The sequence below is a fragment of the Tinamus guttatus genome, unplaced genomic scaffold (assembly GCF_059628265.1).
Source record: "Tinamus guttatus ecotype Peru unplaced genomic scaffold, ASM5962826v1 Tinamus_guttatus_pri_ptg000927l, whole genome shotgun sequence".
Taxonomy (NCBI): Eukaryota; Metazoa; Chordata; class Aves; order Tinamiformes; family Tinamidae; genus Tinamus; species Tinamus guttatus.
The window spans coordinates 1,318,994-1,383,012 of NW_028289461.1; the positions used below are offsets into that span (position 1 = coordinate 1,318,994).

The 64,019-nt window shown below is 44.4% G+C and overlaps 2 protein-coding genes across 2 annotated transcripts; one reads left to right on the forward strand and one right to left on the reverse strand.

Moving 5' to 3' along the window:
• Positions 1-26,626: 26,626 nt before the first annotated feature.
• On the reverse strand, positions 26,627-32,127 carry PLEKHB2 (pleckstrin homology domain containing B2). The gene is made up of 7 exons (XM_010218664.2): positions 32,055-32,127; positions 31,293-31,445; positions 30,493-30,595; positions 29,604-29,643; positions 28,575-28,652; positions 28,275-28,389; positions 26,627-27,405 (listed from the first exon to the last, which is right to left on the reverse strand). The coding sequence occupies exons 1-7, from the start codon at positions 32,089-32,091 to the stop codon at positions 27,269-27,271; spliced, it is 663 nt and encodes a 220-aa protein (XP_010216966.1). The 5' UTR covers positions 32,092-32,127; the 3' UTR covers positions 26,627-27,268.
• An 18,192-nt stretch (positions 32,128-50,319) lies between these two features.
• Positions 50,320-59,051, forward strand: FAM168B (family with sequence similarity 168 member B). Its single transcript, XM_010218665.2, has 6 exons — positions 50,320-50,455; positions 51,716-51,799; positions 54,882-55,024; positions 55,952-56,129; positions 57,511-57,636; positions 58,640-59,051. Exons 1-5 carry the CDS (start codon positions 50,386-50,388, stop codon positions 57,621-57,623), a joined length of 588 nt encoding a protein of 195 aa, XP_010216967.1. The 5' UTR covers positions 50,320-50,385; the 3' UTR covers positions 57,624-57,636; positions 58,640-59,051.
• The last annotated feature ends 4,968 nt before the right edge of the window (positions 59,052-64,019 follow it).

The window sequence follows — 64,019 nt, forward strand, 5'->3', positions numbered from 1 at the left end:
ACCCTTCCTGCCGCGCATCCTCCTGGCTCCCCGGGGCTTGTGTGTGCTTGAGGCCGCTCCTGGCCCATTTTGAAGGCCTCTCTTTGAGCCCCTTTCTGCCTCACATCTCTCTCATTCTGCAGAGATGATGACTGCAGTGTGTTTATGCACTTGCTTCTGCCGTGTACAGGCCTGAGGAAGGTGCGTGCGGTGGGAGAGGCGTGATGGGAACAGACATGACGAGGGGTCTTCAGATAGGGTCATCCTACAACATGCAGACCAAGAGGAACTTGAATCATTTTCTTTCTTCTTAGACATAGACCTTTCTGTGCTTTGAATGTGTGGGTGGCTTAGGCAGTGGCAGGCTTTCTTTTGCTGATTTAACTGAGTTAAAAGTAAATATTTTCTTTGAAATGTTGTTTTTCATGTCTTGGGTTACAAGCCTCTTCCATAAATGCTCGTGCCGTCAGACTGTGCCTGATGGTCCTTGCTTTCAAGGCTCTCAAGCAGCCCCGTGGGAGCTTGCCGAACAGAAGCGACGCTTCATCCTGTTAACCAGGCACAGAAAATCAAGACTCGCCCTTCAAAACCCAGCATCAGTTTCAGAGGGTGCCAACTCACGTATCTGGAAAGTGTTGCTTTTTGCATCTCTGGGGGACTGACAAAGAAAGGTAAACTAATAAATAATCATGTCAGCCCCAGAGGTGTTTTTTCATCTTGGCATCCTCCATAGCTGCTGCTGAGTGGGTGACAAGCAACTGTGCTTTGATACACTCACTCGAGCTGGTGCCTTCCAGCTTCCCGGGCGACCTGCTGGCTCTCCCGGTTTTGATGCCTTCAAGTTTGCTCCTTGGGCTCAGAAAATCTAGCCCAACTCGTCAGGAACCGCCCCCTTTCCCTCTTAAGGAGTTAGCCTACGTTACAAATAACGTCTCCGAGAGTTCACCATTTCAGAGCAAACAAGGCCCAGGCAGAGCAGAACGTACTTACCTCTGCGCCCCTGTGTTCTGAGCAATGCAAGAGCTATATGCAAATCCCTGTCTCGGTTTCCAGGGCAGACCCAGATGCTTTCTGTCTTCCCCCATCTCCTGTGCAGCATTGCTTGGGGGTTCGATCTCGGTAACAGCAATAGATCCCTCCGTAAAGACTCCTCTCTCCAGAGCCTTAGCCCTCCCTTGCTAATCCTTGACTGGCAGCTGAGTTCTCTGCCGCTCGCTCGTCCACCTGGCGTTTGCTCTAGGCAGTAGCCGGCTCTTCAAACAAAAATGTTTCCTGTACCCTATAGGCCCATGACAGCTTGACCGCCTGCACCTCTGCCCTCCCGCACAGCAGAGGGGTCTGTGGCGCTGCCGGGGCCGCAGAGCGACATGCGATGCCCACACGTGTCCGGCCATCGGAGGACGAGGCCCTGCAGCACGTGGGGAGCAGCCCATAGCACCCATGCGCGTTCCCAGTTTCAGTGGGAACTGGGAACTTCCTCATAAAAGGGCTTCTGCTTCACAGCAGCAGTCCTCTGGGTTAATGTCAGTGACTATTTCGGTGCTAGCTCTTTTTCCAAAACTTACTCGTGCCGTGAAACGGAGTTGGAAGTGTTTCTGCAAGGTGGCAGCCAAGGGTAAGCTGAGCTTGGTGAGCTCCTTGGTGAGGAGAGAGGATGAGGTAGTAAAAATGGCTGAATAATATATAGAAACATAAATGCGTTGACCTACCAAAAGCAAAACAGAGAGAGCTTTTGTGGAGCAGGAATAAAAAAAGCATTTGACGCCTAGTAGTTTTGAAATTCAAATGAAAAATACTATAAATGTCCAACTGTTGTCATTCTGATGCATCATTTGTGTCTTTGGCAGTGTAGATTTTGTTTTATTTTGTTTTTTTTTCCCTTGAAATCTTTTCCTTTTACTGGGGTAGGTGCCTCTCCAAGAACTGTGTGTATGAGACCTCTGCAGCTGCATGTGTTGGTGCCTGGCACAGAACAGGGGTTGTCCCAACGAATTATCATCTGTGGCTGCTAGAAAGAGATGAATAAACCTGAAGTCATCTGAAAAATAACGTGGGACACTCAGCTGTGTCCTTCATAACCCAGCATCGTGAGCGCAGCTACCGCTTCTTAATCCTGAATATTCATAAAGGCACTAAATTAATAATCGTGATGCATTTGCACTTTATTACTGTTATGGGATAGCCTGGGCACCTTAATAAGATGCTGATGATTCATTTTGGCGTGACAGTAAGGGCACAGAGGGAATTTGTCTGTATGACTTGCTAATGGAAAAATAATTGTTCCATTTTCCAACTTTAATGTCAAGAAAGACACTGATGTGTAAGCGTGAACGTGCCTAATAGGCCCTTCGCTCGGCATTAGTGACCTGCACAGGGACAGTGCTGCAGCTTGTGGTTTCCACAGGGGACGAAGAAGGAAGAGGAGGCAGAGCCCAGCCTCCCCGGGAACGCGGGAATGCCGAGAGCTCCTGCGCGCTGCCCATCGGCAATGGTGTGCGCGAGAAAGCAGTTGTCTTGTTTTTCAATCCATGAGCACAATGAAAAAGTTTAATGAAAGGAGGTTTAATGGCGATGGGAAGGCCCAGACACAACGTCCTTCACGCTCCCCTCGCTGCTCTGCGCAGTGGGGCAGCCTGCGGCCCGCTTGCTGTAGCATCTCCAAGTACTGCGGCTGAAACTAATCCTAGAGCAATCTCTGCTCCTTCCAGTGGAAAGCAAAATGTTCATATTCTGCAAAATGTGCTTATTGATCCAGCTCTAACCAGAGAAATCCCTTTGAAATGAATTCCCAATAAAGCAATAAAACTTATTGCTTTAATAAGTTTACAGTGCAAAACTTATTTGGCAATATAATAAAATATTAACTCAATCACAGAACAGATTGGAAGCAGCTTGGTGAATGAGGCAGTTGCATTTTCCCAGACACTCTAGTGCCTGTTTAGATACAAAATTGTTCAAAAAATACAACTTTGGCGCAAGTGAAACTTTCTTGTGCAAAGTTTCCACCGTAGACTCCAGAAGCACTCACTCTCGCAAGGCTACCAGTAATTTCTACTAATTTCACAGTGACAGCAAGCTTCTGTAGTGGAAAAATCAGTGGATGAACTGCGATTGAACTTAGTTTTAAAAAAATACATGAACAACTTTGAAGTGACTTTTCTGAAAAAGATTAGGTTTGTCAACAATATAGTTATATGTTAAAGAGAAACATTCTAGCATTAGAAACTTATTACCATCATCTGGATTTTTTTAAAATAAAATATTCATAAAGCCAGATCTGAATTTCAAAAAGAAAAATAGTCTCTAAATTCTGAAGTAATATATTCTCCTATCTCATTAAAAAGCAGAAATCTGTCTTGGATCTTATATGCTCTTCCTCATTACAAGACTATTTATATAACAGTCTGATAGACATCAGCTCTTCTTGGACTTACAGCCCTTGAAAATCATATAAAATACTTTCCTCCCTGGTTTAGCCTATATATCTAATTTTTCATTATTTATGAAATACAACAGTGCGCCTCTCAAGGTCACTCTCCAAAGAAGTCAAAGCCTGTTTCTTTTTTCAGTTTTGTTTTATCTCAGAATTGCAGTCAGCTAAAGGCAAAAATGCTGCAGAAAATCCAGTGAAGGCGATCGGGAACATGATACGGCCTCAGCAAAAGCTTTCCAAGGCGGAGAGCTACCGAGGAGCTTTTTAGCAAATGCTTTACTTTAATGGCACATTTAAGTAATGAAGAATTGTGGCGGGGCTCGAGTGCAAGACCGTGTGGTGCGCACCCAACTGCCCGAAAATCCTTTCTGACAGTTGTTCTCGCAAGGATGCTCTATAACTGAGGGAGGCAGCGGGAGCCTGGGACTCGCGTCCGCCAGCCTTAGCCCCGGGAAAGGACAGCGGGAACATGGGGGCAGAGCGGAGCTCAGGGGAGCCCCGTGGCGCTTGTGCCTTGGCCGTCGCCTGCCGCAGGGGACCACGTTTGACCAGCGCCGGCAGGTTGGACGTGCACCTTAAGGGCTTCTTTAGCCTCTGAATCCAGGCAAGGTGGTCAAAGGAAAACATGGTATTTGGAAGGGTCGAGCATCCCGTTCGGCTTTGATGCTCACCCAGGAGCCGCTCCAGGGCCAGCGGTGCTGGAGCCGCCGCGGTCGCGCACCCAGGGGTGAGGCACGTACCAGCGTCCCCAAAAAGATCCCTCCTCACGCCTACTCGTTTGGGGTTGGTTTAACCCTGAGGCATGGCGCGTGGGCAGACCTCTAACATAAAGATAATAGGATTTTTTCTTTAATCACCTAAAACCCCCATTCCATCTTTTCATTATGATCTAATACTAGTGTAAGACTGTTTCAGACTGCTATGCAGACTATTTGCAAAAGCACATAATATTCAGAATCACCTGTATCTGCATCGTGGCTTAGGATCCTGCATGATTTATGCCATCTATTATCGTCTTCAAAGGCTTCATCATTTACTTGTGAGTCTGTTTTACTTTCTGGCCTGGGAAGGGGCCAAGAACGGCATCATATAAAGAATAATGAACCTTTTTTTCTTTTTTTTGTCTTAGAAGCAGTTGCTGACCCGAGCCGTATCAGCCAGGCCAAGCCGGACTCTTCCTCAGTGTCACGAAGGCCTGGAGCTATTGATCCGTGCCTTACGTCACGGGTGCCCCGAGCTGTTATTTCCACATTATACCCTGAACACACTTGAACTTGATGGAAAGACTTTCCATCTTTCTATCTCGGGACAGAATATCTTGTTTTCATTAGCTGAAATCGCCTGCATTTTGCACTACGTGTGTGAGGGCTGGTGTGTGCAGGACGGTGCTGGCTTTGCTTCCCAGGGATCGTGCAGACACCATCCAGGCTGCAGTGGCTGAGGCCCGGTGCAACTTTACAGAGAAAATAAATGGAAAGATGAGACCCTGAGTTAAAATAATCTTTTTAAAAAAGGAACTTAAAGGGTTCCAGTGATTTATAATGAGAATTGTGACAGGGAAGAAGGAAGGTCACCCTGAAAAATTTAAGGACTTTTAAGCAGAGTTTAATTTGTGCGAAAGGATCTGCGATGCACCTTGAGGCAGCGGCGCCATAAATCATCCCTTCCCAGGCCTCATTTATCATCCGGCTCATCCTGAAGCTGCACAGGGAGAGTGCAGCAGAGCAGTGCTCATGAGCGCAGCTCTCCAAAGCAAACAGGGAGATGTCAATTATAACGGAGACAGTAACGAGGCAGCTGCACGGCGTCCCGCGCCGGGAGCACCAGCGATGCTCCCCTCGGCCAAGGCCTCCCACGCTCACCCGTGCTCTTAGTTGTCACTGCATGCTAGAAAATCTTGCAGAATGCCTAAAACTCATTGAATTTATGGCGCTGTGCGGCTGCCCCATCCTTGATCACCTCAGGAAGTGGAAAAGGTGCCACTCAGCCGGACGAGTCTGCAGCCGCCCCATGGGGAAGGGGAAACTCTCCCGCCAGGAGAATAAGGGGTTCTTTTTCCTGGGCATCCCCCTTAGAGAGGGAGTTGGCACCGAGCTGGTCTCCTGCGAACAGGGGCATGAACTCACTGTGGTGGCAGAGCCGCCGGCCTCGGCACCCAGTCCAAGCTGGGGGAGTAGCACACAAGCAAGTTAGTTAGTTATCACCGGTAGATAATAAATTTGCTAGCAACGTGCTGTTGTGTCTGTGGGCTCCAGGGGAAGCCAGGCCACAAAGGGCGGATGATCTCTTAATTGCAAAGATTTATGAAAAAAAAATTACAGCGGTTTTTCTTTAATTGCTGACAAAGCTTCAGGATTAGAGCTAAGGAGTGTGATTCTTCCAAATGCTTTGGGACGTTATTTTTCTTCGTAACTTTGTTAAGTTGGGCATGTTCAGCCCTGCTCACACGCTGTCTCAAATGGCAACTGATCTGTTGTAGTGGGAGAAGTTATTGAAGTGACTTTTGTCACTTCGGACCCTGCCTTCTCTTGACTTTGTTAGCAGGACACTAGGAGCTGTCAGTGCTAATGTGGCCTTGTTTCTTTACGCCGAGTAGTGCGTACACTTTATGGACTTGTCCAAAGTGGTATTCACTCCTGCTTTCTAGTTTCCCAACTGCACTCACTGCCACACCATTAAATGCTGCTCTAAGGCAAATGGAGATCTACTTTTTCATTAAAAATAACAGTTTGAATTTGAGGCAAAGAAGGAGAAGCTTTAAAAGCATAACATAAAAACCTCTTGAATCATTTTAAATGGTGACTTTGAGACTGCGTTCCACAAATCACAGCAGAGATTGTGGATGTTTGACAAATAATTCCAGGATTAATACAGATATACATCCCTGAGTGCAAGGACTTTAATCAATCCCTAATCTCCCAGGGAAGCAGTTTGACTTTACCTGACAGCTCCGTGAAAGATGAGCTGCTTCTGTGTGACTAGTATTACAATAGCAAGAGCCATTTCCATTTATTTATTTATTTTTATTTTTAAATTTATTTTATTTTTAATATAGCTAGCCTACGGTTGCAGGTAACCCTTCTGTCCCTTCCGTCTGTGTGGGTTTTACCTCTAGGGCTTCTTTTTTCCTCGCTGCAGAGGACGCTTTCCTTCTTCCTTCATCCTTGCCAAGTAGTCCATAGCCCGTTTAATTAGCACCCATGGGACCCACTTGGGCACCTGCGTGTTAAAACAATATGTGGTTCTCATGCTGCCCATTTCTGCATCATCCAAAAGAGATTTGTGCCCAACCAAACCAAGCCTGTGTCAGACTAGACTAGAGAACATGGATCTGCTCAGTACATTATAGTGTGGGACCTTGTATGGGAGCAGAGGTGTCTCAGCAGCTGAGGCATGATTGTATGTTTTCCTATTTTATTAGCATAGATTGAGCAGCTGAGGTGTGATTGTATATGTCTTCCCAATTTACTGATATAGACTGATATATTAATAACAGCTTTTGCCATAGCTCAACAGAGGATCACAGTAAGTTGCTCTTGCTGAACAGCTCCACTCTGGTTGGGCTCTTGTTGGTGTAAACAGGGAAACTTAGGATGGGTCACAGCAAAATATGCTCCCGCACCCGCTGCCCGCTCTGGGCGCTGTGTCGCTGCATCCGAAAGCACAGCTCGCCTGGGCCTCGAGCTCTCCTGTGTGGAGCTGGAATTCTGCAGCTGCTCCTGCCTGTCTGCAGCGCAGGAACTGCAGTAAATCCTGCCCCATGCACGCTCAGGGCATCAATGATGTAATAAAGCGCAATCTCTCGCCTTCCTTCCCCTCTTTCAATATTTATTGTGGGGTTTTATTGTTTTTCCCTCCTTTCCAAGCTTCAAGATTTCCCTCTGATACATGGCCGGGCGCGCTGCTGCAGTGCCTCTCGAGCTGCCATTTCTGAATGGAGTTGGAGTTGCTTTAACCTCAACAACAGTACAGGGATTTTCTTTTTCCTTTCCATCTGTGCTGGAGCTACTTCCTGAAAATTACACGCCCATTTTTAAGCTAAATATTGTTTACATTTACTGATGATTTCACCTCGGTAAACATCCAAAGGCCATAAAGTCCATGGAATGTTGATATGCAGGTTCTGATCCCACTGGGCTCTGTTATTGCTATGACCTCTTATGCCTGCCCAAGGCCAAATTTCATAGCTGGCGTGAAAGAGAACAAATCCAGGGACTTTGCGATAGAGATTTAGACATTATGAGTGTCTGGTATTAAAAAATCATAAGGTTGCATGTGCAAACATTCAAAAGGGAAGAGCTCTAGTTTCACTTTATGTGCTGTGAATAGCTGCACAAAGTCAATTAAAGCTATTACCCAGTTCAGGACGTGCCTGGTTATTGTAGGATTACACTTAAGCCAAAAACCAATGAAGTCACTACAAAGCCAAAGTCCCGCAGGAGGGAATGGATCACATAATATTGCAGATCTTTCCTATGAACTTGCTTTAGAGTTTGCTGAAGTTGGAGGATAGCCCGTTCCGAGCTGTTTCCAGCAGCGATGCCGGGATGCCTCAGGGCAGAGGCTGGTGCTGGAGGAGGCCGCTGCGGGGCCGTGGCCCCAGGGGCTCCCTGCCGGAGGGCTCCTGTGGTGCTGCCGTGTGCTCATCCCTGCGGAGGCGGCCGGGGGCCGCTGCGGGAGCCTGCCCACACGTGCCCACTTCCCAGGAACCTTCACATTCCCTCATCTCAAGGGAGCAGAAATCAGATGGCATACAAAGTATCTCAGGGTTAGGTTCCGTCTCGATGGGACAAGGTGCTCCAAGCCTCAGGAGCAGTGAGGTTATCCAAAGCAGGATTTACGTAAAGCTTAAACCTCAACACTGGGGTCTAAAAAGTTCCTGAGTGGTTGTCTGCATACGTGGTTTTCCCGCCTACCCGCAAGCAGACATGTGCATCTACACACGTATATACACACACAGTAGGGTGACCCCAGTCTCTGCTGCTGCACTTCTGTCTCTAGATGCAGAGCAAGAGTTTGAGGTGTCCCGAGTGAGAGGTAGAGAAGATTCCTAAGTACTCGTACGCCAGCCTCCTTTGCTTCTATAAGGAAGCTGGAGTTATCCCCGAGTTAATCGCTGAGCCCTGTCAAAGGGCACATCTGCCTTCTGGGGGACATGCGCCTGTCATCGTGGTCGCTGATCCTGCGGCTCCTTCCTCAGGGCACCCGATGAGCGGGAGAAACCGCGGGAGATGCAGCCCTACAATGGAGCTCGAGCCCTGGAGCGAGCGTGACCTCCCCTCTGCGCCCTGGGAACGCAGCGGCGGCAGAGTCAGGCCACGCCTGGGGGACGCGGAAAACCTCGCTTTGTACGTCGTCAGTACTTACCTCTTTGGCACACATCATGTGGTGCCACTTTAATAGCAGGAGATAAAAAATACTTTTTTGTTGTTGTTGTTTGTTTACACAGATCTCTTAATTTTGAGACGTGCAGCAGCATTCTCACATTGGAGCCCTTTCCTCCACTATTTGTAAATCAAGTCTTAAGCTGTAGTACTTTATTGAACACAGTGACAAATAGGGATGAACTGCATTCTCCCCGATAGTCATAAAAGTGATTTAATATTTCAATTAATCTTTGCTATGCCTTCTCCAAAAATTTATGTGACTACATTCTGGATAAGTCATCTTCAGGACTTAAATAAATACTAGCATAAACATCACTTAATTTATTTGTTCTCTCTGAAATTTCTTTATATCACTCTTGCAGTCAAATGTAAGTATTTCTTACACCAACTAGACACAGGAGAATCACGTGAGATTGCCTGGACAAAGCAGCTCCCGTGTTTTCAGCAGATACTTTTGTTTTCATGAGTCTGATTTCCACAGCTAGAGAAAGGTCCTTTGCAGCCGTGCAGAGAGTGGAAATTATTTACGGATCTACGCTTTAATATGAGAGTAAAATGAGGGATGATTTTAAAATAAGAATATTTTCTTCAGGAGAATCGCTGAATGGGACAGACTGCCATCATTAGCGCCGTTCTTATTTCCCCCTGATCCTGGTACAGGCCTGCAGGGGCTTTAGGGAGATTGTGAGGCATTTTCCTGTTTCTGCTCTGTGGTGTGTGGTGCCGCAGTTGGTGCTTGCAGTGAGGGCTGTAGCGGTCAGGCTGTGCCGGAGGGGAGCCCACGCGGGCTGCAGCGAGCGCGGCGCGCTCCCCCAGGCCGCCCGGCACCTCGGAGCTCCAGTGCTCCTTGCAGAAGTGCTTTTCCTGCAAGTCTGAAACTTGCATTTGCTGAGCATGGCAAGCCCGTGGTCATGACTGCACATGGGCCCGTCCATAGGGGTGTTTTGTGGCCCAGTGATGACTGCGGGCTCTATCCCTGGGGGAGGCCCTAGGCAAGAACCACGTTGTGCAGCGAGGGGCAGCTGTCTCTGGGCAGCAGCCACGCTGCCAGGTGGCTCTTCCCACCCCTGCTCCGAGCAGCCGTTACTGCTTTTGTTACAGCCTTGCATGCAGCCTTGAAACGATGCTTTGCAATAGTTAGACGCATCTAAAATATTGTGTTTAGACACATTGCAGTATTGAAGTGAACAGGCAAAAGTGCCCAACATCTGAAATTTTTTTCCCTCTGTTTCCATGACAATTGCCACATCTCATTAGCTTTGCAGTTTAAGAAATTGAATTGTGGGTCTTAAACTACCTCTCTTTACGCTTTCCAACTCAGCTGTAACTGGAAGAGCATAAGAAAATGTGGGAAGCAATGAAAAGTTAAGCCCTCTGGAAAGATGAATGCTGATAATGAGATGTTCAGGGATCGGACATGGTGTGTGTGTGGCATGAGCCCCATGAAGCTGAGGCTAACTGTACCCAGCCGCTGCTGCTGTCAGGCTCTGCCACAGTTAGGGAGCTCTGGTACAATTAATGTCACCTGGATTCAGTTTAAAAAATCAGGAGGAGACCTTTGTTTTGCATGGTGTTGGCTCAGGCATGCACTGGCTTGCTGCCAGTTACATGGGCCATCCAAGGAGGGAGGATGCAGTGACCAGCAGCTGGGGACACCGGCTGCGTCCTGGGGTTTCTTAAACTAGAGCACCCCGAAGAGCTGAGCGAGCCGTAGCCCCTGATCGCTGCTAAAGAGCCCGTCCCGGGCTCATTTATCACTCGTACAGCCGCAAATAGCCACATCCACCTTTCAAAGAGCAAAACGGCTCCGCCTGAAGCGGCCAGGTACATAGCAGCCCCGACAGCTTTCCCAAGGACCTGGCACAGGGAAGCACATAGCTCCTTGTTTTACTGATGGGAGAGGAAAATCACAGAATCCCAGAACGGTTGAGGTTGGCAGGGACCTCTAGAGACCCTGTAGTCCAACCCCCTGCTCCAGCAGTGACACCTAACCCTAACCCAACCCTAACCCTAAATCCTAAACAGCACAGGGCACAAGGTGGCATCCAGGCAGGTTTGAAGATCTCCAGAGAAGGAGCCTCCACAGCCTCTCTGGGCAGCCTGTGCCAGGGCTCTGGCACCCTCACAGGGTAGAAGTTCTTCCTCATACGGAGATTAAACTTCCTATGTTTCAACTTATACCCATTACCCTGTGTCCTATCACTGGTCACCACAGAGGAGAGCCAGGCCCCATCCTCCCTACAATCATTTCTCAGGTACTTGCACATGTTGATCAGATCCCTCTCAGCCTTCTCTTCTCCAGACTAACCAGGCCCAACTCTCTTAGTCTTTCCTCACAGGACAAATGCTCCAGTCCCTGAATCATCTTCGGCATCTCCATTCACACCAGCTCTTTTTTTTTTTGTTGGCAGAATAATATTGCATCCACAAAAGTCATTAGAGCTCCAAATACTTTGCAATTAATCATGAAAGGAGTAAATGAATCATTGATTTTACATTAAGAAAGCTTTCTTTTTCCTTTCTTTTGCAGTGCTTTCTCCTGCCAGCTTGGTTAGCAGCAGCTTTTCAGTAACGAATAAAACAGCACTTTGGGTCTGGTTTAGAGTATGTGCCTTGCGCTTCATAAATTTAGCTGAAAAACACCCAAGCAAACACTCTTGTCACTTGCGGAGTCTGACTGAATGTGGATTTGAGAATATAGAATTTCAACATAAGCAGTGCTGAGTGTAGCGTTCTGGCTGGCCAGTGGGAACAGTTTGGGCAGTTGCTTATATATAAGCCTCGGTTAGGGACTGCACCTTGGTGAGAATGGGCACCTGTGAAGGTGCCAGGGAGATATCGCAGATTTGGGGTGGGGGGTAAAAGGTGTGTGCCCCAATACCCATGGGGGTGTTGATGCTGTTCGCTAATGTGTGTTTGAGTAAATACATAACCCCATATGGGTCTCCTTCCTTGGAAAGCAAACACCACAAACTGTACCTGCTATCCCATGGGTACCAAAGCTGCAGGCTATGACTCGCACTCCGAGTGCGCTCCGGGGCGACGCTCCGCGCACCCCGAGCAGGAGCTGCCGGCCGCGCCAGTCACGTCTGCTCACCCGTCTGTGGAAATGTCCCGTGGATGCTGATGAGCCACGTCTCCGAGCGCTCAGCAAGCTGCATCCAGGCACGGGACGGTTGCGCAGCCTGCTGCAGGGGAGGCTGCCAGAGCACGTGGCAGGCCTGGGAGAGACGGGAGATTGGGATGGCTTCTTTGAGCAAGAGCCCTGAGCTAGATTAGATTTAATGTGATTCGAAGCAGGAGCCTCAAAAGGGAATATTGCTCAGGCGTCTACTTAAGCGTGAAGTCACGTGGCAGCTCTTTCCCTCGTTAACCAGGCCTCCAGGTCCCCCGTCTCGACTTGCAGAAATGTCCTTGCATGGAGATCTTCCCTCACCCGTGACACCTGGCCTGGTCGCTACCAACGGTTCAGAATTTGTGAGCTCCTGTGCAGGTGCAGAGGCCATCGCACTGGGAAGCAGCTACAACCCAAGCTTGTTGGAGCTGCTTCTTCCTTGCAAGCAACACATAAATGTTATTACTGAAGGAAACAGAGAAGAAGGTCATAAAAAATAACAGACGTGATAGGAAGGGCAGATTTGGTTTAGAACAGAGGAGTAAATATTTTGACTTCTGGCATTTGCTTGTATCAGAGAAAACTGTTAAGAGGTTTGTCCAGCATAAGAACAAGTGCGTTGGTCTGTGAACAAGTGCGTTGGTCTGTGATATGTCCCAGTGACATACTGTAAATTTAAGCTCACAAGAAATGACTGCTGAAGTTAATGAGGCTGCTTTTGAAGTTAGGGTCTGCACACCTTGCTGAATCAGAGCCCAAGGCATCAGCTTTTCATAATAACTCCTGCCTGGGTATGAACACAGAAAGCTTTTACAGGGCTCCAAGTTTATCTAACAAAACCTTTCTTTCCTCCCACCCCCAAAGTGTCTTAATAACTTCAAGCTTCCTTTGTATCTTGTTGTATGCTTTTGTCAGCCCTATTGGCCTTTGAGCCTGAAAATACTTCTTCTCCCTATAAAACATGAGGGAAGATGAGAAGAGAATTGAATCCAGAGGATAATTTCCCGCTTTTGCAGTTTTTGGTGCATCTCAAATGGCATTGTCACCTACAAGTGCACTAAAATGGCAGGACTATAAAAATATCAATAATGGTAAAATATAGATATATCCATAAATCTGCTTAAGCAGAATCGGTGATGGATGAATGTGTTTAAATTTTAAAATCGTATTTCTGCTAACTTATTGGAAGGGGAACCCCATAATTCACTGGAGAATCTCATTCTCGTGAATTATCATCTTCTTCAACATTTAAGGAATATTTCATCTTCTGAAGATGATCTCCAGCCACTGCAAGCTGAATTTAGCTGTTGGCTATATTTCATTTTATCTTCATAATGTGTATGATCCTGTGCAGTGCAGTCTTGCAAGCTGGAGTTGAAGTTTCTACATTTGGGACTTAACTTGTCCAAAGTCACTATACAAGTAAATACATGCAGCGGTATGACCAGCTCCAATTTTCATCCTGCTTCCTTGTGATCATCACAGAATTGCTTGGCTAGGACAACCTACTCACTACGTGAATACAGCTGTAGTCCTGTGGAGTGTTGAGCATTACTGTGCTGCATAATCCCTGTAAATCTGTTGTTCTGTGGGTGAATCGATGCAGATAAAATTGGAGGCATCTTTTATCCAGACCCACAGCCAAAGGAGAATGAAAATTGTGTACCTGTAGGTAGCAAAATTGAAGTGAACCACAGAAAACTTTATTTTTGTGATGAACGATACAAAATATATCCAAGTCTGTGGGAGTCTTTCTTATTTCATGCCATGGGCTTTGAACTGGAGCAGTAGAGACAGGTAAGCAGCCGAAATGAAGTAAGCATCATCATGACAGTTCTTCCAGTTCTCATACATGATATTCATCAAGTGTGAGAGCTCTTAAAATCTCCTCGCTATTAAGCATGACAGTCTTCGTGACTTGTTATGTCCTGCTGACAATGGAGGTCACGAAAGGAAAAATGTGGTTCTTGCAAGGAGTGATGCCAGCGCCTAGACTAGGCGTTGCCTCCAAGACTGACTCATCTCATGTTTCACCTCCATCCTACAACACTGGCCCCTCGATAGGTTTCAGCTCCACTGAAATCTGAGGGGTAAGAAGATCTGTCTGGAAAGTTCTTGCTTTGGTGGTTCTCCCTGCCCTTTGCTTTCCCCAAAAAAGACCTCGAAGCATCTCAGGGACATGTGTGTGATGAGAAGTGGAGCCATGGCACCTGAGTTAGTGGGCAGAGCAAGGATATTTAAAATGGATGATGGATGAACACCATCACAGGGTTTTATCACACAATGTGTAACTTACATATCCCATGGATAAGCATGGTTTAGCTCCAAAGGAAATGACTATGCAAATAGAAGACATTAGTAGGGGAGCGATTATGGTAATGTCTCATCACCAGCCATATATTCGGTGTGGTGGAGCACGTACCAGGGATTTTCTGAGGCTGAGTGTAGTGGTTGTCCTGGGGGAAAGGATGTGAAGCCTGGTGAGAGGCAGCTCATGAAACACATTCCCTCTTTGCTCATGTCTGGTTGAAGTCTATGGGATACCTTTTAGAAAGGAAGAGCAAGTCCCTGTGATACCTCTGTGGGAAGCCTCAGTTCGGGACAGCAGTTGTGACTGCAGGGCCGTGTATGAATAGTAAATATGTGATTTCTCATGCAGTTGCATGGCTTCTAGCTGCCAGCTGCAGCATTTCTCTCTCCCACCTGACCCTCCTCCTGCTTCCCTCCTGCCCCAGTATAAGCAAGGCCTCTTCTGGAGTGCTTAATTTTGAAGAGCACGTGCAGAGGGGAGCTTTAAAGGCAGTCAGACTTAACCACAGATCCATTTATGTTTACCCTTCTGTTCAGTCCCCACCTTACTCTTGGTTATCTATGATGCCCATCTTTAACCTGGGGCTTTCTCCACCTGTCTTCATCTGCACATCTGTAGCAAAGGGGAGTGGGAAGCGGCAGCAAAGCAGTGCTGACCTCACCTGAACTCACCCATCCCGCCCCTGCAGAGCTCTGCAGAGAAGCGACCAGTGCAGAATCACTGCCAGAGCAATATGGCTTCGCCTTGTGAGCGGGGAGAGTTGGATGAGCTGGGCTCGCTTTCCATGTCCAGGGACCCAGCATGATCGCACCTACAAGCTGGGCTTTGAGCAAAGGCAGGGAAGGGAGTGTGTGCTAAATCGGGGACTAAAATACAGAACCATATAAGGCTTTGAAATATTAGTTAATTTATTTTAAGAAACTGCTTTCCTTTACACTTGGAAAATGTCCTGAAAAAAGGCACATATTTTATTGGAGTATGAAATGTTCTGGAAACATGATTAATAAAGAGCTTGCAGGAATTGAATTAGGAGGCAAGAAATTACCCGTATTGATTTACTTTATACATATATGCAAAAAAAGTTTTAGTGACATGAGCTACTTCCAAAGCTTCCCACCAGGTGCTGTGGAGGCACTGAGCTCTGCACTGCGTGCGGGTAAGCAGTGTGGGGCTTCAGGAAGGCAGCAACGCTCGCTCTTGAAAGCCAGGGTATTGTAAGCCATGGTGAAGTGCCAGGAACTCCCTGTTCATTGAGCTGTTAGTGGCACTAGAGTTATTAGAACTGATTTGGATGCATGTTCTGTTGCTGCAGGTGTATGACAGAGTTGTACAGTTTTTCACCTATGTGAGTAGTGGACAGTGCCATCTTTACTGAAATCCTTTAGAACAAAAGCAGTGGCCGTTGGAGCAGCTTTGCAGTTCCTGACTCCCCTTGCCCTGGAGCACGCGTGTCTCGGGTCATGCTGTGCGTAACGTGGTGCGAGCAGGTGACAAGGTGCTGAGCGGTCTGCAGCTGTACCTCGGTGGGCCCGATTCACGCCAGCTCACAAGCCTCTCCTCTCCTCAGCAAATGCACTTGACGCTGCTGACCTCAGCCTTGCGCCGAGGGCTCCTGCAAGCAGAGGAAATGCTTCCTGGGCATTTTTGTGCACAGCTGATCCTGCAGATGATTTTCTACTGCATTTACTTCATAGCAGAGCTTGGAGTGTCTGAGCTTGGGCAGGACTGTTTCGGACATGCCTGAATTTCTGCTGAGTACTTGTCTGTGTGTAAACCTGGGTGCTGATTTAGACATAATGTGTTAAATGCAATGGAGGGTGTGAATCTTCATCTGGCTTCTCGTCCAAACCATAGCAATTAGATAATCTGTTTCATCCTATAGTTCATTCTAAAATGAACCATAAGTATATAGGGGTCATTACTGAATTCTCTGCTGCTAATTGATTGCTAGCAAAGCCCTGGCAAGGGAAGGAAGCCACATAGCTTTGCTCTCTCCTCATTCCCACCAAGACAGCCGCTGGGTCCCAGCAGGAATCTTAGCATCAACCGGTGTGTGTCTGGGGAGGGACACCAGGAAGCAGCGCCTTCCAGGCCAGTGTTTCAGGAAAACACATGGCAGCGTCTGCTGCGGACCAGGGAGGCCAGGGAGTAACTGAGCTGTGGGTCAAGGCTTCTCACAGGCTTGGGGCACCCGTTCTTCCTATCTTTGCAATAGATTCTACTGCAAAGTTATTTTGTATTTTCTGCTCTAGCCTTAACAGAAACACTCTGCAGCTAATGCGAGCAGGATTTGAACTCCCCATCTTCAGTATTAAAGTCATGGGCCTAACAAGACCCAAGGACATTAGCCAGCCTCAGAATTAGGTAATGGAGCTTCTCATATCAGGAAGCCACTAGAGCCTTCTACTGCAAGCTTATTTTCAATGCTGTAAAAGCACAGACCGTGTTAGATAAAAGAATGATGAGAGGATAAATATTGTTATTTCTGACTTAGTGCTTGATTGATGAGTGGGCTGACACTTTGGAGCAGATCAGGGGAAAGGAGCCTTGGCGCTGGTGTGGCAGTCCAGCAGAGAGGTCTGCCTCTCTGAACTGTAATGTCTGAAAATTGCTGCCTTGTTGCTAGCTGAACTGTCCACACCGAGCGTCTTTATAATTAGGAGTGTAAGTGGGCCTCTACGCTTGTGGAGTAAATCAAAAAATATGTTAATTACCTTATTTGGTAACATAGTTGTGTTGTGCCAGAAATTCAGAGTTCTTTTTAACAGGATAAGTAACTTTATCTTATGAAGAACTCTTAATTATGTTGTTTTGCTTAAAAAAAAAAAAAAAAGCATATTTGCAGCTGGGGTTAATTAACAGCTTCCTAGAGAGAGTTTTCTGGCTTCTTGGAGAGCTGTAGCCATGGAGGCATCAGGAGCGCTGCGGGGTTTTGGGACAGCCTGGCAGCAGCAAGGCGGAGAGGGCAGGGGCCCAGGCGCAGCAATCCGGCCCGCGCGCCCCGTGCTTCGCCCGCCCTGCAGCCCTGCTTGCTGGGCAGGTGCCTCCATTCACTCCAGAGGATTTGTGGTAAGACCCTGGAACCAGTGCAGTTTCTGGGAACTAAGTTCAGGAAAGCGTTTCAGTATGTGCTTAAGCTCGTTCCTGCTCATGACTGCAGGACAGCGGGAAGCTTGTTTTTAAGTGTCTACTGCAGTGTTACCTACTGTAGCTATTCTGGCATTCAGGGCCAGGAACGGAGCCTGTTTCCCTTCAGGGTGTAATGGTGGTTTCGTACGGACTATGTTGCCCAAGGAAATAATTTTCTTCCTTACATTTCAGATGTTTGTTGGTATTTTTTTTCACTGTGTAACCAAAGCATCAGTGCTAAATTCCCAGTGCTGCATCAGCTGTAGGTGGGATGCTAAGCAAGGGTTACCAAACACATAAATATTAAGTACAGATATACAGACAGTCAGATGTTGCTTGGGGATTGTCTTCATTAAAGACTGTATTAGTGGCTGACATTATGCTGCTCTCCCGCAGGGAAAGCATTCTGGATCAGAAGAGACCTGCCATTTCACACACGCTCCAGCTGGTCCCTTCACCCACCATACTCAAGCCTAGCATTTTCTTCTTTTTAATGACTTGCGTGTGAGGAAAGTTAAAAAAATAAAAAGAAGTGCAGAGGGAGATGGTTAGATTGCTTCCAGCACTGAGAAGCCAGAGGGGTTCACGGAAGCCCCCTGTGAAACGAGTCGCTGGAAGGCAGCTGGGGAGTTCCCGTGCTGCAAGCGGGGTGGCAAAAGGGCACTGCCTCTGCCTGATGCCTTCGGTTCTCAGGGCATCACCAGTGCCTGCTGCATTTTCTTGTCTTTCCTTCTGCTTTCTGGCCTCGTTGGTCTTTGGTTTGGGGACTGCGTATGCCATCCTTGAGGGACGTTTCCCACCTCCTTCCATCTCACTGTAAAATTCCCTGTGGGTGAAGGGGCTGGTGGGTGGCCGCAGGCGCTGGTTCCCTGCCGTGCGCCTGCCACTGCCGCACGCCGCAGAGCCGCCCGTGCAGCGCCTTGGGGAGCGCCGTACCTACAGCGGGGCCCGTTTGCACTGTGCAGTGCTTGTGTCCCAAAGCTCCTGTTTGGTGCCGTCTGCGTTTGCCATAGCTGACGTGGGGGCTTACAGAGATGGACCCCTGCGCTGTTTTTAACACCTACTCCGTCTTCCAAAGACCTTATGTAAAGGCAATTGCAAAGCTGGATAAGCGGGATAACATTTTGAGGTCCCTACCCTGTCGCTGTGCCTGATCAGCCTTGCTGTGAGAGCAGCCCAGCCTCTGCGCTCCCGTTCGGAGAAGGGGATGGATTAAAACCCTGAGGGGGTTGATCGCTGCCCACCGTGCTTAAAATCTGAGAATGGGGTGCAGTGTGGGGGCCTTTATAGCCATGCCGAATCACCACTGGCTGGCACATGCCAGAAAGCCTTACATGTCTCTGGAACCCATTTGTTTTCATTTACCACACAAAATAAAACAGCCCCTGGCTTTCAGGCAGCTCCTCTGTGCCAGGGCTGTAACTCTGCTGCACTGGTAGATGTCATCTGTCCTGACACAGCAGTGGCAGCTGGGGCAGCTCCTCCTCCGCGGTCGCAGAGGTTAGGTAGGTGTTTGGGTCTTGTGGAAAGGGACATTTGGCCCTGGCTTGGAAGAAGGCTTAGTGAGGGTACGTGCAGGGAGGGTGCTTGTGGCAGGCCTTGGAGGACCCCATGAGGCAAGAGGTGGTGGCAGAGGCCTCCCGTGATGGGCAGCCACCCTTGAGGGTGGCTGTCTTTGTGGCCAAATATTTAGTGTGAAGGACAAACTTCACCTTGATCCTGGAAAAGCAATAGAGCAAATAGCCCTACTACTACTGCTTCCGAATGTGTGAAGGTCATTTTTATGGTGAAAGTGGTTGAACATGAGGTTGCCCAGAGAGGCTGAGGAGCCTCCATCCTTGAAGCTATTCCAAACCCATGGTCTGGTTGACCCTGGTTTGGGCAAGGGGTTGGACTAGACAATCTCCAGTCGATCCTGTGACTCTGGCCAAAGGCAGTGGTTCAATGGAGACATAGTATTTAGAGCACTGTCTTTACCGTAACAACAAGACTCAGTGCTCTGCTGTTGTTGCAGGGATGTCACTTCCAAATCCATGAGGCCAGCTGTGGAGGTAGACTATCATTTCCTGAAACGATAGAACTCAACAGATATAAGGGCATGGTGAGAGTTTGATCAATCTGTTTGTTACTTATATAACCACATAAATATAACAGTCGCTTTTCTTAGCATCAGGTACTTACTCTGTAATTGGTATCACTTAATGTAAAGCGCTGTTCTCCATTTCCCTTCTCACTTTTAATGGTTGATGTAATGCAGTTTTGGAAACCTTGGAAGCATGCTAATGCAGTCACTTCTGTGTTAAGTAATTAGCACTGTTTGCGATACACTTCTGTAAGACTTGCATGACTGCAAAGATGAGATCTAAATGTGGAAACAGACAAGTTGGTAGGTGGTATCTTGAAAGGAGCAGGTGCTAAGAGGGGTCATCTCTGAAACATGGTGTGTCTGAATAGCACGTTCAGAAGAGTTTGTCAGAGAATGGGAGAAATACCCATAAAAGCTCATAAGTCTTTGACCATTTTGTACAGGGAACTGATGTTTCTGTTCCTGGGGTAGGGAAAGAGGAGGGACAGTGTTGTACTTTTGCTGTAGATGGTCAGTGGAAAAGTGAAAACTTCGCCTTGAAAATGAAGGATAGGACCCCATGAGAGCTTTCCTTGGATTAGTTTCCACAGAAAAGAATGGGGACTGGCTCTGGTGTGAATACCACGCACTCTGGTAGGCAGAGTACATTTGCTTCTGTAGTGGGATCGGGGTCACTTCTGAAGCATTTGGTAATACTCCGCCTGGAAAGCGAAAGGGCTTTCTTTATGGCGCAGGCATTTCCCTTACTTATGAAGGAACTTTATCAGCTACAAAAGCAGGGTGGGAGCTTCTACCAGTTCAGAATTTGCCCCATTTTCTTGCTCCATGTACGGATAATTCCTCTCCCAAGCACTGACCAGTATGTTCTTGGGCACTTTATGTTCTTACAAAGCCACTGGCCTGCCTGAAGACGTAAGCACTTTTGGATTCCCGTGTGTGCCCCTCAGATTAGAGGCGTTATTTCCAAGCCTGCAGTGAAAGGGCAGTTACTCTGCCTGCACCAGCACATCCAGAGTAAAGGAAGTATTTCTCAGTTCTTTTTTGAAGTGAGGACCCCAAAAGCACCAGAAATGTTTGTTCCACTAAAGTGACCTATGTCGATCCAAGAATGTCGTTGTGCTTTGCATGGGTTGTATTTATCTGAGCTTTTCAATGCCACTTCCCTAAGAAAAACACATCCTAGCCTGGCTGATCACAGGGGCAACAACAGCAATTAGTTGCGCTGATAGCTTATCCGAACAGCTGCCAGGGGTATTGATCAGGGAAAAAGCTGTTTGGAATAGTGACATCTGAAACTATTGGTTTTAAAACAGCCAGAAATATAGCTATTGATCGACTTACTTAAGGGGATTTTTTTTCTGGCCTTTGAGAGTACAATTTTGCTTTCTTAGCTCAGCAGGACACTGTGCTAGGGACTTGGAGAACAATTTTTAAGGAAAGTTTTAAGAAACAAAAAATTGCAGCAGGAGTGATGGGACACCTTTAGAGAAAATTATGGACGAACATAGGAAGCCAGAGTTATCCTCCTGATTATTTCCCAGCTAACCCAATCCGAGACCTGTCAACATTAGCCAAGTTTGCTGGAAAAGAAATAAAAGGCAGAGCCTGTTGTTCAGAATGTGTCTGGGAAGTCCATTCGTGTATCTCTTTCCTGGGAATAGGAAAGCAAGCTACCTTTCTGGGACTGAGAGGTTGTCAAATTTGTAAACAGAGGAAAATAGAAATTAAAAATGTTTTGTGGGGTTGAGTACACTATTGAGAAAGCAGAACTTGCATTTGTTCCAGGATTAGGCAGACAGGCCTATGCCAGCTGGAGGTTCTTCACTGTACTTTTCTCCAGACTTCAGGTTATCTGCCTTAATTGATGCCCAGCACAGATTGATGGGACATGGTTTGTGGTGAACCCTCCCCATCATGAGAAATGTCAAACAGCAAAATGATTCGCCCTAAGCTTTCCAGAGTGGTTAAAGAATAAATATCTCTCCTTTTCTCCCTTCTTTGTCAAACAGTCATTAATGAAACAAACAAATTTTAAGTACAGTCTGTAAAGACTCATGATCTAGGCGTGTATTGAGGGTCCATCTGTCATTGTGCAGGGTCTGATTGCGTGACACAGCAGCGTCTCCATCTGCCAAACTCGGCATTTGCTTGAAAGATTTCAGCCAAACCTCCATGTTGATGATGTCCATAGTGCTGTGAATGGAAGATAGAGAGCTCCTAAACTGATGCATATCCCGTTTTTATATCTAAAATGAACTCAAAACGTGGAAAGTGAAATTTAGCATTTCCACTCAAGCTCTATGTCTGCAAGGAGCGGTGTTTCTTCCCCTTCCCTTGCCCGCGCCGAAGGGATGTCCGGCCGGCCTGACTCCCCTCTGCGGGCCAGGAGGCGCCCCTGGTGCTTCCAAGGGCACCATACCCGGGGTACCGCGAGGCGCCGCGAGGGCCTCACGAAGGCAGCACGTCCAGGGCTCGGGAAGGGCCGCCGAGGGGCCCGAGCGGCGCCGCGCCGCCATCTAGCGGGTGGCCGTGGCCTTCACAGGGATGCCGGGCGGCTGTTGGGCTCTGCAGGCAGCGGCCGTTGGGCGCAGCAGGGGCAGCCCTTGGGCTCAGTGGGTGGCAGCCGTTGGGCTCAGCAGGGGGCAGCCGTTGGGCGCAGCAGGGGGCAGCCGTTGGGCTCAGTGGGCAGCAGCCGTTGGGCGCAGCAGGGGGTGGCCGTTGGGCGCAGCAGGGGCAGCCATTGGACTCAGCGGGCAGCGGCCATTGCATGTGCAGCAGGGCTGTTGGGCTCCGCAGGCGGCAGCGTTAGGTGGCCGTGGGCGCCCCGCGGCGGTGCTTCAGGCAGGCGGGCGGCAGCGCGAGGAGCAGGGGCTGTCACTGCGCACTGTGCGCACAGCTGCAGCAGGGGTTGCAGAGGGACAAAGCAGCAGCTTGAGTGCAGGCAGCGCCCTTGTCTGCCAGGAAAGCTGTGTTTTTCCCTCCCGGCTGCGAGTGTGCCAGAGATGCCCGTGGATTTTGCCCAGGAGGCAGGGTGCTGGCGGGTTGCGTGGCCCCGTGCTTGTTGGTGCATCGCAAACTGGGTAGATTGATCTTGGTCCCCGCAGGCTCGTGTTTATCTGTGATAATTTGGGCCAGGCTCTGTTCTTAACCTTTCCTTATCTGTCACATCTGAAGCCTAAGCTTTTCCAAAACTGGTATTTAGCTTTGGTACCTCAGGTACCAATTAATACTGCAAGGCAGTATTAATATTATGACTATCATATTCAGTCACATTAAGCCCAGTGTTGTCAATTCCAAACTTTCCCAACCTGTGCCTCAAAATCATCACCAAAGTGTAAGCTTTAAATTACTGCTAGAGAGATGCCTTGGCAATTTTATTTGCTCTGTAGGTCTCAAGCCTTTTAGAAATGCCTTGAAAACTCCAAAAGCTAATGACATAGCCTGTGCTAATCCCCAAACTAGTGCATTAATGTGAGTCTGTTGTTACAAGCTCTGATTGATAATTAGTCCATGCCCACAACATAGTAGGAGGGAAAACTTTCCATTTACAAAAACAGAAGGAAGAGTGAATGCTCCACACTCATTTCAATACATCGTGGTGGAACTGTAGCATGGGAGAGGGACAAACAAAGGTGCTTTTAGGATTGCAACCCAAGTTAATTACCATGGCTGCATTTAATGAAGGCAAAGAAGCCAGGGGATGCAGTAAGAGAGGCAAAGGCTGTCCGCAGGCCAAGTGTCATCCAGGACCTTGGCACTACCGGGGTGTTTGTAGCTGTTAGGCCTTGCACAGCCAATGTGCTTCCCTGACTCCTTCTGGGGCAGAAGTTTCAGTAATCTGAACCTATGACTGACAAAATAAGCATTATCACCATGGCTTAGAGGGATAGGAAGGCAAAATGTATTCCTGCATTAACTGACTGCTTGAAACTGTGTTTTTGTTTTCATTCCTCTCCCAGATTAGTTCTCAGGAAACCCATCACCTCTTGGACAGTAAAACAGAATGTGCCTAAAGCAAGGCTAGTGTTTCACAAAACACACTGGGGTCCTTGGGTGAATGGTTTGATAACTGGGAAGCATTTAAGATAGTTGGCCCTTAGGAGGTGGAGCTAGCTGTGGTCATCTAGTGTCGCTATTGATTGTAGCCGATGGCACTGAAGCAGTTCAGAAGCAGAAAATACCGATACAGCAACCAGTAGCATTTTGCCTGGAGCAACATCTGTGCTCCAAGCTGCTTATTTTAATACTAGACAGCACAAATCTGATGATTTGATAATACGGTGTGAAATGGTAAATCTGGATCACCATTACACATATCCAGGATTAGGCATTTCTGAGTCTAAGCCTTCAACGCCATTTAAAAAAAACAAATAGGCCTTAACCTTGGATGTACTGATGTTGAGCGTAGAGTTACTCTGCTGATTTTATGGAGGATACTTCACCTTTTTCAAGTAGTAACTGAAATGATTGATTTATGTCAACTTGAGCTCTAACCCCAACAGCTGCAATTTTACTTGCTTGGTCTTTTTGTTTTCAAATGCTCACCCCTGTGACAACCGCAGACCTTGATCTTAGACCTAATTGTAGTCCTTGATCCCCGACCATGACGCAGACCTTGACTGCAAACCCTGACCCCAGACTTGACTTTGCACCTGATCGAGATCTTGACCGCTGACCTCAACCCTGAACCTGACCCTGGAACTTACCTCGTTTCTCTACCCCAGGACGTAACCTCGAACCCTAACCATGAACTTTGATCCCGGACCCAGCCCTGGAACCAACCCCAGACCTGGATCCTGGACCCTGCTGCGAACCTTGACCCAGATCTGACCCTGCACTTGACTCCAGGTGTTGATCCTCGACCCTAGTCCAGACGCGATATATAGCTGCCCAATATAGCTGCCCCTGAGGTACTCGCAGAGCGCAGTAAGGTCCCGCTTGAGCCTCCTCCTCTGCATAACCCAGCTCCCTCAGCCACTCCTCGTAAGGCACGTCATGGCCCGCCTTTGGACACTGCAGCACCTCCACGTCCTTCTGGTAGCGAGAGGCCCAAACCCGAGCACAGTGTTCAAGGGCAGCCTCAGCAGCGCCGAGCACAGGGGGACAATCCTGTCCTGCTCCTGCCGGTTACACTGTTCCCGATACCAGCCAAGAGGCTGTTGGCCTTCCTGGGCCCACTGCTGGCTCAGGTTCGGGGTGGGTGTTGACCAGCACCCCCTGCTCCTTTGGTGCCACACAGCTCTGCCCCAAGCCTGGAGTGCTGCATGGGCTTGTTGTGACCCAAGTGCTGTGCTACTGGGATAAAAAAGTCACTGACAATTTTTGTAAAAATCAGCCTAATGTATCAAGAACAAACGGGAATTTCCAGCTTCACTTTGTATTTTTTTCCCCAAGAAATACACTACTTGGTATGGTTATCTTTTTAAATGGGGACTTACTCCAATTTAAACTTTCAGAAAGCTTTGAGTTAATCCTAGGAATGATCGTCTTTCTATTTCCCTTTCATAAACTCAGGATCTAGATAGACTTACCCCCTGCGAGCACAAGATGCACGCTACCCTGCTGTGAGCAACAGCTCTTGGAAAAACGCGCAACTTATGATAAATTACTAGCTGAGTCATTCTGTGCTATTCTTTCACCATCGTTATGAAATTCAAAGGAAGTTAAAATGATGTTCAATTGTTTTATTCTCCCCACCCCAACAAGCTAAGTATCACATAGGAAGAAGAGATGGAGGCATTCTGCATAAACAGCTAAGAGTGCAAAGCTCAAATGACGCTAAACAGCAGATGCACAATCAATCAGCTTCAAGGTTATCTCAAGGTTTGAAAAGGTTAGAAATGTTTGTTCACTTAAGCTCCACTCTCCTGAGCTCAAGGGTACCAAGCCTCTTAAGAGAGCTTCCGTAGTGCATGCCAATTCCTTTTGGCCTAGCAATTGAAGACTTTATGCTTTAGTCCTCTTTTGAACCTCCAACAAATGAAGTCCTTGGGTATGTATTGTTAGCAGAACACACACAGCTTCTATTCATCTGCGCAAGGACCCGCATGCACATAGGTATGCAGCTCCCATCCAAGGTTTCTCGGAAAAAGCTTGCATTCCCTGGATCGTGCCACAGTTAGTACTACAGTCAAGATAACCTGTCTGTCTACTTTCGGTGATGTCCGTTTGTTCATGTTGGTACAAGAGTCAGGAGAACTCAGTGCTTGCCCTGGTTGCTGTCCAGACTGTGCTCGGGGCCTGTATTGCTTCAACACACAGGCCCAGCCAAGGCAGCTTGAGGGTGAGATGAAAAAGCTTGTGTGAGGGTTGGTCTAAGTTTATATGGTGCCAGCCTCATCTTTTTTCATCTTTTCTGGCGTACCATAAGCCCTTGAGAAACCTTGAGAAAATTAATCTATTTCTAAAAGAAACTTAAAAAGAAGTAAGCCTTATATTATTAAAACAGAATGATTACAAGAAGCTAAAAGTGCAAGTATAAAAATAAGTCCTCTTACAACAAAGAACACAACTTAGGCACCCTACCTCTTCTGGGTAATCATGAAAGTACGTGCATTTCTTTCCTCTGCCAAGCACAGCCAGTGTGGATGGTAACAAGACAGTGTGCCAGGCCGCGGTGCTGTGTTGGGCGAGAGCCCGTAGCGCAGCCGCTGCTCTGGAAGGAACAGGCATGTGAGCAAAGCCAGCCAGCTTCCTTGGGGTGTTTTTCTTAACAAATCATGAGAGGGAAAGTGGGACCTGTTGCTGGGGGGAAAAGTGTGCACAGAGCAAAGCAGTCTCAGCTGTGCTCGAACCTACTTGCAAACATTAATCTGTGCAGGAAACCTTGCAGGCTATAGGTGGGTGCTGTCCCAGCCATGGCAAGGCAGCTGACAAAGTGCCTGTGTGCAAGGTCTGCTCGTGCTGTTAGACTATTTCTCTTCCCTTTCACTATTACTGCATGCAAGGGGCTCTGCCAGGCCCAGCAGGACAAGGGGCGTTCACGTTAGCTCTCCTGCAGAGAAGACTGCAGAGTGGCAGCAGTAATAGGCGCACACGCTAACTAGCCAAGGGCCTCTTCTTCAGCAGAGCAGCTGGTACAGACATGGAAGACAACTTTTGAAGCTAAAGTTTCATTGCTTCTGTCTGACCAGAGAAGAGTAATGCAGGATAAAGAAGCAGCAAGCATTTATCTTTCTTGCCACTGGTCATTCACATTATCTGGAAGAATGAAAGAACTGTGGAGTGTTTTTTCTTAGCAGTTGATTTATACATTCTCAAAAAGTGTGATCTGCCTGGATGGTAAGAGATATATATAGGACTCCATCTAAAAAAATACACTACCATCTGCAGGCAGGTTTAAAACTAAAATATTCTCAAGTGTTACAGTCCACCTAGTGCTGAGGAGTATGTTTTGAGGCTATGTGTCTGTCCAAGGAACATTTAGAAGGCAAGAGTATGTGCACTCTAATGTGAGGCTCCTATAAACCTTATATTTGGACAAAAAATATCTTTCTGGGGTTTTTATAAACATAAAGCTGTTCATAAACCTAGTGACTGCTACTGTGTTATGTTAGTGCTAATATTGATCTGTATTGGTACAAATCCTTAAGACTCCAAACATCACAGCAGAGCTCAAGAGCAGCACATGCCATCTTTAACCACTTCAACTAAATAGTGCCTTTAAACTCTCCTTAGGACGGTTAAGAATCAGTTATTAAGATGTCACTACTGAAAAGTAACTATTGCATTTCTTAAAGTTAAACAGTAAACAACATTGCCAATATAATTATTGCACGCAGAATTAAATAAAGATTTCTGGAACTACAAAGATAAGGAACTAGGGAATCTAGAAAACCCAGAATAATGATCCCAGGGCCATTCCAGTTGCTGCTCCAGCAAGCATGCCCAGTGCCAGATCTCCATCGCTGTCACGGTAACGTTCCCGAATGATGACATGGTTTGCAGGGGGCTGTCCATAAGGTCCTAGGTTATAAGAGGTTGTTGAGAGGAGAAGAAAAACGTAGATTTTAGTTCTATGCACTGGGATTTCAAAACATGCCGATTTCTCTCTTCACCCACTTTCTTTCCCTGAACACTAAGATGATGTCAGCTGCAATGGCAGAATACATCTCTGCTTTGAATCCAGCTAAAAGCACACCCTAAAATTTTAGCCTCTTCCCTCTCGCTTGAGGGATTGAGAGTTACATTGCTCTAAACAAAGCAATAGGAGATTTCAGAGCGCAGAATGTACTTCCTCACAGCAATTGCGAGATCCAGAAGAGGAAACAGTTTCTACCATGCTTTGGGAGTGGGTTTACCTCTGAAAATTTTGCCTTTGCTTTTAGCGTCATATCTGAATATCATTGTTGATATAATTGAGGTATGTATATAGGGAGACAAAGAAACCGAAAGCTCCCCAAATACTTGATTTAGAGTACTGAGCCAATCTTGCTGTAGCTCTCCTATCTTTCCTTAGAAATCATGCTCACTATTTAACTAAAGAGTTCCATGTGCTTCAGAAAGATTTATACAGTAATTTAAATAAGTTGGGATCATACTGGGAACATTAGATCATCTAATACAAATTTCATCGCACTTTCTGTGTTGTGAAAGGGCAGTGGGGCTTTGGTTCCAGTTAGAAGTCAGGCTTCATTCTATCACACTGTTGTGCAGGAGTGGTGGGTGATAAAGGAACCTGAAAAGGGTGTCTTAGTCAATATGCTACATCTGAACCAAGCTGCAACTAGGCCCCCTATAATATGAAAAGGATGCTGATTAACAGAATTAAAGCCTGAAAGAATTACTCAGATACATTCTACATGCAGATGGAAGATATGGTTGATAATAATTACCTGGGTAGGGATATTGATAGGGAACAGCATAGGCTTGTCCATTGGAGGCATAGAAGACTTGAGGACCGGTGGGGGGATACCCACTGCTGTACTGGTCATAGCCATAGCCATAAACCTGGAGAGATAAAAAAAGGTCCATTACAGAAGGTTTCTTTGCCAAGCATCTAATTATGCACTTGGTTTAATTCTCCCTTATTTACAGTGCAGTTAAAGGCTTGCTAAAACATGTGCTGGATGCCATTAAGAATGGCTGCTTCTGCTACATCACATATTTTAGCACTTGCTGACAGCAGCTCTTACCTCCGGTGACGGTGTAGCGTACGCTGTATAGGGAGGAGGGGCCGTCTCATCGTACATCACTTCAGATCCCACATAACCCTAAACATCATGGAGAGAGCAGTTACTGCCTTCTACGAACAGGCAGTTAGAGCAGTGCAAAGATTAAAACCTAATGACCCAGTGAGAGTAATGCGTATGGATGTCATATGTCAAGAAAGTAGGAAGTACTGTATACAATGCTGCAACAAGACACTATTTTGAGACTGCCTGATCACCCACAGGAAGGAGCCATCCAATTTCTCCTGCATGCATGTGCATGCAAACAGACTCCTCCCTCATTTCACATTCCCCGTTTGAGAGGCTACCCCCTTGTTCATCCTCGGTTCTCAAATAAAGAAGTCTTCATACCTAAGTTCAGCTACTTCCTGGCCCTCTGGAGTGGTACCACAAAGTTCTGCAAGCCTGTGAGCTGCCTTCCCCATCAAGCAAGCAGATGGGGTAGCCTGCAGAGGTGCCTGAACATTCTACCAGAGAGGTGGCACACTTCTCAGCCACATCTGAGCCACCTCTCCCCTCTTCCTTGGCATGCCCACTCCCCCCTCCAAGCACCTCTTTCTCCTCCCCCTGCTCCCTGCCAAGAGGCAGGTCACAGCGCAATGAATCTATAGTAACAAACAGACTCCTGTTTAGACCAAAGGAATGACGTATGAGTTTCCTTTACCTTGGCAATAAATACTAGAAGGAGTGGAGAATGTGTTTCAATTGGTTACATAAGATCTACTTTTTGCCCGCAGCATCAGTGCTCACTTTCCCTAAGATGAGCTTCCCAGTTATTCCCTGGACCTGACTGCAGGGATGACGTACTTGTGATCCAGGCAATCATTGTTCTCCCCACAGACAGGCTGCTGCCACAAAATTCTCATTATCATGCTTATGGCCCTGTTTTATTCCAGTAGAGGAGGATGGAACATGACCTGAAAGGTAAGTGCTGGGCCACAGACAGCACTGACAGGCTGCTTTTCTCCCAGTATGTCTGGGTAGTACACTTACTGTGTTTGTTCTGGCATCCTGGAGAGCCATTTTCCATGCCCTAAAAGAAACCTTGTTTAGTGGAAGAGTTATGAAAAAATAATGCCACTTTTTAGGAGTCTGCAAAAAGCAAGGCTAGTAACTAGAGGTGCTGCAGAAGCCGAGTTTAAAGCACTGCATAATGACATACAAAAATGAATATACTAAAGACTGAAAAACACTTATTTCTCTTACAGAGCTGAGAAGGAATGAAGAACAGGGGAAGGAACACACGCAATTTCGAAGGTTCTCACTGCAAGTACAACAGCCACGTAATATGTAGCCATGCTTAGAATATAGTAATAGCAAGAGACGCACAAGGACAGTTTTATCTCTTTCCTTCAGGAGCTGCATTTCTGCTGGATAGACAGTGCAGGTCCCAGTACAGCTACTCCCATGCCGTACGGCTGGGAAGACACCCGGTTCACCACACCTCCTGGGGAAACACTGGATGTGTGTTGTGATGTGTGTTACCAACTGCATGCAGCCAAGCTCAGCTGAAAGTGCACGACAACAGTGTCCTTCCTTGCTGATTGGGACGTCCTTGAGCTATGCAGAGTTATGTACTACTTAAAGAATGGAAGGAAGAAAAATTTATTTAGCATGTCTTGTGTATATCATATTTAATCAGTTTTCAGCGACTCCCTTGCAGTTAGTTTAGAAGAACTACACTTACATGAGCTGGACAACCCCTTTTAAGGGAGCAATGTGTTTTGTCACTGGAAGTCTGCTGAACTGCCTTTTACTTTTTTGAAAATTTTCTTGAAACATGTCTTTGAAAGTCCAAACAAAGGCAAACAACTGGGGAGAGGGAGAAAAGGAAAGGTGAAAGAGAAAGAGCTAGCAAAGTAATATTGTTTGGCAGACTTACAGGCAGTCATCTGCACTCTCTGCACAGAGGTTGACTGTCTTCCCATCACGACAAACAATCTGCAGTAAACAGTCTCTCTGCTTCCCCTCTGGAGGCTGGAAATCTGAGCCAGAAAAACATGAATTGAAAAATGTCCATAACCAGAGTATCGTGATCCCACTTACCTAGAAGGGAAATGGTTTGTGCGGAACATTGGACAAAATAAACTCAGGCTAATTACAGCTGGTTTTCCCAGGCACCAGGACAAGTTACAAAAGGAAATAACCTGCTCTCCCTCCGGCATGTCCTGAAAGGAACTAGTCATGAGCAGCATTGTTTAAAAATGCACGTGCCATACATACTTAGCAGTAAGTACTCCAACACTTGTGTCTTTTACTAACACAACATCAAGTGGAAGTCTAACTGATGCTAGAAATAAACTTAATGCTTGAGAAAAGCCTGCTGGGGTTTCCCATCTCCAGGCCTGCCTCTAACTCCAACAAACTGTAATTACACCAGTAGTGCTCCATAATTAGGCACATGGCAGGCTACTACCAGCACCCTCCTTCTCACAACCATGCCTGCCTCCCGCATTGCTGGTACTGTCTTCCCTCTGAGTTTTAAAAGGAAGCATCAAACCTCAAGCTGTCCTATCACACAGTGATACTATGCTGCAGACATCTTTATATGTATTTAATGTTTCATTTTTTAAAAAATGGCAATAGAATTTTCTGGGCAAGTTTACTTCTGCAGTAAAGGGTATACTGGGCAGACATTCAAGTTGAAAAGAAGCTCTAAACACAGAAGTTCTGGCCTATTACCTCGACATTCATTCCCCACTCTGAGGTTGATGCAATGGATTCGCATGTGAACTTTGTCTTCTAAATCATGGCGATTCTGATCATCATAGAATATTAGGCGGCCATCAGACCACAGGTCAAACCAGTTCTTCTTCCAGCGTCGTAAAATAGTACCTTAAAAATCAGACAGTTAATTTTATGAACTGTAAGACACAAGTACTTCCCTATCTATGTTCTCAAAATTAAAACCGGCACATCCTTCCGAGTTGACATGAAGGACAAAGCCATTCAGAGGTTCCAACTGCTCATTCCTAATAAATTTTGTATTAACTTCCTGCTTCAGAACATCACAGAATTTGTTTCAACATCTTATCTAGCATTCAACGTCACAATCGAGTTTATTTTAATTACATAACCTAGTGCTTTAGTTCTAGCTTGCTGCAGGAACAAGCAGAAAGCATGACTAATTGAAAACATTATGATAAGGGGTCAGGTAAAGTTTCCAAGTCTCCACCGGTCTAGCACTTAGCACAGACCAGCGTCTGAGGCTGGGCACAATGCTCAGACACCTCAGATGTGGTATATCCTGTGTTCCCCCTGCTATAACCCAGCAGGTCACATGGAAATGCTCTCACGACCATTTTGTGAAGTATCCTAAAATTAAAAAAAGGGAAAAAAATCCTACAATCTTCTTAAAAAGATCCGAGAATACTGATTTGCTGAGATATTTTTGAAAAAGATAGAGTGGGGAGAGAAGTAGGTAGAAGGCCCACGACTACTTACTTTGCCGGAGCAGCCATCCACTTTTCACAAATGCCATTGCTGCTTAATCTAGCGGAGGAAAGAGCAAAGTGGGAGAAACGGTCTTCAATACAGCGCAATAGCCCAGCAATACATTAATCAGAAAGAGGCATCTCAAGAGCTAGTGTCACAGAGCACCCAGTGGCGTTGCAGAGACAACAGAGGTGCTCGAGGCAGAGCTCAGCTCGGGATGCTCTGTCGGACACAGCTGTCACCCCAAGACTTAACTGCGGAAGCGCCCTGCACCCGGCAGTGCAGCGGCACTATCGGAGGCCACTCTGGAGCTTACCTGGAGCAAACATATCTTTACAAGTACCTCTCTCCTGCCATGGGTAGGGCAGACTGGTGTGACAGCTTTGTGATCCACCACCACTTGCTTTCAAAACTCTTCTCCTAGCGTATGCTGCTTCCTCTATTCTGCAGGCTCCAGTTACCTGGCACCTTCATTTCCTCCCTCCTGCCCTTTTCCAGACTTCCTATTTTTTTTCCCTCCTGTCTCAAAGTCCAGCCAAAACAAAAGCTGAACCAGTTTAACAGGAAGAAGGATGTATTTTTTTTCCTCCAAACTGTCACCAGCACCCTTCAAGATGCATGTAAACAAGTAGAAGTTAAGCCCATAAAGCGAGATTTTCCTTTCTCCTTAGGTTTTAAATGAAGCTTGAAATAGCAGGCAAGAGCCCCACATTAAATCCAAGTTACCACACATGATATTCACTTATTCTAGTTTATTAACATGACAAAGAGAACACACATAGTATGTATTAGTGGAAAGGCTTTTATCTAATAGTCTAATGATGTTCTGACTATTGTTTAAAGAATAAATAAAATCACAACTGCAATTTAGCTACAAAAGCAGGAATGTGTTTCTTAAGCTTCCCTCAAGAAGGCTGGCTTTTTTTTTTTTAGAAATTCTGAAGTCTGTAAGCCAATCTAAGTCATAAGAAGAGCACAAAAAGTAGATCTGATAGACAGATGAGGTCCTCCCAGATAAAAAGTATATTTAAAACTGAAGAAGGAGAATGGAGATATTTTTATTTTCTTCCAGTGAAATATATTAGGAACCTGTTCTCTGAGGGAAGAATATATGCTGTCTACTGGATATTATTGTAGCTGTGTCCTCCTCACAGTAATGACCAACTGCATTCACGTGCAACTAGAGACTGCATCCAGTAGCCCCGGTGGGATGGTGAGAAGTACTCCTAAACAGAGCTTAGGCTCCTCGCTCTTGGCTTTTGGACTACCTTGCTGGGAACATTATTTAGGTGACGGCCCATTGCTCAGGACTGCTGAACTCCTGTGCTGCTTTAATCCTGGCCAGCATTGCCACAGCATCTCGGCACTCCAAAACGCACCCAGGGCTCTGAGGTAGAAGCCTGGTGCAGTGGTTTCTCTACAGAGGGCAACGGTCTGGAACAGAAACTCATCACTCATCCACAGAGACAGAAGAGTGATCAGTGCCTCGTTCCCCCGCCTCCCTAGGGGCTGCTCCTCTCTGGACTCGTCTTTGCAAGGAAATACTCTTGTACTTCTGCAGGAACAGTTCTCCCCAGTGGTGCTCTCTGCCTCCAGTTTCCTCACTAAGCTGCAATCCTGTGAATCCCAGAAGCTATTTCATAATATAAGAGCTATCAAAGCGCTTACGTGAACTTCAGCTTGGTCACAAGTGCTAGACTGGAAATTGCTGCCTTTAAACCTACTCAGTTACACAACAGCATGATTAGACGTAATGGAAACAAATATAAAAGGAAAGAAAGGAAGAAGAAAACATTTCTCCAGGCAAATCAAGTTTGCTTGGAACACAGAATGCCTCACGGCCTGCAACAGCAGGAGCGTTTACAGCAGCTGTACAGTACCTTGCATATAATTTCAGATGCAAGAACTGCACTTTTCCAACCCAATTTAAGTGTCTGAACCTTCTTCTGGATGTAGACAGAGAAGAATTGCACAGAACAATCCCAGTCAGCACCAAGTAGGAGCTGCAAACTCAGGTACTCAGCAGGATCATTTCCAACTGAGTCGTGTTTCCTTCTTAAGCTAGCTCGATGCGCCCAACATGGAAGAATGGGATTTAAAAATAGATAAATCAATTTCTTTTATTACTGGCCTCAATAAAAGTTCACTGGCAGCCGAAACCTCCAGCCAGTAACACACGATTAAAGTAAATATGGCAAAGGGGTGGCACTGTCCCCTCAAGCTCCCTTCCTGCTCCACAGGACAGTCATTTTCCTTTTTAGCACCAAATCCAGCAGTGTACTGCAACATCCAGTGGTGTTTTTTTTTTTTTTTCAGTTCTCATTCCGGCTAACAAAACCACCCTTCAAAGCAACCCTGCGCTCTCCACGGGCAGTTTGCAGTTATCGGCGCAGCGTTAATGACCGCGGCCCCCAGCGGCGGGCCTGGCCGTGCGGGGCGCGAGGGCCGGCCTTAATCCCGGCCGCAGAGCCCCGCGGGGCCCGCGAGCAGCCGCGCGCCCGCCGCGGGCGCCGTCCCCATCCCACGGGATCCTCTCCCCGCCGCCCGGGCCCCGCGGGTCCCATCCCCGTCCCGCGGGATCCTCTCCCCGGCCCGGGCCCGGCCCCGCTCCTACCTCCCGCCGCCTCCTGCCGCCGCCGCCGCCGCGGGCCGCGCCGTCCCCGCTGACGTCAGCGCGGCGGCCGGAAGGCGGCGGCTGCCCTGGCGGGACGCGCCCGTTCCGCTCGCGCGGGCCCCGCTCCGACCCGCCCGCAGGGTTCGCGGCCGTGAGCTGCGCGTTGCGGTGTTGCGGGGAAGGCGCCTCTGCAGCCCGTTCGCAGCCCGTTCGCAGCCCGCGCTGGCTGCCCTGCGGGGCGCGCTGCAGCCGGGCTGCGGGGCGCGGCGGGCGCTCCCCGGCGCTGGTGCTGGTGCTGGCTGGCAGGGATGCAGGCAGCGGACTGCCGTGTCCACAGGGCAGATTGGGATTTTCAGAGCAACTGCAGACGTTAGGCACCTGTGTGGCTGGGTCAGCTGTGGGGTTTAGGTTTCAGAGTTGAAAAAAAGCCTGAATGGCTGCTGAAAATGAGTCTTGCTCTTAACAGAGCAACACCGGATAATCTCTAGCAGACTGACAGCAAGAGCGGGAGGCTTGTCCTGGTGCGCAAGGCTGTGGCAGAGCTGGAGGATGCTCCTTGACCTGTGACTGAAACCGTCCTCCCGCTCGTCTCCCTCTGGCCCCTGCCTGCTGGAGCGCTCCGGACAGGTCAGTGCATGTGGTCCATAAAACGGTTCCCTCCGATGCTTCCTCCAGAGGAAACGATAGGGAGAGTTCTACGCGAATAACCCGCAGGCTGCAGGAGCAAGGGCAGTGTGGCCGGCCCAGCAGCAGGCTGGGGGCTGCATCCACACCATAAGCCAAGAGCTGAGGAACTTTCTGGGTGAGACTTGGGGATTTCATTGTCAGTCTCTATTGTTTGGGTTTAATTAAAAACAAACTGGCAGGAGAAAGACCACGTGCGTATGAGAGATACCGGCAGGTCACACCACCAGAAAGCCATTTCGCTGCTAGTGAAGGGCCTCGTTGGCAGGTCTGTTTGGCAGGAGCAGGGTTCTGGATTTCACTCTTATTTGTTAATCTCCTCTCTGGCTTTGAAGACCTCTTTTTTGTGTGTCTTATTTTAAAATTTGTTTGAGCCTTCGCTTTTAAACCAACCCTGCTTCACAGAAGGAGTCAATGTAAATTCAGGGGGGTTTGCTTTAGGTGCCGTATTTTCCCCTTCGCTTCCAGCAGCCGAGTATTAAAGTGCCTTGTCAGAAAGTGGACAGTGCCTTTGGCTGCAGTTTGTTTCTTGGGAGCAATCCTGCTGCGTGCTAGCTGTGCTGGCATGCATAGCAAGTGTTTGTGCTTGACTCCTGATTCTTACAGGGACAAACTCCAATGCCTGCATCTCTTAGAAGTCTCTGCATGCTTTCTGATTAAGCAGCAGGAGCTCAGGCTGTGGGTAGAGCTTCTTGACTTAGCAGCACTTTACAGACAAACACTGAAGCAGAACCATTTTTACCCTTGTCAGCTTTTAGAGGAAGAAGACAGAATTCAGCCCCTCACATTAGCAATCACCTTGCTGGGTTATTAGAAAGAGGAGGGCACATCAGGGAATACACAGAGGAAAATCTACTCTGTCCACACTGTGTCCAAGCAAAAGTCTTGGCTGTGTGACTGGTGGAAGCTGTGGCGGGCAGAGGGGCTTCCTTCCAGCCTGCACCTGGGTTGCCTTTGTGTAGACACCAAACTGCAGAGAATGGAAGGACATGGCCAGGCTGAGCTAAGAAGTTTCCCTTCCCTCCCATGACAGCGCAGCAGTGTGACAGGGGCTAGCAGCCTAAACCTGCCTAAGGTAGTCACCCAGAACAGAAATGTTATCACATTTCATTTCCTTATTGTGTCAGGTCTGGAAGTGTTTGCAGGTTGCTGTAAAACGCCAGAAAATATATATGTATATATATATTAAATGCTTTTATTTGAAGCACTGAAGGTATTTCCCATATGTTAGTATGTTGGACCAGCACTAGAAGAGACAGCTCTTAATTAGGATGTAGTGAAAAATATTACAGAAAATGCCAATTTATGTAGTAACTGATGAATCTAGAGAGGATAAAGCTATCCATGGTGTACATTCTTTGCACATGCAAAAGCTTAAAAGACAGTTCCTCGACAATTCCTATGTGCCTTGCAGAAAGTATTCACCAGAAACCAGTGGGAACAGTGGAGAGGATGGGAACAGTCAAACTCCAGGCATGGAGCCAATATGCAACCGATTTTTAGCGTGCGTATGGATCAATTACTCAAAACCTTGTTTATATGCAAAAGGCTTCTAAGCAGAAACAAAAAGCTGTGTACGTTGCTTGAAAAGCAATGTCCATGACCTAACACCAACTACAAATGGAAAGGCCTTCAGTTATTTGTAGTGTGGTAATGACAGGGGCTTGGGCAGCTCTGTGCACAGAAGGCTGTATGTATGCAGAGAAAGTGACATTCTATGTGCTAATAATTTATCATTTAAAAGACATGGCACAAAAGGGTTCATACAACCCATATCTGAAACCCACTCACCAGGTAAGTGCTTATTTTGAACAGGTTGATAAATTGGCTCCAAAGCAGAATGCTGTTTTTCGAGACCTTTTGAGCAAGAAGAGCACATAGAGTGATTTCAGGAATTAGGATTTCAGTGTGCCTTTATTGCCAGCTGTGCCTGTATTTCAAGGTGAACTGACTGGTATGCAGCTCTGGAATAGCGTTCAGTAAACATTCATATCTGCAAATAAATCAGTTCAGTCAAATATACAAGAATTAAGGCAATTTTTGCCAACATTCTTTGTTCAAGTAAATGTCATTTGACTCTGGAAGAGCTGCAAAAAATGCAGAAGAATGTACAATCTTCAGGACATGAATTCCTCCTGCTAAGACTTGTATATTACTGTACACAATGGGGCCCCCGCCAGGCCCCCTGTAATAAAAATAAGAGGAAAAATATTTGCAGAGTAGGCACATAGAAAGATGGAAGTATATAAAGAGAGATCATATTCTCTCAGAATTATCCCTGTTTCGGATCTAATGGTTAGTATTGTAGATTTAACAAGTGATTTACTTCAGGCACTGACTGAACTGTCCTTAAGCATCTCTGTTGAATTAGAGCACTAGCCTCGTTCACTCACAGAAAGCATCCCCACCTCGTGCTGAGCAAGGACCGGCCCTTCTGCCCGGGCACTGACGTCCCCTTGGGGACCTGCAGCAGGCAAAGCATCTACATAGAGAAGGCTCCGGTATCCATTTCTCTATGTTCTCTCCATAGTATTTGCAATGAACCTATCAGCATCCCATCTGTACCTCTGCCCTAACATTTTGGAGTTCTGAGGTATTTGAATCTACCCAGATCAAGAAATGATGTGATTCAATTGCTTTTCTTTAAAATGAATCTACCTCTAAATAAAATCTCTGTCATGACAGAACATGAAAGCTGTTAAATCAGTTTTGAGGTTCTTTCTTGGATTGCAGAGAACGAATTTTAGCTGGTGTTTTCAATACAATGGTGCAGTAAATAATTCCTCCTTTGTTGACTCATCTTTCTCTTTTAAATTTCTCTGTTCAGATTGGGGCAAGATGCTGGAAAACGTGCCGTGCTGCATAAAGTAGTAGTAATAATAAGTAGTAGTAGTGTGCTACATAAAATGTAGTGAGCTGAGTTTATGGAAGGTCAGATTAGCTGATCTGTTGTGGGCTCCTGGCTTCAAACTCAACGACTCTATAAAGGTGCTTGCTAATCTGTAGATACTTGATTTCTAAAAAGCCTCTTCATGATGCCCTTTTCTCTGCCAACCATTGAGCCACTGCAGGATGATTATTCCACTGCTGACAAACCCTAAGTGAGGCCAGCCAGGTTATAATGCATAACAGGATTTCATGGAAGCTTCTGCAGGCTGTTTGTATAGCTAGAGGCCTAGATTTACCAATATATTAGATACCTAAAGAAGCAGTGAGGAATTGATTTTATGAATAACCTAAGGAGCATCTTGCTTCTTAATTCTCCAAGGCACTTTTCAAATACTCCTGTGGCACTAATTCAGCTCATCAAACTTCAGCCACATAATTTAGACAACAGGACAGTGATACAATTGCTTTAGACTTGTCTGTAATCTCTGGAAGACGGAAAGGCAGCTCCAGACAGCTCCATCCACCTCAGACTTCAGTTCCTCTCCAAAGGTACTGTTGTCTCTCCACAAAATAAACAGAAACCCGAGAGTGATCCTGCGCCTAATTCAGTGGAAAGGATCTGGATCCAGGTTTCTTGCTGCATCCTGATGTGTTTTGAAAATGTGGTTCAAGATGACTCTCTTCTTGTGAAATACCCAGAATGGGGCTTCACTCATTGCTCTGACTGAAAGAGAGTACTGACTTCAGCTTACCTAAATAATGGCTCTAACTCCCACAGTTAAATATCTCATCTCAGGTGATTACGTTGCATAGAGGTAGTCACTTCTGCAAAGCTTGCATAAAGATATATTAGCTTTTTCTGTGTGGGGGCAGGAATGGCTAAGAGCTACACATAGTACTCTCATTAATATTGCATTTCCCTGTGGATGGAGTACTATTTTGCACAAATTCATAGCCCTAACTTCCACGCCATGCCCAAATAATGCCTGGCCCATTAAAAAGCACATAAAAAATTCTGGAAGGTATTAATATTCGTATTACCCTTAAAATGCACATGGGCAGGTGGCAGCAAGTTCCGTTTCCTTGAGTCAGGCGGGCTTTCCTTTTGCTGGGTTGAATTCCCTAGCTCTTCTGCACTGCGTTAATCATTTTTGGAAGCTACTTTCTTTGAAGCCTGGCTGCTGTCACTGCCAGATGTGCTGCTGATTGACTGGCAGGCTTGCACTTTGGTTTTGTCCCAAACCTCTGTGTGTCATTACTGCTCTTAGCCCCAGCCTGTGCCCCGAATTCATGAGCAGACAACAGAAGAAGCTGTAAATTAGGTGACCTGCAGCAGTGCCCTTTCTTCACAAGATGGTAACAAGTATCCCCAACAATTTACTTAGCAATTTGTCAGGTTTCATTTATACTTCATTTATGAGGCAAATGTGGAAATAAAACCCATCATCTCCACATGTAATGCAGCCATGACAGAAATACAGCACAGACCTCAGGCTTTGCAGATGGATTCTTTCCAGTTTACCTCCATGCACTTTCCCTAGTCTGAACTGGGCTTGACTGAGCTCCTGGAGACCCTTCAGCCTCACACAAAATGGAGGTGAGAGGGATGCCAAGGCAGGATGGGAATCCCATTTTGTGCCTGAGCCCCAAACTTGCCAGCTAGGGAAGAATAGGAGATCTGTTTCCTGGTGTCACTCTTGTATCATGAAGCTGAAAAAAATAATTCCGCACTGTTGGAATCATCTCTGCAAAACTTAGCTGAAAAAAAACTGGCAAAGAGTACGGTACACATTGAAGGGATGGAGACAGTGGCCTAATTATTTTCATGTCAGTGATATGCTGAGTGCCCTCAGTTTACCAGGGAATAAACCCAGCTTTCACGGAGGCTGAGAACGCTGAGAATAGTTTTTGATTTACATCTTTAATGCTCTTGTCATGTGCGTAAGTGCTGTGAAAGCACAATGTACATGGAAGGTGCTTATTGCTGCTGTTGCTGTTTTCTTTAAAATTCAGTTTAATAGAAAGAATAGATCCAGTGTAACAAAGCCTGCCATGACTCACTTGCATAGAGAAGCCCTGTCACTCGAGGAGATGTCATTATGTGAGACACTTGTTACGAGCCAGCAGTACTTCAGAAATGCCTGATACTGCCTATCAAAATAGAGACTCTGGTAGAAATAGGGCCCTGAGAAGATACGCAGTTTATCAATAGGTGCTGATAAGTAACTTGCCTTTATTTGCTCTGGACATATCTAAAAGTCCTGTTTAGAGGGACGTCTGTGATTACTCTTTTTCTGCATTTTGGGACAGTAAAATCTGCACCCGCTTTCTATGTGGGTGCACATAATCTCTGTGCATTGCTTGAAAAGCAATATCCATGACCTAACGACAACCACAAATGGAAAGTCCTGCTGTTAAAAAAAAAAAAATCTATGGCAATGGCAAAAAAATCTAAAAATCTATGGCACTGGCGCTGTGCCATTCTGCACAGCTGGGCAAACCTGTCCACCAAGGGGCTGTTCACATCAGATGTTTCTGGCATTTTTATTTTTTCAAACAGAATTGAAATTTAACAGAAATGCATTATATCTGTGTCCCGTGTTTGCTCTAAGGTACGGGTTACATGAGAGAAGAAGGTCCTTAGAAAGAATAACAGCCGTAATCTAGTTTAGAGAAGCTTTATATGCTCATTAAGAAACAGGCCTGCTCTGCATTTTCACCATGCGGTTTGTCTGTGACCAGTGGGTCTAGTTGGGAGCACAAAGTAGTACCAATTCAGCTACAAGGAGTGTCGCTATGCCCAAATGCAGGGACTTCTAAATGCAAGGAAATACACAATGTTGTGAGTCGCAGACCATTGGCATTCCTGTTTGTTACTTATTTTCATAAGATTTATTACCCTCAGATTTGTAGTAAACTGCTTAAGGAGGGTTTAAAGAAACCAGTTGAGTGTAACCTCATATAGTACTTCCTTGGATCTTACTAAACACTAATGGGCCTTTTTAAAGAGAAAAATAATGAAAAACAGAGGAAGTATGCTTGCTATTAAGGTTGTATCTAGATCAGGTAGCAGGTGAATGGCAGTTAAAATGAGAAAGAGGCCACCAATTTGGTGGATCAGACTTTGCACTGAACAGTATACTAATATTGTCTGAACTAGACACGTCCTATCTCCATTTCCCAGTGCTTAGATCTTCATGGCTGTGATCAGCCTTGGGGCTAGTGGCTAATTAACAATCAAACATGTGGCTCTCCAGGGTGGCATTGGTGTCAGTCACAAGCAGAACACTAAAGAAGTTTCGGGTGCAGGGGTAACCGAGAGTGAACACACAGGACTATTTGCACCATTTCTCGTGAGCAGCTACTTCTCCTAATAACTCCTTCTAGGACTAGTGCTTGAGGAAACGAGTTCTCTGTAGGTCCTCATTAACGTCACCTAAGTGTCAGCACTTGGCTGGTTTGCCGCAACTTTCCAAGCAGACTCAGGATTAAGTGGAGGAAATCACAGGTGAACATTACCACAGAAAGTGCAAAAAGCCCTGGATGCCCTCTTTTTTCTTAAAATGTCATGGAAATGTCTGGCAGATAATTATCATTTTGTGTCTCTGGAATAACTCTTCAAGACTTTCATCTCTACCATTATAAGCACTTGGACTAGAAACTGTCAAGCTGAGTTTATTAATTTTAGTGGATGTTTCAGCTGTGAAGTGCTTCAGATGTGTTTTTTGGTGAGACAGGTGTCTATCAGAGCAGAAGTGTGTAAAGCATTACCATCTGAAAGTGTCTCAGCGCAGAGTCTCACTGCTGCTAATTTTAATAATTTGGAAGCACTTAAACACGTGAAAAGTGATAAAGCTGAAGGGCATTCAGCTATCAAATAGCATAGCTTTTGGGGAAAAAATCAAGAGTTTTGCAAACAGTGTTTTCTTCTGCATAGCAGTAACAACACTTCTTCCCAATAATGTGGTAACACAGGCATTAGGTAAGAACTGCAGCTGATATAAATTGGACTGCATGTGTCTGAACTGAATTACTGGTTTCTTGCCTGGAATATATAAAAAAGAAGCAGATTTATTGCATGGAAGAAAACAAAGTAATATCAAAGAAATTTAAACACTCGTTCTAAATGTTTAATGTTCATACATATGCATGCGCGTGGGTGTACACACACAAAGTGAAAGAAGTCGAAGTCACCACTTCAGCACAGCAAACAAGTGTGGTAGAAATCTGCAGAAAATATCTGGCAAATAAAGACCGAGACAGTCCAAATTTTTTTTTGAAATTTTAGTAGTAATTCTGCATTTTTCAAGAGGAAATGTTTTGTTTTAATTTTTAATAGAAGTTGATTTCTTTTCCTTCCTTTTACATGTTATGCTTAAAATCAGCTTAATGAATGAAAGATGAAGATGAATGAAGGGCAGCAAAGTTTTTCACAATTTTAAATGAGAAAGTATATAGCAAAATATTTTCACTTTGGAAATTGCTGCCTTTGGGGGGAATGGGGTATGGAAACTGAACTGTGTACCTTTTCAAAGAGTAATTTCACAGTGTTCCATATTTCTATTTACATATTCTCTATGGCTTTCTAAAGTGTTCTCAACCATTTTGATCCCACACCAGACAGCTGTGATGGAGCCATCTGTGTAGCCTTTGGATTTCCTGCCTTCAGTGCTTGCTGCAGTGTCACCAGGTGCATGTTTTATTTCAGAATAACTTGTTCTGTTTATGCTGCCCACTGATTCACATTTAAAATAGACTTTAAAACTTCCAGGGCCAGTGGTCACCTCCCTGCGTCTTTTATGGTTTTCAGGCACCTTGTTTTTATGGAAATGAGTCATATCCTTACAGCATGCTGCACTTCAATATATTGTTAAAGCAAAGACCCAGATAAGACAAAAAAAAAGTACATGGAGAGGCTTGCCAGGCCTTGTGTTTGGATGTGACACAAAATAACTTGAAGCAGGCTAGGAGAGATAAACATTTCATGGTTACCATTTCAGTAAATAGCATAGGAAAAAACAGTAAGTTATACTGAGCTATGATTCTTAGCAAAATATCTACCTGTTATCCTATTCCATTTAATTGCAATTTTGAAATCCAGCACAGTAGCTCAGATATATGCTAGAGCATACTGTATATTCTGGGAGAGGGAGGATTACTCTGCTCCTACAGGAATGTGGGATTTTGTTTGCTCCCTAGCAGGGCTCTTCAAAGATGAAGCTAAAGTGGCTTTTTCGTCTTCCATCCCGTTTCCATGGTAGCAGCATGTCATCAACATATGTGTAAATAGCACCTCTGCCTTCAATTTCATACAGATTTTTGCAGGCAGACGCTTGAAAACGGAGCAAACATTATTTGGTTGTGTTTTGCCCAGTGTTTTGAGCAGGCTGGGAGATGGGCAAGCAGAGCCCACATCTGTCTGCAAAAACTGGAGATTCAGGCTCTTGGCTTCCTGCTCTGCTTGATTGCAGTGATTCTGAGTTGCAGCGGTTGGAGAAGTCAGGGGAATCAGGAGCTGATGACATTCTGATAAGAACAAATGCACTCTTTCATTTTGATAGTGAATAAATGGAAAAGGATGTGATAAGTGAATACGAAGAGTCTTGTTTATCTAACATATCAAAATAGTAATACTTTTCTTTCCATAGCACTGAATTAAACCTGCTCCTCCTTCCTGAGCAAAACATTGGCACCAAAAAGCGAGAGGTGAGTGATGGAGAATACTAATTGGCTTCCTTTTCTAAGTGTTATTCTTCTCACTCTTGTGGCAACTATAGGACAAAATTGAATATATTACTCCACAACTCTCTCAGGAGTTGTAAATGTTCCACTGATACATGTTTCCATGACCTTAGCATTTACTTATAGTAGTGTACTTGACTCAAAGTTTCAGCGGGAGGAGTTGTAACTGGTTCTATATAGCATTTTTATGATTAAATTCTGAGGAAGCAATTTCTCCGTTTTATTTATAGAGACTCATGGAGACTTACAGCACTATAAAAACAGAGCAGTGGTTCACTCTGCCAGAAGCACTACTATAGCCTGTATGTCTCTCTCTGTTCTGCTTTGGAAATTAAAGGGGATTATTACAGTGCTTTTGACAATACTCAGCAAAACTGTCGCTGATGATTTGCATCGGTAAAAAATGTGCCAACAGGAGGGCACAAAGCCCCTCTAAACGTCACAACCCAGTGGTCCATGCTTGTGCATTGATAGGACCTGGTTTCTATATAGCTTGCTCCACCTTTAGCAGTTCTACAGCTCGTCTACAGAAAGTGTCCAGATGTAGGACATGATGGGTGCAAACCTGCCTTCGCTTAGGGGAAACCTAAGAGCAGAGGCAGAATTTCCTCTAATGGCTGTGCATTTACCTGTGTGTAACAGGGGAGCAGACGTATGAGAGAACCTGACACACACGTTTCAAAATGGGTTGTCATCTCGTGTCTACGCCTGTTTAATTCCTTGCAAGTGCTCGTTTGGGGTCATTACGATGTTGTCACCATGTTTCCTATGGTCCCATATATTCCTGTATATTCCTACGATCCCCGGTACGGCGGGAGCCGCCTGGCTGTTTATTCGCGTGTTCATAATTCCTGCTGTTTTATGCTTTGGAAGCGAGGCTGCCCCGCACGCCTTCCCGGAGCGGAACCGGGCGGCCCCCCGGAGCCGCCCGCCGCCTTCCGGGCACGTGCCGCCCGCCTCGGCCGCCGGCGCCGCCCCGCGCGGAAGTGACGCGCGGCCGCGGTTGCTGCGCAGTTGTTCGGTGCGGCCGGGCGCGGAGGAGCCGCCAGCGCCGCCGCCGCCGCCCGAGCCCACGCAGGCCCCGCCGCCGCCCGCCGCCCGCGACGGCCGCGCAGCCGCCGCCGAGCGCCGCAGCCCGGTGAGTGCGGGGCCGCCCGCCGCGCCCGTTACGTAAGGGAGGCCCCGCGGCCTGCGCCGCCGCGGCCTGGCCGGGCCCTCGGGCGCTCCCGGCCCGAGGCGGAGCCCACCTGGGCGCCTGTCGCTGCCGCCAGACGGCAGCCCCGTTTCGGAGCGCCCTGCGGCCCGCGGCGAGATCCGGGAGACCTAAAAACGTGTGTGCCTAGAACCCACGCGTGCGATTGCGGGAGCCCCGCCGCGGGCACCGGGCAGCCACGTGAGCAAACACGAGCCCCCAGAACGGTGAAAAACCAGGGCTTGGGCAGGGCCGGGGTATCGCTTTCAGCGAGAGAAGAGCCGGGTTTAATTTGTTCTCACAGTGCTCGGCAGTGGTACGTTACCCAATTTGACTAGACTTTCTGTCTCCTTGAATCTGATTTTGCTGCAAGATGTGTAATTGTAAGTGTCATAAAACCTCAGCGCGCACATAACGGTGCGGGCATGCCTCCCAACCTGCGCCCGGTGCGGTAGCGGTTATTTGTTTCAGCTCTCTGGTTCAGTATGTTGCGGGGTGGGCGTAAAACACTTTTTGGAGCTTCTGTTCAGAACTCGTAACAATTTCACCCTCATCTCCAAGAGGAGGGTGGTGAAAACTGAAAATGAGCTGAATGAAAGTCTTTTGCAGGGTAATACCTTACTAAGAAACAGAGCTTGTGGAGTTGAATGTTAGGAATATGATTCCTTCTTGCAGCAGAACTTTACTACGTTTTCTGCTTCTCTACATCTGCTTTCTGCTTCTCTGCTTCTGCTTGATATACTTGATCAATACTTGAATACTTGATCAATATACTTGAAAATTGGTATTGCACAGGTTTCTTGTAAGACTCGTGCATCTGATAATTGAGGAGCTTAAGTAATATAGCAAAATTATCAAAGTCTTCTGAAATAAAAATAATTATGTACCAGATCTCAAAGTTATGCAGGAAGTGCAAAGATTGGAGCTGCCAACTTTTATCCCATACCAATGTAGGGAAAGAAGGCCCACAGAATTAATTTTCTAATTATTTTAATGTGTAATCATATTGTGTGTGCCTTGACTAATGCTGGGCACAAATAGCCTTGGTTTTAACATAAGAGTTTTTTTGGTTCTGTTTGTCTTAAGTTCTGAAAGCACTAGTAGAATAGACTTATAAATGAGAACTTTGTTGATTGAAGAGGATTAAAACTCTTTTAATGGCTCTGTTTCCTCTTAAGTTTTTTTAAAGAGCGTGCACATGCACACCAAGATATCCACAAAAGGGGGATTGCAGGTGTTTCTTGTTCATGGAAAGAACATCTTGTAATGCGAGCTAGGGGGGAAAACTTGCACACAGGTGACTTCTCCAGCTCTGTTTCTGACTTGATGTATGAACTTGGGCAAAGTCGTTCATCGTTCTTTTCCAGGCTGTGGTTCCACAACCTAATTCTGTGCTGTCACCAGTTGGAACTGGTGTTCTCTTACCGTTGGTGATGTGCTTCAACTCTAAGTTAGTAAGGGCGAGGGGGAGGAAAAAGAAGACTCAGCAACTCTCTGCCCAACAAAACCCAACAAAAAACAGAATTCTGCTAACCTACTTAGCTGACCTGGCTTATTTCAAGGGTTTGGAGTGGCACAGCTGGCTCAAAGCAGGGAATGGGGTCGCTGCAAGGGGAAAGTATGGCAGGCCTGTGTAAGCATCGACTCAAGCGGGGTCAAGGCAGACCTATGTTCTGTCACCAGCAGAGGGGTATTTATTTTCCCCCGGGAGAATCAGCGACCTGTTTTGAGGTATTGGAGAAATGGAATGAGTGAGTTTGCACTACCTGCAAGTACCGAATGCAGTGTGGGAAGTGCTGTTTTAGACTTCAGTAAGTCTTGGATTCTGCCGGTATGTGCCGCTTTATTTAAAGTAATTATACAAAAGCGCGTGTTCTTCAGGACATGCATCGAAGCTTGTATTTCAGAGGCTGAAGTCTTGACAGAATCCTCATGCAGCTGAGTCTTTAATCAGTGCCAGTTAATTGAGAGTAGAAGTGTTTGGAACTATATCCTTATTCAGCAGTGGAACTGACTGCTTTTAGGCTATAAGCTACTGGAGTTTTAGGTGTTGCATTTTATTTCTATTAAGCTTAGACTGGGAAGCAAATGGGTAGAATGCAGAAAATTATTAGGGTGGTAATTAACTTTATGCCTGCTAAGTGGTAAGTGAGTCTTTTGTAGGGTTTCATAGCAAACAGATAGCCTTCCTAAACTGTTCCAGGATGGGCTAGTGTTAAATGCTTTAATCTTTCAGAATGAGTCTTCTCAATTTGAAGAACAAAAATGTTAGTGAACTGCATTATGTCTGCTTTTGGCAAAATATTTGTTGAGGGGGATGTTCTTCCCCAACTCTTGTGATAGAATTCTGTAATAAATAACCACAAAATAGCATTCAGTAGGTCTTGTTCTCACAGTTTTTTCCACACAGCTTTGAAAATAAATAGTGAGAAAATACACCTGTTTTAAAGAAATGTGCAGTTTAGTGCTGTATAATGTTTTTTTGTATGTATTTGTGTAAAATAATTCTAGGGGGAAAAAAAAAGGTTGGCCCTGGCAAGAATGAAATATGAACCGTTTACACTTTCCAAATGTTCTTCAGTAGTCTCTAATGAGAACATCTGCAGTAAGAATGGTTACCTGCACTTCAGCTGAAAGACTGTTTAGCTGATTTTGTGTAATTTATATGCAGTTGACTGTGTGCAATGTATATACAGATGATGCACAGTAGACATTTATTTACATACCATTAACATGAGAATGCTTTGGAGTGGATGCCACCAGAAGGGTTGAAAACCATGTTCCCTTGGGTTCAGTTTGTACTCGTTCCCCAGTGTTTGATGTGGACTTCAAGCATTACTGAAGAGGGGACTGCAAGGTTCCACATTTCAATATAACAGATGCCCTTCCAAGTAAGTTATGGTAGGGATGGGATGATTGCAACCACTGGGTAATGCTGTGTAATTATATTTGCACATGTCGGGTCTTTCACAGAAGATCTAAAAATAATTATTTTTAATTAATATTGGATCTGAAGCTTTGTCTGCATTAGAACTTGCAAGTGTGCTTTTTTCTTTCTTCCTTTCTTTTTTTTTTTTTTCCTTCCTTTTTGTTGCCGTTCAAAGTGGTGGCCGGGCTACAGGGCCTTCTAACCAATGCAGAGACTGTGCGGGGAAGCGTGAGTGTACTTGTAATGATACAGGGTTGGTGAGAGAGGCTATTCTAGATTTGGATGGAAAGATACAGCTGTCTCCAGTAGTACTTCTATTTCATAATTTGAACATGCCAGTGCTGCATTGAAGTTTGGACCTGTCCTGAGTTTTGTAAGCTTAGAGGCAAAATGCAAGAAGTCAACTTTGAAACAGAGGCAGAGACAGGACTGAGAAAGGAATGCAGGGAAGATCATAAGAGGAGGGTCTCAAAGTGGTCAAGTAAATGAAAGTGTTTAGAAAGGAGGATATGTAAAATATGGAGAGAGAGGGGGAGAAAAAAAAATCTTGCTAGGATGAAATATTAGAATGACACCATAGGTTGACTGATAAAGGCACTGATGTGATACTCTTAATTCTAATGTCCTTAAAGAAGGACACTTAAGGAAGAATTGTTTGTTGTGGGATATTTACAAAGAGATTTCTGCTGAACTGCTTTTTTCCATGTTGGTCAGGTAATTAAAGCTGCTTTGGTGTATAAAATATGCATCAGGTTATATAAAATAACTGCTTTAGGGAACTTTCTTGATATTAGGCAGTATAATGACAGCTTGTTTTTAATTTATTTTATTGTCCTGTAATGTAATCAATTATGATGCTGCACATAAAAGCAATTCTACTTAGGTTATTTTAGCAGTTGTACTTAGGTTTAAAAAAATCCGATAAATTGATGAATCTTTAATTCTTGTACATTGAGTTTGAGTTGATATGGTTTTAATTCCTAAATTCTTCATGTTGCAAAAATCTTTCTTTTGAATCTGCTGTGGCATGTTAGATAAGGCTAAAAATCTTGCCACAGAGCTGTTCCTAATACTGTTCATTTTAACAAGCAATCTGCTACATACTGCTTGTTTTATGTACTTACTTAACTGAGGTTTATTGGGCAAAGAAGAAACACTTACAAACAGAGATTCCTGTCAGACCACATTCAGTGATTGAACTAGTGCAGATGTAATTATGAAGTTTATTTTACTTCATAAAGTTTATATTTACAAAATTTTGTATAACTGTAGTGTAAAACTGCTTGGTGTTCTGTTTTGCTAGGTGGGCTCAGATATCTCAAGATACAGCTGGAGAAGTAACTCAAATATCAGGTATTAGTGGTTGATAAGAAAGTCTGGTTTGATGGCGTATCCCTGTTTTTCCATGAGAGACCATTTCTAGTGAAAAATTGGCACTTGTATTGAGAAGAGGTAGATCAGTAAATATGCACAAGAGTATCAGAAACCCAAGCAAGAGGGATTAAAATGACAGTCCTCTAGCACGTGGTGCTTATAACTGCTGTGCAGTTATTTCTAATCTATAACAAAAGCTTGCTAGAAAACCTTGAGAAAGCATCTTCAATACCCTCTTGGTGTTTACATGCAAGGTTTGCTTTGAGCACTGAAGGTTCAGTTTTGTTCCTGCCAGCGATGCTAATTATAGGTGCCTTCTTGGGGTTTGAATCCATAATTCAGAAATGACTGGACCCAGCTGCCAACTCGTCATATGCTCCTGGAAAGTTAACAGCAGTAAATTACTTAATTAGCTTTCTAATACAGAATATCTTTTTCCACTTAGTTCTGTAATAATTGACCTGCTGATGGTGCTGGTAACGGACTGGAATCTCAGGTTTGTAATGCCAGTAGTAGAAGAATGTGAATATTTACATCTCTTGGCTAGATGATTAAAGCAAGAAATGGGATGAGACTCAGACTGATAGGAGACGTGCACAGATAGAGAATCTAGTGTGAACTGCTGCACTGGGTTAGTAGATTTGTGTTCTGTGGCAGCACCTAGGGATGGAAAACTATGAAAATATGCTTTACAACAGGGAACACTTTGTACTTGAGAGATTCTCTATCTGAAGGTTCATGGTGCTTTGAAACTTAGTTCTGAATTGACCCTGTCTTGCTTTGTAGCTGTTGGTATGAGTAGTAAAATTGCATTGTGTTTCTTTCCTTTCTAGTTCCATGGTGCTGCTGACAATTCAAGATTTCCCCATACTGGAGTAATTTTTTTTTTTCTCTCCCTAATTTAGTTACTGAAATCATGAATCCTGTATATAGCCCTGGATCTTCTGGGGTTCCCTATGCAAATGCCAAAGGAATTGGTTATCCAGGTGAGTAACGCCAGATTTCAGTGAACATCATTTACTTTGATATCTATTATAACCAAAAGAAATGGTCAAATAATAATGGCTTCACACATGATAGTTTTTTTGAGTGAGATTTCAAGAATCATATAAATTGTTCTGAGTGTTCTTTAATAGCTCTTCTAAAGTATCTCAGGAGCTCTAATAATTTCCTTCTGCAAAAAACAAAGTCAATCTATTTCTGTCTCTATTTGGCTGACACTGTTAACCTTTCTTCTCTCATTATTGTTCATCAAATACTGTCTTTTGGCTGCTGGAAGTATGTCCAGTTTGGAAGTATAAAAGTATTTTAAAATTTGTGCTTCATATTAGGTAGAGTACTTTTTTCCCCTTATTTTTCCCTGTTACTGTTTCCTCTCCTAAAATCTGGCTCATAAATGAATTTTCTTTACTGTGAAACTTAATACATAGGAAGTTACATGCACTTCATAATACTATGTTTACAAACTGCTTTACAAAACTAAGTTAACTTATAGGCCTGAGCTAAACCACTTGTTTTGTTAGGAGTAATTGCTATGGACTTGGGGATTTATAGAGAAATCCAAGTGCTTCAAATCTGAATAATAGTTTAAAACTAGTAGCTTTGATATATATGACACCAGTTAAATGAATAATCATTACATTTTATGTGTAGAAATTGTCATCTTTCTATGTTGACAACAAAACGTGGCAATAACCCCATTTTTCAACCTGTAGAAAGAGTAATGTGAACAAGTTTCTGAAAGATTAAGCTAGGATTATTTCAGCACTTTCAGTTATTTCAGCGTAACAAACTTTATACATTTCAACTAGCTTTTTCCTGTTGATGATATTTTAAGTTTATAGTTGAGGCCGGTGTTTCATAGTGTTAGATTAGCCATAGTGTTTCTTCTATTCTGGTATAGAAGATTTTATCTCCTGTTTTGCTGCTGTGAATCACATACAGTTGAGTGTCACAATAAGTTGGTGAAACTGGTAAGCTTGTCTGATATAGAAGCATAGTAATAAATTGTGTCAAATGTAATGAGCATTTTGGAGTGCTTATGGTGCTTTTTACTCTACACTTGTGACATCTCGTATGTGGGAAGTCAGTCACTGAGGCTTTTTTTTAGGGATTTCATTATTTCTGTGAAACAGGCTATTAGTTCATCTCAGCTGAAAAGATGTGCAGTGAGAATCATTGAGAATAAAACTTAGCTAGACTATGCAATTAGTCTAGAAAATAACTTTGACCTCTTCTTTTTCTAGCTGGCTTCCCAATGGGCTATGCAGCGGCTGCTCCTGCCTATTCCCCTAATATGTATCCTGGAGCAAATCCTACCTTCCAAGCAGGTATGTGCAAAGTGTACGTCTAAGCAATAACATGAGGCTCAGTAATTGTTAAAACCAAGACTGAGGAACAACTGCAGTGGTTTACGGTAACACATGTGCTGTGGGATAAATTTCACAGTACTTTGAATATGAGTCAAAGAATCATCTGATAAATTTTAAATGAATATGATTGTGCCTTAAGATGTGTTCTGCTGAGTTCTAGCTGTTGTTTCTGCATTTTAAACTTAAATGCTTGTGCTGTATGCTTTCTTTCACTGCTTCTTCCTTGACTTCACTTGCTTTCTAACCTACCAGTTATTCTAGGTTTCTGACTTTTTTAAAATTTTCATTTTTCTGCTTGGCAGTTTTCTTAAATTCTTAAACTCCTTACATTGCTTTGCTCATGGTATTATGTATCCTGGGGTGCATTACAAAGAGCATATCCAGCAGGTCAAGGGAGGTGATCCTGCCCTTCTGTTCAGCTCTGGTGAGGCCACATCTGGAGAACTGTGTCCAGTTCTGGGCTCCACAGTACAAGAGGGATGTGGAGCTGCTGGAGAGAGTCCAGCGCAGGGATGATCAGGGGCCTGGAACATCTGCCCTATGAGGAGAGGCTGAGGGAGCTGGGTCTGTTCAGCCTGGAGAAGAGAAGGCTGAGAGGGGACCTGAGCAGTGTCTAGAAGTACTTCAAGGGAGGCAGTGAGGAGGATGGGGCCGGCCTCTTTTCAGTGATGGCCATTGACAGAAGTAGAGGAAACAGCCAGAAACTGAAGCATCAAAAGTTCCACAGGAACTTAAGGAAAAAAATTCTTGACAGTGAGGGTGCCAGAGCACTGGAACAGGCTGCCCAGAGAGGTTGTGGAGTCTCCTTCTCTGGAGATCTTCAAAACCCGTTTGGACGCAGTCCTGTGCCACGTGCTCTAGGTGACCTTGCGTGTGCAGGGGGTTGGATAGATGATCTCTAGAGGTCCCTTCCAACCTTAACGATTCTGTGATTCCATTGAGAAAATATGTCGCGGGAGCCTGCTGGCAGTTGTGAAGTTCAGTGTTTCTGAAGTACAGTATTACCTGCCAGGAGACTCCTGTCAGTCATGAAGTCTTAACATCACTCACAGTTGTATATACTTCTGTATATTAGAGGTCTTTTAAAGTTGTATCATGCAGTAGTATTTGAATGTGCCATGACATTGCTGTTTAGAACAGGCACAGACACAGGTCTGTGTTTGAATAATCACATGGTCTACTTTACTTTTAAAGTCAATGAGAGAGAGAGGGGAAAAAATAAGTGGGAAGGCAGAAGGCTTCTAATACAGATGTACCATTTCACAGAATCCAAGTCAGATTGCCTGTGCAGCTGTATTGGTGGATTGGGTTTTAGAATGAAGGCTTTGCTGGAACTACGGTTTGTAGTTCAGTGCTAAAGCTGTGTGGCCAGCACTTTGGAACTTACTGTGTGGGGGTGTTTGGGGTTTTTTTCTTCCTTTTGTTTGTTTGTTTTTGCTTTTTTGCTAGATGCAGGTACCTTGCCATGCTGCAGTAAGGTTCTTTCCCCAGCATGGCCTATTTTTCAGCTAATGGAGGAGTCATACAAAGCACAACAGAGTTTGGATTAGTGCTGTGTTGGCCTGTTTTGATGTGTCTGAAGGTTTGAAAATATTAAAAACAACATAGTAAACTAATTTCCTCAGTTAACTTGATAATATTCTGCATGATGAGTGGAGTAAAATTGAAAAGCATAGTCCTGCAAAAGAATAAAGGTGATCTGCCATCACACTCTATACATTCTCTGCCCTATCATAGAAATAGTGTTGTGAACGCTATATGGTTTCAGATCTCTTCTCGATGTTGAAGTCAGAACATTCTAGCCTCAGTTGTTTTTTAAAGCAAAGTTCATCTCCTCTAGTCTCCCTTTTATATGAATTAACAAGTGTTTTTAATTTCCTTCTTGTGTTGTTCTGGCACTAGTTAGTACTGTTCTAGCTAAAAAGTTTTATCACGTTCTAAATACATGAACTTTAGATATGACTGATCTTGAAGCTGACAGAATCCTCATACATATACTTTACCATGTCAAATTAATTCTTAAAACTAATTCTTTCTCTGCACACTGTGTAGCATATATTCATTATCCATACAGTCCCTGTGCTTAGTTGTTAAAGCAGCTGTCAATGTCTTCCATTGCTTAAGTGGGATTTCTTAGTATAGAACTGAACTTCTGAAACAGCAGCTTTTGGAAAGGTTTTAAAAGCTGGGTGAAGAGAAACAAAAGCCATGATTATTAAACAATTTTAAAGACTACTTTTTTTTTTCCCCCCTAACTATTAAATGCATATAATTAACAGCTGTTAAATATATTAAAGTTACTTATAAGGATGGCTGTTACCAATGTCCTCTGAGTTAACGTAACGCTTAAAACTATCCTCTTGATTTTTGGACAAATCTCCATCCCTACTATGCAGTACTCGGAATTGGTTCAGTAAATTTAAGGGAAATCTGTGTACAAAATCACGTGCAGCAATAGGGTTTTGAAGAATAGCTGCTTTTGTCAGTGTGGATTTTCTTTATTTTTGCGAAGGAGGGAGAAAATTGCCAGACTTCTGGACTTAATTCCTGTAATACGCAGGGGTGGCTGCTCCAAAGTTGGGTGGTGGCTGCTTTGCATCAGTTCTGAGATCTGTCCCCACGGGCAGAAGCAGAGGTTTGCTTGCTGAGAATGCTGTGACCTAGCGTGGAGGGTCTGCATGAGCCAGGAGATCATTCCAGCACAGAGCAGTAGTGCAGACTCAGGCTTTGACCTTTTCTCAGAATAGGTCAGGGCTTTTCTCTGCTGCTCTCAGTTTCTTTACCAGCGGGTAGCGCTGATAACGCTTTTGTATTCCTGCTCTAAACCTTAGTATAATCTTATAGTCAAATATTACAGGCAGACTGGTACCAGAGTTATAGAAAAGATCTAAGTTGTGTATGGGCTTTGTGGGTAGCCTACTAAATATTCACATACGGCAAGAAGATTAAGACACTTAAGAAAATTGCTACCTTAACCTTATTAAGTAATGTACTGACACTTATTTTTCATATTTTTAATGCAGACTTAACTTTGTTTCAGGTTATACCCCAGGCACCCCATATAAAGTATCCTGTTCACCCACCAGTGGCGCAGTGCCACCGTATTCTTCGTCGCCAAATCCCTATCAGACTGCTGTGTACCCAGTTCGAAGTGCCTATCCACAGCAGAATCCGTATGCACAGGTAAATCCGCAAGCCCCCCGAACCTTTCTGCTGTTCCCATAGCATTTTGTTTTCAAGGCAATAACTATTTGAACTATTAGTCTTACGTTACATTTATTTCTTTATGAGAATGCTTCATACACTCTGTTTGCTTGCATTTACATTTCCTGTCTCGGCAGGACTCTGTACTCATTGAGAAGTGTTTGCTCTTCAAAAAGACAGTAGATTTTTAATAGCAGTTTTTGAAATGAGCACTGGAAGCTGCTGCTACTGTTTCCTGATCTTGTTTTGACAAAAATTGATGTAAGCTTACTCTGAAGTCTCCGTGAAGATTCAGAGAAATACTAACTCTCATAATAGCCAAATTGATGAAAAATATAAATAGAATAAAATTAATAAACACTTCAGTAAACTGGGTGTTTGGGGGAAAAGTCTGGTCCCCTTTTATACAGAGGATATTTGGCCTGCCATGTATGCCTGAATTAAAGAGAATTAACAAGCATGTTGCAAAATTGACCCAGTCTGCTTGGTATGTTTGGATTTGTTAAACCAAAAACAAGTGGCGGGGGGTGGGGGGAGGGGGAAAGCTTTCTGAAGGAATAACAGAGTTCTGCAATGGATTAATATATATGAAGAGATGAGAAACAAAGAGAATAAGTGAAGAATGCACCTTTTAACTGAAGCTGCAGAATCTATTGAGGAGTTCTCCAGAGGTCTCTGCTATTGAGTGTTATTCTAGAAGTCTTAAAAAGGAGCTAAATGCTGGAAGTTTGTCGGTGAAAGAGAACGGCTCAGAATAGTCGAGTGCTCTGACTTCTCTTCTGTAAACACATTGCATTTTTAGAATAGTACTTTAATTTGATGATACCTTTATAAAAGAAGATACAGCCTGTTTATTTTCCTCACTAGATATACTTAATCATTTAATTTGCTCTTCTTCCCTAACAGCAAGGCACTTATTACACACAGCCTTTGTATGCAGCACCACCCCACGTAATTCATCACACCACAGTTGTGCAGCCTAACGGCATGCCAGCAACTATGTATCCTGCTCCGATTCCACCACCAAGAGGAAACGGTGTGACTATGGGGATGGTGGCTGGGACTACTATGGCAATGTCAGCAGGTATGTGTACTTAGAAGATTTACGTTTTCTTGGTGAAATTCTTTATTAAGTTTGAGGCAGAACACAGCCTGTTTTATATAAAAATATATTGTTGGAGATGTGCCAGGCAGAATGAAATGAATTTAGATCAGAAAGGGCTTTTCCAGGTCATTCTCAAAGAGTGTCCAGCTAGATGAGTTGCTCACTTGTCCAGCAATATTTCAGTTATCTCCAAGGAGGGGAGATTCCACAGCCTTTTTGGACAACCTTTTGCAATATTTTACCACCTTTATAGTAAAGTAGTTGTTCTTTATAGCTGTATAGAAAGTCACATGTTTTAGTATCCTTTGCTTATTGCTTTGTCAGTGTCCAGGTCCGACTTCATCTTCTCTATACCTTTCTGGTACACTGTTGTTGAAGGCAGTAACCTCCTAAGTCAATTTGGCCTCCTCTCGTATCGCTAACTGGAATTTTTTATGTTGGAAAAAAAAGATTTATTTACTTGCAGTGACTGGAGGTCCTCTGTGACCAGACTAGGTGGTTAGGGGCGTCATCTTCCCAATGCCATGCTCTTAGTTACAAGGTTCTATGAACCTTGTGAACTTAGCTGAAAATGTTGTTTAACCAAGATCTAGTGTCATGTGAGTTTTTGCTGAGAGGATGGCATTGGTTTTACCCAGTGGATATTCACTTGCTTAGAAATGTCCACACTTCATTCAAAAACAAAGAAATATCCAACCACATCTTAATTCAGGAGTTTAAAAAACGAGGGTTCTGAGCTTGTTTTCAAATGCTGGTTTGTGTCTCATCAGATTGATCATTTAATTTGAGGAATCCCAAATCTAGTGATGTGTCATGTGTCACAAACTGAACTAGCTTTAGAGTTTTTCAGTTTCATGCTTCAATTTGCACGAAAAAAGCAGCTCACAAGTGTGTGTAACTGTTTATATAAAGCGCTCCAGAATAAGGTTAAGTTTCTGTTCTCTTGGTCTGTTTCATTCTGTTATCCCCCAGTTCATAAAAACCTATTGGCACTAGTATAGACAGGAACTAATTTTATTTTGATGTATCAGTCAGGTATCTCTGCCGTCAGGCATTCTTGCGGCGTATAAAGCTTGCTGTGGCAAAGAGTTTTGCAGTGTATAATGTGCTTACCTTGCAGGGTTTCTGTAAAAGCCATTTTTTAAATAATGAATGTCTCTGTATGCATTGGACCAAGCATTGGAATGATTGTCTTGCAGAAATGTTTGAAGAAGGGTTTGGGCTGGATGCAAAAACAATATTGGTATTTTTAAAACCACTGATGAACAACCTATAAGTAAAAAGGTCAATTCTTGCATATGTTCAAGTAACTAGAATTTGTGAAAATGTATATTTAAAAAAAATGTTCTCTCTGTCCTAGGAACTCTGTTGACAACTCATTCCCCAACTCCAGTAGCCCCTCATCCGGTTACTATGCCCACGTATCGGGCTCCAGGAACACCAACCTATAGTTATGTGCCCCCACAGTGGTGATCATCCTGGCAGTGTAAGTTAATGGCTTGAATGAAGGCAGTTACATTATTTTTGTAAATAACAGCACTGCAGGTTCTTTCAGGGAGAGTTTTTTCAGAAGGTAAGTGATCTGAGGTACTGCAGCATCTTAACTGAGTAAGATTACACCAAATACTGCTTGAGATATAGCTTTTTCTGCAAAGCAGAGAAATGTACTAGGATTTCTTCACCTATTTTTGTCTTCAGAAATTACTGTGATTTTTGTTGTTCTTCAGTGCATGTGGAATACGAACGACTTTGAAGTTTCCCATTAAAATCCATCTGGGACTGCAGGGTTAACTTAGTAGAGTTGAATTCAGCAGTACTGTGATACCTGGATGAAAGAACGTAGCTCATTCAATTTTGGTCCATTCAGTTTGTGATAAAGTTAACTTTATTTTAACTTAGCATTTTTTTGTTTCTGTGATTAGGGTGCTCGTTTGCCACTTGAGCCAGTCATGTAATGTCTTTTTCTTGCTTTGCTGCAATGCTACATATCAGATTGCAGATCTGAAATGTTTCACATACAGAGCTCACTTCATCCAAATTTTAGTATTACATGACTATAAAAACTGAAAAATTTGCCATAATTTAGCTCTTGGCTGCTGGTAATTGGACATGAAACACCTTTTCAGTATTGTGACTTCTCCTTAGTTATGATTGCTAGTGCCAATAGAAAGAAAACTGGAATAAAGGTGATGGATGAAAACCAATGTAATGAGTTCTTACCTAGGTGGTTGTTCCTCAACCTATAGAATTAGTGACTAGTGATTCAGTTGTCTAGATGAGTGCTAGAGTAGCGCTAGATGACACTTTTTAACATCTGTTGTATACGCCTAGCACCATGGAGCGTGCTGTATTAGAATACCACATTCAAATACTCAAATAGTTTTCCACATATTTAAGCTTTTCCCTGTGTGTGTGTGTGTGTGTGTGTGTGTGTGTTTGTTTATTTATTTATTTATTTTCTCTTTCCTCCCTCTCTCATTCCCATGTAGGTTTGAAGATGGGAGATATGCAATCAAGAAATTGAGGTTTAAAAGTTGGTGCTGAAGCCCTCATGCCTCCAACCAGGACTTTTCTTCTGAATGCTTTCAACACTTGGCTAAACACTACTAATTCCTGATCACTGAAGATTTTCCAGTGCTGCATATCTTACATCTTGGAACTCCAGCAGTTAGTCTTAAAGCAAATCCTGTTTTGTGGACTGTCTTGCAATTTTTTAGCCAATTATAATGATAAAAAGGGAGTATAAATTTATTCTGATCCATATCTAGTTGAATGCATGTTAAAACACAAAAACAAAGCTTGCTCAATCTACCTGCAGTGACTGATGCAAAAACCATCATATGCAAATCCAAAGGAACCGAAAAGTATTTTACAACTTGTATCGCTAATGCACTGTTGTAATGTATGCAGGGTCTTAAGAGGTAGAATCATGAAAGTGAGTTTCTTTATAGAATACCGTAATATACATTAGATAAGTGCTTCAACCTTTTTGGGGTTGATGGAGTTGCTGGTTTAGAAGGGGCACTTTTTTTTTTTTTTTTAAGTGATGTATTCTGTTCACTTTCAACTAACACAAATTGAAGTGACTGGAAAATGAGTCAGACAAGCTGTAGAAATCCTGTACACAATTAGTTTTATTTGTATCATTTTCATTTCATGGATTCAGTGTTATGCAGATATTCTTAGAAATCAAAATGAAATGACAAAGGTAATGCTGTGTGCCAGTAAATAAAGCAAACTTCCTTTAGGCAAATACTTGCTGTGAGGAGTAGGAGGAGGTAACATCACCTGCATAACGGATTACACGTCCTGGGGAGATACGTATCCAGTGCGAACTTTCATGTGATGCAAGATATGTCAAAGTGAGACTGCCACACAGACTGATAGAAAAACGTTTTGGTTTAGTTCTCAGTTCAGGAAATCCATGCTGTTTTCCCTAGAGAGTATCATAGTTGAGAATGTATGTGCAGTTGACCCAGCTTGCTTTCTAGAAATCTAAGAAATGCTAAGGTTTTCCGCCACAAACAGGAAGAGTTCAGCTGCATCTTATTCTGAGGAAAGCTTGTGTGCCTGATGAGTATGTTAAAGGGGAACAAACCATTTTCACACAATTTCCTTAGTAGCTTCTTGCAGTATAGGCTAGGGATATGCTCTAGTAGGGCTGCCAGAATGTAGAGTTGGGGAGTTTTCCTGAAAACATCTGTAGCTGTAGTAGGAGCCATTCATCAGTTACAGCTTTTCGGTGTATTCTTTAGGGTTTTTTTCTTCTTTTTCTCCTTCCCAAATTGCACTTGAAAGCATGTAAAAGACCGACTGCGGATTAGCATTTCATTGCAGTGAGTCATTTCTGATATTCTTGCTTACAACTTCGATTTTTAAGAGTACCTCAAAGCATATGCTGTGGGTATAAAGGGCTACCCGTAGAACCCATTTGTATACCAAAATCGTCATGGGGAAGATTTTAAATTTTTAAATTTGACTATTGCACATAAAATCAAGGTTTTTCTTAAACCTGCATGATTTATGATTCCAGAAAAATTCAGTTTTGTTCTTTTGGATACATTCTACCTGCAATAAATATGCAGTAAGTGGTTACAAAACGTCGTTCCCTTTTAGGCGTTTACACAGAGGTATATCAGGCTGTAGTGTTCTCGTAGGTTAACTTCCATTCAGAAGTGTTTTTTGTTTTGTTTTGTTTTTTAATGTTTATCTAGTTGTGCTTTGGTTTGGGGTGTTCTGCTCCCATGCAGATTTGGCAGCTACTTCAGGGTAGCATCAGTGCTGATTTAATGCCGCCATTCCAGTACTCTGCCCCGGTGGGAGGCTTATGTACCCGATAACCCATTGGCGGCTAGAGCCTTCAGTAAATATTTTGTACCTTAAGCACTCTCCGTATTTTTTTACTTCCATGTGTGTGGTTGTTCTTTTGTTTGTTTAATAAAGTTTAGGATTATTTTGCATGGATCACTGTCAGTGGATTGCCCCCTTATTTCTAATGCCTTGAACATAACTATAATGTTGACAAGAAGTACTTTAAACCTTATTCATGAGCACTTACTGCAGCTTAGGGATTTCCATATATTTTTCTATGGAGCAGAGAATGACCCCAGACAAACCATTTGAGTCTGCATTGCTTCGTTCGAGTCTGTTTATCGATTCCATTTCTGTAGTAGGTTTGCAGCTTTGGCTAGTCAGGTGCGCCAGAGAGTACAGTGAACATTAACACAGGCTGTTTGTCCAGTTTAGCTAGCGTAGAGTTGAATTTTTTGTTGTCTTAGTATGATTTTAATGAAGAGTTGAGGTGTGAAACAGTGCTTCATTGAGGAGAAGCTGTAAAGAACAAGCTCTGAGCTTCGCTGTCTCCTGTCTTGTCACCCAATAAACAAAAGCTTTGAGAACTTTCATGAATGCTGCATTAGATTCATCGGTAAGGAACAAATATAGTCTCTTATCTTTGCTCCAACTTCAGATTCCTAAGTGTTGTCTTGGAATTGGTTTCTGTATAGTGTTCCATACCATTTAGGCAGTCTCACTTGAGCACTTTTTTCTAAGTTGCGTTTTGGGATTCATCCGTGAGGGAGAAACTGTACCTTTTTCCCGAGGTATCACACCTTCCAGTTCTGCTGATGATATGCTGGGAGCTGGGAGCCTTGTCTCCAGGAGTTTGATATGGGAAGTAACCAAAAGCACAGTGCAAGGGGACAGGGGGGAATATGTGTGTGTATATATAACTATCTTAATGGTATTTTGTTGCAAATAGTAGAAAGCATGGGTATAAAACTGGCAGGGGAAATTGTACATCATTAAACAGGCGTTTACACAGTGAGGGTCTTATGAAACATTCTCTCCTGCTTTTTATATAACATTCCCTATTTAGAATTCCTTTATAAATAAATACACAGTATGTGTTTGCACTAGAGCGCCTCAGAAAATGAAAAGAGCTAGTGCAGTAGAAACATTTCAGATCAAGCCTCTCTTTAAAAAAAAAAAGAAAAAAAAAGAAAAAAAAGAAAAAAAAAAGAAAAAAAACTTTAATGGCAGCTTTATATGATAGATTAAAAAGTACTACTTCTTTAAACCAGGAACTGAAGATAACTGTTGCAGCAATAAAAAGGAGACGTTCAAGATAGATTTTTTTTTTTTTCCTTGATTCAAATTTCAAGTGTTGAGTTTAGATAAAATATTTTTGACTGAGATTTTTCCCTATATCTGTAACAACTGATGAAAATGTTTTTTAAACATAGCAGCAAAATAAAAATGACTAACAATCGGCATCAGAAATGCATAGCCCTGGTCAGCGGGGTAGGGGTTATTGATCAGACACTAGGGAGGAGAACAGAGAACCTACTACTCTATCTTGCCAGTGCTTATTGTAACCAGGCATCTCCAGTTTGAAGTTTCTAGGAGACATACAGGAATATGCTGTTCATGAAAGCTTCTTTTGAGTGTACTATGCAAGTTAAGTGCTTAGATGCAGTGGTAGATTACAAAAAAATCCTTACTGTAGTTGAAGTCCTTCCTTGTATCACTTCATCCACTGAAAAGAAAACCTTAAGTACCACCATGTCTTAGTGTTACCGGAGCGTAGTTCGTGGTACAGGCTTATAGAGCAGAGTACTTAACACTGACCACTCTTGGTGGAGCGTTCTGGCTTTGCCTCTATTCAAGCAATGGGCCACTTAGGGCATGTGAACAAGAAATGCGTCCGAATTGACTTGGAATCACTCCCCAGTGCTTAGACACAGTATTTGTATAACATTAACTTAGGTCTAGAACATGTTTCTGCTTCAATAGATAAGCACAGCAAGCTGATGCTACCACTAACTCTAGGCTTTAACTGATGCCAGCGAATAGGGAATACCGTGTGTGTGAAATCTCCCATTTTGGAAACATGAACAATAGTGATGCTCAGCCAAAGCTTGTGGGAGGGGAGGACGGATGCTGTGGCCACGGAGCTGTGCTTCGCAGGCGCACGGGGTGCGGATGGGGCACTGGGAAGGAGGCAGGGGCCCCTCCAGCTTTCCCCTGCAGGTGTCACGGGCCCAGGTCCGTCTTTGCGGAGGGCCGAGAGCAGTTACTAATCCTCACCCTGAAATGTTTGCCAACACCTGCTAGAAAGGCCTAGAGACTTCAGCTTCTTCAGATTCTTCTCACTGAAGTGTCAGCTTTCTAATCCCATATGGTACCAACTCCTAAGCTTCCTATGGAGAGAGACCCTCAGGTTTGCTGAGGCCGGAGGCCTGTGCGGCACAGCGGGGGCTGCGGGCGGCCGTCAGGCCCTGCAGCCTCTGCGGGAGCAGGCCTTGGTCGGCCGCGTGGGAGCCAAGGGGGGTGTTCTGCAGAGAGCAGCAAGAGCAACGTGAATGTAACGCTTAACATCCGACTCCGCAGGTAGTAAGGGTCCATTTGTGATAGAAAATACTCTATATATGACTTATGGGCTCTGAAGTTTCAACATCAAGAAAGCAAACATGGCTTTTTCTAAACTGTCGTGGCTTTTGGGCACTTAGCAGGCAAACTGGGAAAGCTTTTTTAGGTGGCTGCTGTACAGACTTGTTTTAAGTAGAATGGATTTGTTAGTGTTTTTTGGGTTTTTTGTTTGTTTTTTCTTGTTGTAATGCTATTATTGGCTGCCCTCACATCTAAGATTTGAAAAAGTGAGTGCATGCAATGGAAGTACAAGAGGCCCCAGTAATAGTTCTCCATGTTTGTTATGAAATAGACACAGGTTTCCTTTTTATGACTTTTTTTAAAACTGTTTTGCAAACAGTTATATTGGTACTTTTTTAAGTTTAGGTCAATGTTGTCTTCCAGGATAAGTTTTAAAGCATCACTCACTCCTGCATTGAACTATCGCATCAACATAAAGAGTGGAGATTCCATTCTGAGCCAGTTCAATTGTGAAAATTCATACTTTTTTATTTTTTATGCAATTCAATGAGTAGATGAGCTCAAACTTAAATTCTTAAAAGCACGTTTATTGTAACAAGAATTGTTATGTATTAATACTTAAGTTTTCAATAAAGATTGACTTGTGTTGCTTATTGTGTTTTTTTTCTGCTGTTTTGGTGAGACAGTCCATGTCAAAAAGGTTCTGAGTTGCTGGCCAGTGACACAAGATGTGGAAACTGTCCTCCCCCCACCTTTTTTTTATTATTATTTTTAACGAAATCTGGTGCAGAGCAAAACATTCAAATCAGGTGCTACAGGTGGGACTCTTCTCAATCAGCTTTTTTAAGAACTACCACAACAGAGTAGCGGGTGCTTCCCAGTGGGGAGCAAGTTGCTCTTTCTGAGAGTCTGGTAAAGCTGGTGCAACTCCACCTCATTGCCTCTTGAAGCCCTGCCTGGATTATTTATTTATTTAAA

Coding starts and splice junctions, on each gene's coding strand:
- PLEKHB2 (XM_010218664.2), bottom strand. CDS start 32,091: ATGGCATTTGTGAAAAGTGGATGGCTGCTCCGGCAAA. Junction 30,596..31,292: donor AGTGGGGAATGAATGTCGAG/GTAATAGGCCAG, acceptor TTTCTGGCTCAG/ATTTCCAGCCTCCAGAGGGG. Junction 28,390..28,574: donor ACGCTACACCGTCACCGGAG/GTAAGAGCTGCT, acceptor TTATCTCTCCAG/GTTTATGGCTATGGCTATGA.
- FAM168B (XM_010218665.2), top strand. CDS start 50,386: ATGAATCCTGTATATAGCCCTGGATCTTCTGGGGTTCCCTATGCAAAT. Junction 55,025..55,951: donor AGCAGAATCCGTATGCACAG/GTAAATCCGCAA, acceptor CTTCCCTAACAG/CAAGGCACTTATTACACACA. Junction 56,130..57,510: donor TACTATGGCAATGTCAGCAG/GTATGTGTACTT, acceptor TCTCTGTCCTAG/GAACTCTGTTGACAACTCAT.